The sequence below is a fragment of the Vigna radiata genome, chromosome 1 (assembly GCF_000741045.1).
Source record: "Vigna radiata var. radiata cultivar VC1973A chromosome 1, Vradiata_ver6, whole genome shotgun sequence".
In the NCBI taxonomy this organism is placed as follows: domain Eukaryota; kingdom Viridiplantae; phylum Streptophyta; class Magnoliopsida; order Fabales; family Fabaceae; genus Vigna; species Vigna radiata.
The window spans coordinates 22,286,738-22,358,826 of NC_028351.1; the positions used below are offsets into that span (position 1 = coordinate 22,286,738).

General features: G+C 34.4%; 4 protein-coding genes and 1 pseudogene across 6 annotated transcripts; 1 reads left to right on the top strand and 4 right to left on the bottom strand.

Moving 5' to 3' along the window:
• Positions 1 to 4,939: 4,939 nt before the first annotated feature.
• Positions 4,940 to 22,869, top strand: LOC106770425 (glutathione reductase, cytosolic). 2 transcript variants are annotated; one of them, XM_014656244.2, is made up of 17 exons: positions 4,940 to 5,201; positions 5,346 to 5,511; positions 5,814 to 5,878; positions 7,846 to 7,915; positions 9,441 to 9,512; positions 9,826 to 10,029; positions 12,588 to 12,661; positions 12,739 to 12,822; positions 18,360 to 18,447; positions 18,546 to 18,627; positions 20,109 to 20,182; positions 20,740 to 20,847; positions 20,975 to 21,039; positions 21,164 to 21,277; positions 21,827 to 21,926; positions 22,175 to 22,228; positions 22,522 to 22,869. In XM_014656244.2, the coding sequence occupies exons 2-17, from the start codon at positions 5,365 to 5,367 to the stop codon at positions 22,615 to 22,617; spliced, it is 1,497 nt and encodes a 498-aa protein (XP_014511730.1). In that variant the 5' UTR covers positions 4,940 to 5,201; positions 5,346 to 5,364; the 3' UTR covers positions 22,618 to 22,869. The 2 variants fall into 2 exon arrangements, with proteins under 2 accessions (XP_014511730.1, XP_014511724.1); XM_014656238.2 differs by having other exon boundaries at positions 4,941 to 5,094.
• Positions 22,870 to 31,936: 9,067 nt separating this feature from the next.
• LOC106759429 lies at positions 31,937 to 33,580 on the bottom strand. The gene has a single exon (XM_014642597.1). The coding sequence runs from the start codon at positions 33,578 to 33,580 to the stop codon at positions 31,937 to 31,939; it is 1,644 nt and encodes a 547-aa protein (XP_014498083.1).
• Positions 33,581 to 33,639: 59 nt separating this feature from the next.
• On the bottom strand, positions 33,640 to 36,717 carry LOC106759442. The gene has a single exon (XM_022779944.1). It carries the CDS (start codon positions 36,715 to 36,717, stop codon positions 33,640 to 33,642), a length of 3,078 nt encoding a protein of 1,025 aa, XP_022635665.1.
• A 601-nt stretch (positions 36,718 to 37,318) lies between these two features.
• LOC106759451 lies at positions 37,319 to 44,247 on the bottom strand (annotated as a pseudogene).
• Positions 44,248 to 44,328: 81 nt separating this feature from the next.
• LOC106774768 (mRNA-decapping enzyme subunit 2) lies at positions 44,329 to 50,771 on the bottom strand. 2 transcript variants are annotated; one of them, XM_014661813.2, is made up of 9 exons: positions 50,645 to 50,771; positions 50,460 to 50,556; positions 49,497 to 49,648; positions 48,376 to 48,503; positions 46,941 to 47,036; positions 46,587 to 46,739; positions 45,451 to 45,554; positions 45,296 to 45,363; positions 44,329 to 44,801 (listed from the first exon to the last, which is right to left on the bottom strand). In XM_014661813.2, exons 2-9 carry the CDS (start codon positions 50,528 to 50,530, stop codon positions 44,617 to 44,619), a joined length of 957 nt encoding a protein of 318 aa, XP_014517299.1. In that variant the 5' UTR covers positions 50,531 to 50,556; positions 50,645 to 50,771; the 3' UTR covers positions 44,329 to 44,616. The 2 variants fall into 2 exon arrangements, with proteins under 2 accessions (XP_014517299.1, XP_022642165.1); XM_022786444.1 differs by having other exon boundaries at positions 50,460 to 50,733.
• Between the last annotated feature and the right edge of the window lie 21,318 nt (positions 50,772 to 72,089).

Consider the following 72,089-nt stretch of genomic DNA (forward strand, 5'->3'; position numbering starts at 1 on the left):
CAATTTGAAATACAAAAAATTACATTTTTAATGATCATTCTAAAGTGTAAACTATATATTTCAAACTGATTATTTCTGAATACAAAAGGTATTCCAAAATATAAGAATAATTCATTACAAAATCACTGTTTTGGAATATAAATAATATATCCATTTTCAGAATTGTTATTTGAATATAAAAAAAGTGCATTTTAGAATCACCATTAATGTTCTAAACACATGGTAGATTAATGAAATGTTAATTTATAGCAACTTTATAATATTTCAGAACTCAATTTTCAAAATATTAATACAGGAAAATTAAATGGCAATCTATTTTGTTCAACGAAACTTGAATTGTAATATGAGTGAAGAACAAAATATTAAGAGAGAAAAGAGAGAAAAAATTGTAACAAATATTCTACCTCAAAATTTGAAAAGAATAAAAAAGAAATATGAAAATTGTTTTTAAACTACAGGTATAATGTTTTATACTAATACATAGTTAGGCTCACCACAAATTATGAAAATATCTTCTTTTAAACTACTTTTCTAATACAAAATTCAGCTAAATCTTTACTAAAATGCTTAGTGAAGTCATTTCTTAGGTTGAATTTTTTATAATCAAATATACTTATTTAAACTATTCTTCACTCAAATAGAGATAAGTCAGATTTTTATCTTTCTTAATAAGAAAAAAGTGAAGAACTATTCATTGGAGTTTAAATATGTTTGAACAAGTTTTTTTCATAATTTTTTTTTACAATAAATAAAATAAAATAAAATTAATGTTCTTTTAAGTTAAAATTAATTTATATGCGAACTGATTTATAAAAGTTCTTTTGTAACTTTTTTTTTTAATTTAGAGTTTGCCAATTTTATCTTATGAAGAAGTCAAATTTATTTATTTTTCTTAATTTACTTTTCTAAAAGGACTCAGAACACTCTGAATTAATTGTTTAGAAAAAAAAAAAGTTACCTGTGGATTCCAAAAATGATCAAAACGTTTCCAAAAACATAATTCAATGTTCAAAATGTAAAAAATAAAATGTTAAAAATAAGGACTAAAGAATTAGGATGGAAAAATAATGTCACGAAACTTTGTTATTAATTTCATAATTATCTAATACTCTTATCTCTAATATAGATGCAGTATTTGACTAGGTTTATAAAATTAATTTAAAATGTTTCTAATCTTTTAAAATTTTCAATTAAATAATTTATCTTTTTTAATACAAAATTTAGTAACATAAATTATTTTAAGTGTTTCTTTTACCAATGTTAATACATTAAATGTTAAAAACTAAATTGATTAGGGTATGTAATCCTGAAAAATTAATTAAGTCTAAAATATTTTTTCACTTCCTCTTAAATATACAAAATTCATTTTTAGTAGTCAAATTTTGAAATGTAATACATCTAATTCTTTAAATTGAAAGAGAGAAAAATATTAAATAGTGCTAAAAGGGCAAAAAAAATACTGTGTTTTAAAATTAGAGAGACAAAAATTAAAGTTTACATGTCAGACTGAGAACAATATAATTAGTTAATTAATTAATCGAGATTTATGAAAAGAATTATTGGAAGGATGTACTAGTATTAAATGAGTGAGTGATGGAAGCATTGTTGCCAACATGAGATTCTATCATGAAATTAATATTGCAATAATTTTTTTATCCATTTTGAGGTTTTGCTTCAAACATATAAATATAGTTCTACCAATAAATTAAATCCCTAAATGAAAGAACTTTGGATTCTCACACTCAAAAGTAATGATTTGATTAGAGGAAAGAAAGTAATTTAATCAACTTTGTATTTAACTTCACTTGTTTAAAGAAAAAGAGCAAAGACATAAGTTACTTACTAGGTATTTTATAAGCAAGTTTTAGCAACACAAGCAATTTATAAGATAAATTTTGATTACAATTTAATAATATTAATTAATTATTTATAATTTAATAATATTAATTAGTGATATATTATAATTTATTATTACTGTTTATCTTCCTTTTGTTGTCTATTTTTTTTTGTTTAAACCTCTTTTTCATTGTATTTCTTTGTAATTTGTTATTTTGTATTTTCTCTTGATGAATTATACGCGACCAATATTACTAATTACATTCGATTTGTCCAATTAAATCTACAATTTGAATTACAACACAATTCAATAAACCATATGTATCATGGAGAAAGTCTTCTGTAACAAAATCATGATTTAATTAAATCATGTGATTTTTACAATTCTAATTACACAGTTTAAAATAGTTCATTTTAGACTTTTTAAGGTACAAATTATTTAATTGATTTTTACTTTCTATTAACTTATACACTTTTCTTTCATTATTGTCTCTAATATTTTAATAGTTAAATATTTTTTTCCCAAATTATTTTCCCATAATATAATATTTGTGTCACTGAAACTGATATTTTAGCTTACTTTTATAAATTGAAAGGACAAAATAGATATATAATTTGGTTCAAAGATAAAATTTAATTTTTTACAATGATTTGAAAAAAAAATATTAACCCTACTTTTTATTTTTATTTTTAATTATTTTATATAATTAGTATTTTTTTGTAAAAATAATAATTTAAATTCAGAGATAAAAAAGTTTAAATTTCTTAAAACAAATAACAATTCAATTTAATTAAAAAATTATTGGTCCAATTAAAAATATATGTAACTTTTAAACAAACAAATAAAAACACTAAATTTTTTATATATAAAGCATGAATTTTATTTATATAATAAAGTCTCCATTACTTTATATTTACGAAGTCTATAAAACAATTCTATTTAATATCTTTAATACTATAAATTATTATTTATCCGCTACTAACTAATTTATCTTATAGATTTGCTTACCACCCAATTTATCATATGGAAAATTTGTGGCTGTATATGGTTGATGTTTTTATTTTTTTATTTGATATGGTTTTTTTGCTTTATTAACTTTAGAATATATCAAAATCATTGAATTATGAAGAAGTGGAATATGACCACTAGTATTTCTATTAACCACTTTATTGAAAAAGTTAATTGCCTTCTTTCATACATACTTCTCTAAAAAGTTAGAGCAAAAAATTATAGACAGTCACTCAAACTTTCTATAAACTTTAAATAACAATTTTTTTTCATGTTTTTAATAAATCATGTACCATTTTATGTTTTAACAAAGTAATATTCATCTTTAGTATTTTATTTATAATTTTTGAAATTTTTTTATAAAATCAAAACTTTAATTTTTATTTTTTATATATTTTTTTTATATTAGTTGTAGATAAAGTGAAAAAAAAATTAATATGATTTAATTAAAAATACACTGGAAAATGTTTATTTAAAATTAGATGTGTTATATACCGTCATTTAACTTAAAGATAGAAAAGGAAAAGAATATTGATTATAATTTTTACTTTGTGTAATTTTGGTATCATAATAAATGATTTTAAAAATATAAAAAACATATTTAATAATTTTAATCTTTGATGATTAACTTATTGAGATATTATACACTAATTGATAATATATTGTTCAAATTAATTTATAATTGTCTGAGTAAATTGTAACTTTTTATAAAAGTGATAATTTTTAACATAAAAAAAGCAATATAATATTAAGAATAGTAAAAATAACTATTATTTCAACGTGAAAATTAATGAAATAATTAATTTTCATTTCAAAGCTTTGTCAAATTCAAGAATTTAAATAAATTTGTGAGAGTTTTGGAAACTTGAATTATAAACTCGAATGGTTGTGAGAATTCATTTCATATAAAAATATTTTAAAATATTTATAAATATAATAATTTAATATTTATAATATTACAAATAATTTTTTTATTTTACAGTTTTATAATTATTAATTTATCATATTATATATTTTTTATTTTTTTAATATTATTATTCTTTTATTATAATTTTAATTGATTATAGTTTATACTTCACATAAAAAACAAGTTGTTAAACTTAATATTGACCTAAAAACTTAGGATGAAGAGGCTCAATTTATTCAAAATAATAAGTGGCAGAAGAGAATTTTATAATTAAATATTTACGTCCTATAATAAAAAATGCAGATAATATAAATGTACAGTATAATGGATTTCATTTTTTAATAAAAGCACAGCACGAGAGGAAGCCAACAAAGCACGACAATGAACGGCAGCAAACGAAACACGACAGCGACAGTATCCTAAACTTAATGACTTCTTTTCTTTGAATTTTTTCCTATTTCAAACTTGCAAAATAATTACAAAGTTACTATTCTAAACTATTAGAATTTCATCAAATTTACTTAAAAACTAATTTTTTTTTCGAGTTAATTTAAAAACCAAGCAAACTGGTACTAGATATATATTCTTTAAGTTTTTAAGTATAAATATAAACTAAAAGAATGATTACTAAAACTTACAAGTAAGACTTCTTTAAAATAATTATTATTATAAAAGGTATAACTTTAAAATAAATTAGATTCATTTATATGTTTCACAATGAATCTTATAATATCTTTTGAGCTAATGAAACTATTTTATTTAAAATTAGATGTGCCTATATTACATTTATTTAACTTTTGTAAAGATAGAAAAGGAAACGAATATTGATTATACTTTTTGCTTTGTGTAATTTTGATATTCTAATAAATGATTTTAAAAATATAAAAAAAATATATAATGATCTTAATGTGCTTATATTCGGTTTATTATATTTAAAATTAGATGTGCCTATATATGTGGTGTTGTTATATTAACATTCCTTTTTTATTCAAAATTTTAACTATATAATTATTCTAAAAGAATGATTTTACATTAATTAAATATTTATTTTAAGTAATAATATGAAAGAAAAACTTGGTACAGAACAAGTATTTGTCTGAACAAATGCAAGGGTTTCGTGTTAGATACGAAAATTAGATAAAAAAAGAGTTTGGTCTAATTTGTGTCGGCTCCTTAGACACGATTTATTACTGTATTTTCTCACATATCATATGCACATGCAAACGCAATCTTTCTTTGTTTCTCTTTAGTAAATATATATATATACACTCTCTGCATAATCGTGTTCTGATTGGTTTCTTTGTTAACAAACCTAGTTACTCTCCTATTGCGACGACCGCAGGTAATTTTCCATTTTATTTTCTCGGGGAAAGAATACAGAGGAAAGAAATCTGCAGTAATTCTTTTGTCATTCTTCTGTCAGTTCTTCCGTTGTGTGAAGTGGCGAATGTAATGATCTCCTTGTTTCTGTGTTAATTGTTCTGTTGTCAGTTTGTTGGATTTTACCTTATTTTTTCTCTTAACTAACAGTGTTTTTAGAGTTTGATTTCTGAACTGATTTGACATTTTGCTGTTGTGATGTTGTTGATACAGATTTAGTTCAACTTTTTCCATGGCTAGGAAGATGCTTATCGACGGTGAGGCTGAATCGGTTCCAGGTGTAGAACAAGGGACGCATTTTGACTTTGACTTGTTCATTATTGGGGCTGGAAGTGGTGGCGTTCGTGCTGCTAGATTTTCATCGAATTACGGAGCTAAGGTTTGTAACTATGTTGGTGCTTAACAGTTAGCTCATGAGTTATTGAAACTTTTCTTGATTGTTGCAGCATAGTTAGATTTTATAAATGTTTGAACAGCTTTTCAAGATCGTTTTCGAAGGCCTAATTTTCTAAAAGGACGATTTGTGTATATTTAAATGCCAAAATATTAAAATACAACTAGTACTGAAGGATTCACTTTTCTTATTAACTTAGTTAATCTTTCGTTTAGTGTTATTCTCTAATGTATATTGCTGGTTTATTTGTTGTCTTATGTATAATATTCTGCATTCTGTGTCTGAAGGTGGGGATTTGTGAGCTTCCGTTTCATACCATTAGCTCAGAAACAATTGGAGGAGTTGGTGGAACGTAAGTCTTAAATTTGATATTTCTTTCTTTTCTATAGATTATTTTCTTCAGTCATTTTTCTATCTTTCTTTTTACATGGTGGAGACACTCCTTGTTGATTACACTGTGGGTAAAAACAACTAGTGTATGCTTGAAGACAACTCTCCACTTCGATATGGGTTTCAAATTCTTCATACATTTTATGCTACTTTGTTTACCAACTTTCATGCGATTGGTATTAAGATAATGGCTGGGTCATTGTAGCTCTTATGAAATTGTTCTCAAGCATGTGAAATGCTTTGCTTGTGTTAGCAGCTGCTTGCAAGTTTGTTACAGTAATCAGATGCCTTAATTTTTCTATTTAACTAAATTCTAATTTGATGTGTCTCTGTCAAATCTTTACTTAATGCGTGTTGAATTGCCTTTTGCCAGATCAAACATTCACATTGCTCTTGTATATCTTCTTATTCTACACATTATAGCTTTTCAGGAGATTTCTCTCATTTTATTTTTTATTAAATGAAATTTTGTTCCCAGGTTTTCTAAACAAACTTGTGTGTTCTTACTTGTTCAGTTTTTCTCCTTGATTGGGAAGGTTGTATTATCATTTAAGTATGGTGCCATAGCAAAGTGGTCCATAGGCAATTTGTGAAGAGTGGACTGCTATGATGGCACCATAGCCGTGATGACATGTTTATAGGGTGGAAATTTGGCCTTCCAATCCACCATATTCTGCCATCTGTCAATGATAACACTGTACTATATAAATCGTAATATTGGCTCAGCTACATAAATTAGTAAGGGAAAACGCAAGGAATATCATTGTAGATCATCTTCCACAATTTGATCTATTTAGGGGGTATTTTCTTTCTTAACTTACAATTATATTGTTCCATGTAACAGCCTTCTCCAACTCTAGCTAAACCCAGTCCATCTTACTGTTGTAGTTCTATTTTACCCTTAATGCTCTCCACTCTCCAGACTGATGAAATTAATTTCAGGGAAATGTTAGATAATAAAACCATCACTGTACCTTGCAAGAGGGTGCTTACTAGATAATAAAAACATTCATGTACTTTCAACTTACAGGAAACCATTTATGGTGACTCAATTTCTATATAACAAAACTGATGTCAGTATTTCATTCGGTTCTTGTCATGATAGGGAGCCTTTTTTGTTTTTTTTTTTTTAATTTGGTTTAAGGGCTTATGTTAATCATTAGGATGTAAATTATGACTTGTGAATATATAAGGAGCAAGAATATTATGAACTCATTTTTACCACTTGCAAAATCGGTGGAAATTGGGAATGAAATTATGAAATAGTGGCACAGATGAGGAGAAATCTCCCTTGTGTGTCTTTGTATACACATAGGGTAGTTTATTTAAAATGTAAGATATGGGCTAAAACCCTAAATACAAGATGGGCTGAGCCCAATTAACATAAACACACAACTTAATATCTAACACTTCCCCTCAACTTTTGTATTCTTTCTGGGTGGTGTGCTTGTTTGTTTGCATTTTTATAACTTTCCTACTTTTTCTGAATATTTTAATATAATTATGATGTATTAGGAACAACCCAAGTCAAAAATTGATTGGAGATAGACCGTAAAAAGAATGTAAGCAGAGATAACTCCTATCTTACAAACTAGTTTTGTAGGATTAAGTTAGACATAAATTCACATCTAATATGATATTAGAGTCTATTGTAGATCCTTTAGAAAGGGTTATCCACTCACCAAGCCTAACAGTGTTGGGTGTGAGGAGGACAACCCTCACCTCACAGGGTGGTTGGGTGATGTTGAGTTGGGTTCAAATCAACATTCTAATATAGTGAACTTACTAAAAAAAAGATAATTGTGTAATAGAGGCACCTTTGCTCTAAATCCTGTATTTCATCCTTTCGCTCTCTCCCAAGGGCCAATGGTATTCCTTCAACTATTGTTTTTAATGAAAATGCTTATAATTTTTTATTTTATTTTGAAGGTGTGTTATTCGTGGTTGTGTTCCCAAAAAGATTTTGGTCTATGGAGCATCTTTTGGAGGTGAACTCGAGGTAAGGATTTGTTCTTAAAAATCAATTGCTATGAATCTGAACTGACTATTTGGTATATAACACGATTGTTGCAATTTTTTTGCTGTCTGTAGCCATAGCTTGAGCTCTACTTATACACTAGACCTTGCAACATCATTTGCTTTTTTACCTTTCCAAGACACTTTCCTCCAATTGAAACACAATATTTGGAAGTAGATTGTTTTTCCATATCTCTCAAAGGAATAATTCAATGCATGTTTGTTTAAGCTTAGGAAAAAGGGTTTTTCAGTTATTACATTGAAATTTGGTATCATAATTGGATAAATTTTGGCAAATCAGCAGAAATAAAAAAATCAGTTTTAGTGTTTTGTAGATGGCTTGAAATATTAGCTTTAAAAATAAGTCTATATCATAATTTCCTTTTCTTTTTCTTGCTGTATCTGTTTGTGAAACTGCAACAGTATGCACTCCTGCAATCATAATGTACCTTTTTTTACTTTTTTCATGCATACAAACACAGAGCCACCATTGTCAGCCGCTACCTGCCACTGTCTGTCTTACTTCTACCACTGGCAACTTTGAGGTGGCTTTTCCAATGAAGCTGAAGTATGTCCGCCTTGTCAAGTGTGACTCTTTTTAGCTGGTTCCAAAGGAAAAACTGCCTCACCTTTCTTCTCTTTTCTGTTTGGAAAGTGTGTTTGAGTTAGACATCTCTCAAAAGTTTAGTTTTTCACTGTTTCGGAAACATGGCTCATTCTGGCCCTCTTTTGTCCATTTCTGGAACTCCAACCATAACTTCAGAGAAACTAAATGGCAAAAGCTATCTCTCCTTGTCAGATTTTGTGGAACTATGGTTCCTTTGTCAGGATATCACAATCATTTAGAGGAAGATATAAATGAAGTGTCATCAGACAATTAACAGTAGTGGGAAAAAGCTTGATTTCCAACTCTGTGCTTTGTCGTAGCAATTTATGTTATGTGTCTTGCAGTACTTAGTCAGTAAGTGTTGGATTTATATGTAATCAGATCTGATGTTATGATAGGATATGGAGAGTATACGAAAGAAGAAAGAAGAATAATTAGCTTAGCTTTAATAACCTAACTGTTTATAACAGTTGGGGGGGGAAGAGGTTGTATAAATAGTTTGTTTGGTTAGTCGGGGTCGGGGGGAGTTTTTGAACTTTGATTGTTAACAGGCCCTTAGACCTGTGAAGGGGATTATGCCCCTGTATCTTTACTTTATAGACTATTCTTTGTGTGAATAATACACGATTTATCCCAATTCTTTCTGTTCTACTGGAGTGTGAGGGTGTTCTTAGATTAGGTTTCGTGTTCTGAAACCTATCATGTTATGTAGTTATATTAGGATTGGTTCAATTTTCATCAAATATGTGATGAAAAATAATATTATATTCATCAGATGGTGTATTGGTTATCCCTTTATGTTTTTTATTCATGCAGGTTCATAATTATTAAAATACTATTGGTGTTTCTTATATCATCATCTGTATACATTTTACTAAAATGTATGATTTGTCTCTGACAGGATGCTAGGAATTATGGGTGGGAATTGAGTGAGAAAGTTGACTTCAATTGGAAGAAGCTCTTGCAAAAGAAGGTATTTCAAGATTTTATTTTTATGTTTTATGATATAAAGTTCTGTTTTTTCATCTAGATTTTTAAAATCAAATTCATATATCTTCCTTAAAGATATAGTTTGGATTGCCTTTGATTTTATAGATGTTTTTGTTATAAACATTACATGCATGTCCTCCTACTAGTTTGCTTACATTAAAGCCGAAAACAGCTTATTTATTAGTTTGTAACCATGTTGAATGGTGTTTTTGTGATCCATGTAATGTACCTCACCTAGCAAGGTAAAACTTTGTTGTTGTTGGCTGTTCAATAACTTCGTTTTTGTCAAACGGCAGACAGATGAAATAAACAGATTAAATGGAATTTACAAGAGGCTGTTATCCAATGCGGGGGTTAAATTATTTGAAGGCGAGGGAAAGATAGTTGGTCCAAATGAGGTTGAGGTGACACAATTGGATGGCACAAAACTGTCCTATTCTGCTAAGCACATATTGATTGCAACTGGTAGCAGGGCTCAACGTCCAAATATTCCAGGACAGGTGAGTTTGCTTGTTTTGAAATATTATTGAAAAATGATCCTACTGATACGGTTGTTCCTTTTATGAGTAAATACTTTTAATGTATCTTAAGAATAAACAAGAAGATTACGGTAGGAAAGAGAGGAGAAATAGTGACTGAATTGTAAGATGTTAGTTCAAGTACTTGGATGTTATAGTTCAATCCAAGTAAACTAGCTTAACAAGACTTGTAACCATCGGTGTTGTTTTTGGTGGATGGTAAGAGAGCCAAAAATCCATCATACACGTATGGTGGGTGGCATGGTGACAATCGGTGGGCAAAAAGAGTATGTAATATATGTAAAAGTACTAAAATAAGTGTAGACATAAATAAAATCTAAAATCAGTAATGATAAATTAAAAAACTAAAAGTCAGCAGATACTAAAAAAATAGTTATAAATAGAACAACTAAAAAACATAAATGAAAAACTAAACAAATAATAAATGTATAAACTAAGGAACCTTAGACACCAATAACAATGGATTACATTCCTAGAAAACATGAGAAGTTTCATGAGTTCACAATAACCAACTCCTAACAAACTCATTCATGATTTTAAAACAAGAAAAACAAACATCATAAATACCTAACACACTCATCCAGGAGTTTAAAACAACAAAATGATAAAGACATAATGCAACCGCAAAAGAAAGTCTGTAATCCTCTCCGCGAACCCCCCAGCTTGGTACTCTTCTTTGTTTTGATTAAGTGAAAGCGTATCCTTTTCCTTCTCCCTCAGACTCTTCAAAAAGTTAAACATCATCTCTCCTTTGAATTATCATCCTCATCATTTTCTTGGACTATTAGCTTCTTTTTTGAAGATCCTGTCACTGCTTGTTTTTTTAGATGTTTGGGTAGCTGTAAGAGTAGCACTTCCACTTGTTGGCTCCTATTTTCTATCTTTTTGTTTTGTGCCTAGAATTTGATCTCATGGAGAAGAAACAAGCAGCAGGATACAATTGTTAGATCAAATGAAGTTGAATAATCGTTTCAACAGCTGCATGCAAAATTTCATGCCTTAGACAACTCCAACAATTGCAGATTCGACATATGAAAGGAATCTGATGCAACCTAATCCACAAATTTCACAAGAACAGATTGTCCACCGCAATAACAAATCTGTCATTAAAAATGCAAAGAAGTTGAAAATGAAGAAGGTTGAAGATGAAAGGTGTTACAATCAAGAATGATCAATGAGTCAACGAGGATCCAACACAAAGATCATGAATCGTTGATGAGAATCAATAGTTCCCTCTCATAAGCCTAAAAGAGTTCTACCCTCTCTTACGCAAAGCTTATTTCAGTCATGCAAAAGTTTATTTGTCTACAAGTAAGGGGCACCAATGTATTTGTAGAACCTTGGCCCTGATTAAGTCCTAGTTAGAGTTCAGCTTGTTTGGGCCTCTTCTAAACATACTTAAGCCCAATTAAAACCATCACTACATTTGTAATTTGAAATTTGCACAAAACATAGTTTGCCCATTGTCATGGCTTACTTGAGAGAGCACAAGACATTACTGGAAGCCACATCCATGTCTTTGCTCAATTAGCTGAAAGTCAGTAATGGAAATTGAGTTACTAATTTTGTCTCAAATTTCATGACAATACAGTTGGGGACGGATTTTCAGTCACTAATTCCACCTCCGACCTGTTGACACCTTATTTCCTTGATCTGGAAAGTTCTTTCTTATATACTCATTGTAGCTCTGTATCATAATCAAGCTTACTTGTGATAATCATACCACTCTTCACATTGATATACTCCACAACACATGAACTTTCACTGTGAGAGAAAAAGTGCTCTCAAGAGAAATCACCATGATTTTGTTAGCTCTATTTAGTAACATGCAATCATCTTCACTAAATCTCTCATGGGATCTTGTGTAGGTTGTATTTGTAAGAAGTTTGGTGCATATGACATATATGATCTAGCTTGGGGAGGAGTCTTAGAGAACTATATGTGTGGCCCATATACACAATTCCTGTACAAGCACTCTTATAAAACATACTCTAGGACTATATTTTCCACAATTTTCTAACAAACATGAGAATATTCTTTCCTGCCCGCATATTCCCAGAAATAAAAGACGGTGACAAGAAACAAATGGCCCCTAAATGATATTTTTGTTTATAAATCACATCCGTAGTGATTGGTTTTTCTGTTATCTCTATTACAGCCTGTTGTTATTGCCTAATGCTGTTTGTTTTTGGTCACAACTTGGTCGATGGTTGAATCAGTCTATATAATAAGTTAACAAGGTTATCATTAAATATTGTCAGCCATGTCTCTCCCGCCAAAAAAATTCCCCCTTTTCACCAAATTTACCTCTGTACTTTCCTTCGAATGACCAACTAGAGGGAAAACATTGGCCGGAAAGTTGTATTTTTAAACTTTTGGTTGATGAATTTTAAGTTCCACTATCCCTCACTCTGAGAAATGCTTCTTATACATTATTGACATTCACATTCTTAATTAAAATGTAGCTATTTAAAATTTTAGGATGTTTGTAATGCAAGTATTGATATCTTATTGTGCAGGAGTTGGGTATAACATCTGACGAGGCACTAAGTTTAGAGGATCTTCCTAAAAGAGCTGTGGTTCTTGGAGGAGGGTGTGTCTTCATCTTTTTTGTATTATTAGTTTAACTACTTAGTATCTCAGGTGGTTACTTTATGTTCCATTTTTCAGTTATATTGCAGTGGAATTTGCATCTATATGGCGTGGGATGGGCTCTGAAGTTGATTTAGTTTTCAGAAAGGAACTTCTGCTAAGGTTTGACTTTGATATACTTCTTTCGTGTATAAGTTATTAGTAGTCATAATGGAGCCTTTTGGATATGTGTATTTTCCCCTTGTTTGCTTTTAAGTTTTAACATTAGCAAATCAATGTAGACATATTTAACTGGTATGGAATTTTTTTTTCCTTAACCTCCACATTATTTGAAACATTTTGTTTAAGTGTTGTCTTTACTTAATATTGGTAATTCAGATGTTGAAAGAATTAGTGCATTAATAGGTCATGAAGGATGGTACTACTTTGCTACCATGTTGAGAACTACCTTGTTGAGAAGAGAGAAAATGAGAAGGAATACAATGAACTTTGTGTGTACATGACGAGATTATTCTTATTTTTTTAATGAAGTGATACAATCATAGGAAATTATTCAATATAATAAAAAGCTATGTATGAGGTTAATCTTCCTTGTGTGTAAAACACACATAGGGTAATATATTTACAATGAAGAATTATACAAGTATATATGACAACTAAACATAAATATGTTAAATAGAAGATATTGTTAAAAACAATATCAACAATTTCTACCAATATCAAACAATATCAAAAGTCTACATTTCCTTAATTAACATAAAACATAATATATCTAACATTTACGTTTCCCTAATTAACATAAAACTCAATATATCTAGCATTCTTCTTCAAGCTGGTGCATATAAATTGTATGTACCAAGCTTGTTACAAATATAACCAATTCTTGGTCCCCTTAAAAACTTAGTGTGTTACAAATATAACCAATTCTTGGTCCCCTTAAAAACTTAGCGAAAATATCTGCTAATTGATCGTTTGAGTTAAAGAACTTAATCTTGATGTCTCTAAATACAATCTTTTCTCGAAAGAAATGATGGTCAAACTCAATGTGTTTGGTCCTTTCATGAAAGACGAGATTAGAACTTATGTGAAGAACCTCCTCGCATATGTGTTGACCAAGTCCTTAATGAGACCTCGGAAAGAGTTTATTTGTTCTAAGCTTAGTAAATACAATCTAAATGCTCTAGCTTGAGAGGGAGTGTTGAAATAGTTTGAAAAGCCATGTAATCATTAAGTCTACGGGAGGAGGTTGAGTGCTAGATAAGGTTGGTTTTTTAGGACTAAGAAACCTAGCACAGTAACGTACTTGAAGCAAAAATACTTTTGTATTCTTCCTTATGAAATAATGAGAAACCATACAATATTTAAAACTTAAAAAAGTAACCACCCACTAACATTTTTATCCTAATTTAATCCACTACTCTAACCCATAATTCAAAATTTAACTAACTCCTAAAAATAAGGAACAAACTTTGACTCAATTAAAAATAAAATATTCCTAAAGCATTTTCCTAACACTCCTCCTTGTTTTAGGAACTGCAAAAGTCCATGAAAGGTCAATCTGGTTTTAGTAAAAAATCTCTTAATCCTGAACTGTGAATTCCAACATAACTCTTTTTGACAGATTCACCGCTGATTTTATTAGCACCGTAAGGCTCCTTTTCTTCTTTGTCTTTATAGTCAAGAAGGTCATCCTCGTACACCTCGTTCCAATAATGTACTAAATTGTTTCCTTGTTTGTCCATGGTTACCTATGATACAATCATAGCCCTAACATTGTAGCTAGAAGGGGCAACAAATACATTACTTTGAAGGGACATGTCCTTAACCCTATCGACATTTCTAATGAAAGAGTTTGTTTTGTCTCCATGGCAAACGACAATCACATTGAAAAGGATCAACATTAATGTTGCAGCCATTGCTGCAAAATAAAAGAAACTCTTTACACCCAAAATATGATGAGGATGACTTAGCTTCTTGTGCCAGATTTCTGTCTAATAATAGTTTGCTCCTCCTCCAATGGTTTTAGAGCAAAGCTTTTACCTTTCATTTTCACCTTGAACATATCTTGACCAGCTGCATCTTTAATCAAGCAATTTTTGTCTTCAAAAATAACTATAAATCCTCTTTCAATAAGTTGACCAACACTTAACAAATTTTGGTCAATTTCAAGAACGAAAAGAACATCGGGAATCAACTTTGTGCCTGCACACCTTATAATTGCAATTGTCCCTTTACCTTTGACTGAGATATCTCAGTTTCCTGTTCTAACTTTGGTGACATCAGTTTGCCTCATATCTCTAAAGAGTGCCTTGTCAAAAGTCATGTGGTTAGTACAACCACTATCAATTAGCCAATATTCACTTGAAGGCATGGGTTGAAAAGCAGGTTGCAACAAAAAGTTGATCTTCCTCTTCTTCATTTGCAATTTGAGCATCTTCTTCCTATTTTTTGCATATGTCAGCTTCATGCCCAAGTCCAAGTTGATTGCACTTGGTGTATTTAGCGTCAGGCCTTCTCCAACACTTGAATGGAGGATGACCCATTTTATTGCAATGTTGACATGAAGGGTAGGATCCCTTCTTGAATCCTGATTTGTTGTTTCTTGAAGATTCTCCAGTAGGATTTTTATAAAATTTTTTCTTCTTGTTGTTCCATGCATTGTCATGATGTTTGGCTTGCAAGGCTCCTTCAATGGCACCTTCTTGCCTCATGGCTCTTCTTTGCTCCTGTGCCTACAAAGCATTGAGAAGCTCTGCAAGACTGATCTTGGAAAAATCTTTAGTGTTTTCTAATGTGGTTATGGTAGCTTCAAACCTTTCGGTAATCAAAATTTTTTCAACAATACGAGAGTCCTTAAATTCAGAACCAAGCAATCTTACTCTATTTGCTATGTTTAGAAGCCTCAGAGTACTCCTTGATAGTTTCAGATTCCTTCATCTTTTGCAATTCAAAGTCTCTAATGAGATTCAACACCTTTATGCCTTTAATTCGATCATCTCCATCATATTCTTCTTTGAGATAATCCCATATGGCTTTGGATGACTTTAGAGACATGATTCTAGTGAAAATGGTTGGTGAAACTGCAGCAAAGAGGCACTGCCTTTGCCTTAGCTTTTCTGGTTTTTCTGTCCTTGTGATTCTTGATTTGGGCCATTGTTGGATTGTGAGGTAAAACACGAATTTCATAATCCTCTTCAACCGCCTCCCATAGATCCAGAGCTTCTAGGTAGACTTCCATCCATACTGCCCAAATTTGATAATTTTCACCATCAAAGACTGATGGTGCTATTGTTGAAAAATTTGAATCTCCTTCCATGCTTTTAGATTTTTCTCTCACAGGTCCCTCAAGATAAAAAGCTCTGATACCGATTGTTGGTTTTTTAGGACTAAGAAACCTAGCACAGTAACGTACTTAAAGCAAAAATACTTTTGTATTCTTCCTTATGAAATGAGAAACCGTACAATATTTAAAACTTAAAAAAGTAACCACCACTGACATTTTTATCCTAATTTAATCCACTACTCTAACCCATAATTCAAAAATTAACTAACTCCTAAAAATAAGAAATAAACTTTGACTCAATTAAAATTAAAAATAAAATATTCCTAAAGTATTTTTCCAACAGATAACCTCTTCCCTAGTTCTTTGTCCAAGTAGCTTAGGACAAAGTTTTTTTCCTTTTAGTCTTCCTATTGTATTATCAACCTTCGTATATAAAAATACAGAACTATAAGAGGAGTTCATGAAGGCCCCTAGAAATATATTTCTATGATTTAATCTCAAGTCTATTGTACGAGTGTTTGTATGATTCACGAAGACTCTTCTTTTCTTGAACAACTGTCTTATGGTTATTGTCATCATTTGTCTTATATAGGCTTTAGACAAAGTATATGTAGCAGAGACCATCCTTCATCTCTGAAACAGATTTAGTGATCTTCATATCTTAGCTTTGATCCTTACTCAATATTCAGTTAATTTTAGCAATGGTCTCAGATGAAATTAAAATGTTTCCAGTAATAGAGCGTTGGATGCTAGATAAGATTGTCGACAAAAGATTTCTATAGATTGTAAAGACACTAGATGGTGTGTTGTTCTTGTCTATAGAAGTTCATGTTACCTTAAGTTGTTTTAATTCCAATGTGCATTTTTTTTACTTGATATCTTATTTAATCTTTTAATACCTCAAAACTTAATCTTATTTGTTATCATGAAAACATAGTGTAAAAGATGTCCAGTATACTTAAACTGTCCAAGAGATTCGACTGTGCGGTTCTCAACATAATTTGAGTTCTGAGTTTTGATGTACAAAGACTGAACTATCCCTAACTTTCAATTTTTGTCGAGTTGAAAAATGTGAAAAATCCTAGTCAGGCAATCGTTGTGATTTGTGATGAAAAAAAGGAATATTGCATTCTTGAGAATGCTAAACTCTCAGCATGAATCTTAGACCCCCCATATCAACATGGTGGAAGTAGTAAGATATGAAGATACATTGATGAGATCGGAATATGTTTTGGTTGTTGGGATAGCAGATGAATTTGAAGGAGAAAATAGAAAGAGAAGAGATAGGGTTGTGTTTGATATTGCTTTTGTTTTTCAGGATGTAAAAACTGTTTGATAAAACAATTTTTAGAGTAGAACCAGGATATGTATACGTATAAGAAAGAACGAGTGATAGAAAATTGAAAGTAGAAAATCAGGGCAAGTTAGAGATGTTCTGATACTTTGGTTTTAAAAATTAAAGAGATATTAATATTGAAAACAATTTTCCAAAACTACTCTTATAAAAAAGTGTTTTTATTTTCTGATTTTGAAAATAGGAAACATACAGGTATGCTGTTTTCTTAGAACTGGTTTCCGTGATAGAAATTTAACTTAGGTCTTGTTAGAATAATTACATCCATGTATAATCATTAAGCCCACTTAAGGTGTAGTGTGCTAGTCTTTATGAGTTGTATCTATAGTAGTACTTAGTTTTACATATAGGTGTTTAGGACAGTCTCTTAATCTTCCATGTACATTTTTATCAGTACTTTATTATAAATAGAAGATAGTGAGAGGAATCAATTAAGTCCTCTAGAAATATATTTTACAGTTTCAATCTCAAGTGGTTGTTAATATTACATAGGTTTCATCTCCTATCATACACATTATATCCTCTCATAGAGTGAAGCACTTTAAGGTAGCATGGATTTCTCCACCTGTTGGTGAATCAGTTTGTCTTTTATTTCTTGGATCCTGAATATGGTACCCATCACAGAAATTGTTGGCAAAAGATCCAAAAAATCCACGCTAGCCCCTCTTAATACTTAGGATTTAATGATTTATTTCTTAAACATTGTTTTTGTTGAATATAGTGAAAAATATATATGGAATTAATCTCCCTTGTGTTTAGCATACACATAGGGTAGTTTATTTATAATGTAAGATAAGGGTTAAACCCTAAATACAGAATGGGCTGAGCCCAATTAACATAAACACAACTTAACATCTAACAGTTTCTTTCAGCATTGGAAGCACTAGTTTATTTGTTTCATGTATGTGTGGTAGTGGTTTCTAGAAGTGTTAAAGGCTGGTCAATTATAGAATATTTGCTATACCATTCGCAATTAATAGGTTGCATTTTTCCTTAGTTTTTGTTAGTATCAATTTTTCTTTCTGTACTATACATTACTCCTGCTGAATTATACTGTTGCAGAGGTTTTGATGATGAAATGAGAGCTGTAGTAGCAAGAAATCTTGAAGGCAGGGGAATTAATTTGCACCCAAGGACCAATTTGACACAGGTATTTCCTGTTGGGGTTTGTAACTCACATTTGTAGAACTTCTTTTTCATTTTTATTAGCTGGGGGCTTAGCTAATTGAACAAATTTTGGTTTTTTAGTTGATCAAAACAGAAAATGGCATTAAAGTTATTACAGATCATGGCGAGGAGCTGATTGCAGATGTTGTACTATTTGCCACTGGTAAGGATACTACTGAGAAGAAATATCTCAATGTTGTGTATCTTAGACACACATGAATGCTATTTATAACGGGGTTAACTAAGTCTTTTGAAACTGGCTTATATTGAAATTTGTATCTCCAAAACTTTTAAAATTTAATAAGTATGATAATTTGGTTCTGGTAGTAACTTTATTTTTCTTGAATTAGGAGTGTTGAAATGTAATCATCCTACTCAGATAATTGCATATATGCTAGCAAGTGACACTATCAAAATTAGCGTGTCAACACTATTAATTTGAAATCAGATTAACTTATCTGGATAAAATTAGCATTATTAAGTGTTACGTCTTGAAGACATTTGGAGGTACTGATTTTTGAAGCTATTAGAAACTTATTTAACCCTTTTATAATATGTAGTAAGGGAGCACATATGTCATGTTTCACGTTGGAAAGTCATCTTAATTGTGACCTCTTTGGAGATTGCTTTAATTGGAGCCACAACACCTAGAATTCAACATAAATTAATAATAATATGCTGAAAACTCAAATACAAGATCATGAAGATTAACTATGTTAGTACTTCGCTGAAGCTGCAACTCAAGCATTAAAGAAACAGAACTAAGTAATTATTTAATAGGAAGTAGACAACACAAGAATTTCAGTAAAAAAAATTACGACTGGACAACCCATCAATATGTCTTCAAATTTAAATCACTATGATAGTTTTAATGGTCCATAAAAGCATTGGCCAACAGAAAGAAATCCAACCTGTTCTTGACTTGTCATGTTGATACACACACCTACATATATATGTGTGTGTGTACTCATACACATATATTTAGCACACAGACTTCTAAAATATTAGTGTTTTAAGAGGATGATAGTTAACACATCCCCTGGTATTATATATTAAATTACACAATTTAAGAGTAAGTCTCTCAAATAGACGTCTCAAAATTTTCTCTTCTCTCACTTGGATATGTATTTGATTCATTATTTTTGCAACTAGCTAAATTTGTTTTATTTCAACCATCTCAAGCTCCTCTTTATCTTTATTATTATACTTGATATTCTTTTCTTAGCTGTTTATCTTTTTCAATCTACCCTCATTATCTTTTATCTTAACTGTTTATGTTTGTCTTAAAAGTTGTCAATATTTAAAATAACCTTGTATCATAATTTAAATTATTCATAGTAAATCCAAAATTTTATATATTTTGTTAGATGTAACGGGCTTAGGCCATCTCTTTATATTTTTCTATTTATAAATGCATAACCCTATGTGCTCAATACACATTAGGTATTCATCCTATGTTTCTCTTTCTTTTATTTCAACATAGTTAAAAAATATATTTATCATGAATTTTAATTTTAACATTATTCAAAGTGTATTTATTTGTTTTGAATATTAACATAATATTAAAAAAAATATTGCACAGAGTATCTCGTGGAATAATTGCTTGAAAATATATTCTTCTCAACTATTTTTCTGTTGCTGCAGGGAGGGCTCCTAATTCTAAGAGGTTGAATTTAGAAGCTGTAGGTGTTGAGGTTGACAAAGCTGGAGCAATAAAGGTTTACATAACTCTCCTTTAATCAGCTGATTCCTTGAAGTCTAGCAAGAACAAGTTGTTCTCATTTTGAGATCTGTATTATATAGGTGGATCCATTGTGATTCTATAGTAGTTAATATTGGTCTCTGGTTATATAGATACAAACATAAGACTTTTTCTACTTGAATACCAATCTGCAAATGCCATAATGTAGTTAGTTCTGACTGGTGTGCCGAGTCATTAATTAGAGAACTCGAATAAATTCTAAACTATAAAGGAATTTGTATAACTAATCCCTTCCAAGTAGAAGTTAAAGCTGTAGTATGTTTACATGCCTTTGAATAAGTGAAGGAAACTACTATTTTACAGTTAAAATCTTTGTTTATCGAAGCATTCTCTTATCAGTTAATTCGTGAGTAGAAATATAGATGTCTAAGTAAATTGGTATTTAAGGTTATAGATATCATCTTAAAACGCTTTTGTTGATGACTGGATATTGGATTGAACAATTGTTTTAAGAGCTAGAGAATGATTATGACTCTCATAGTTCTAAATGTTCTGCGTTCCTTTGTGGTTTAGGTGGATGAGTATTCGCGCACAAGCATACCTAGTATATGGGCTGTGGGTGACGTCACAAACAGAATGAATCTTACACCGGTGGCCTTGATGGAGGCATCATGCTTTGCAGTAAGTATTTAGATAGTTTGTGGATAAGCATACGTATTTATCATCTGGTCTGAGTTGGTGCAGTCAGCTGTTGGTTGGTCTGAAGGTGCTCTTATTTATTGTTGTCTAACATGAATTTGTTTTGCAGAAAACAGTATTTAATGGGCAAACAAGCAAGCCAGACTACAGTAATATTGCATGTGCAGTGTTTAGGTGTAGTTTCTTTTGCATTTTAAAACTGAGTGGTTAACTATTTTGAATGTTAACTTATGATGGTATATCCCCTTCCCAATTGTATCTCTAACCATTTTGTTTCTTTCTTTTCATGGTTCTGCAGCATTCCACCACTTTCTGTAGTAGGTCTCAGTGAGGAGCAGGCAATAGAGCAAACCAAAGGTGATCTGTTGATTTTTACATCAACCTTCAATCCTATGAAAAACACCATCTCTGGGTAAGTGTAGGGACCTGAATTTTCACCCACTTTATTTCAAGCCAATGACTTGCAGAATTCATGACAACTTGGATCAGAACAAAGTTTCTGTAGAAAATATTGTTTATTACGCATATTTTAAATCCTTTCAGCATTTGTTTTATTTATTTACTCCATTGCAAATCAATGTTTTGGATTCTAAGAATAAAAGACGTTACTGTTAATCTGGATATATGTTAGCCTCCATTATAATGACTACTAACTCAAGTATTAGTGAGACCTAGTATTAGTTATGTGTGTTGCACCATAACTTTCTTATCTAGATTATTTGCTCATATTTTGTTAAACTCTAGGAAAGATAAAAACATTGAGCTGAAAACGTAAGTTTTTTGAGATAGTATGTGCTTTATTTATATTGAGAAAAAGGAACCAATATAATAAATAGAGGAGGTTTGATGTCTTCTTATGTGGGAATAAATAAAATCCTTCCTAATAATACATATATAATCTAGATTTTATTATATATGATCAATTCCTTATTTCTATATAATTATAACACTTTTCAAATAGGCGACAAGAAAAAACTGTCATGAAGCTTGTTGTTGATGCCGAGACAGATAAGGTTCTTGGAGCCTCGATGTGTGGACCTGATGCACCTGAAATTATACAGGTATCCTAATGGTTTCACTCCGGTACTCAGATATAAAATTGCAAGTTTAGCGTATTTGTTTTCATCATGTTGTCTGATGTTTAGAAACAAACCTTTATACTTTTTCCTTTTAGTGCACCATTGTTGCAGCAGTATCTGAAAAGTATTTCATTTTAAAAATCTAAGAGATCCTCTCAAGAGTGGTATCAATTTTCCAATTTCATGATACATGTCATTAAAAATTTGGTTTAATAATATTGGTTATACAGGGTATTGCTATTGCATTGAAGTGTGGAGCTACCAAGGCACAGTTTGATAGCACGGTAAGATCACAGTTTTTCTTATTGTGTTTTCCTCTCCTGCCTTCGGAGGGCAGTGGTCGGTTATTTTTACTGGATGGGAAATGATTCAATGACATCTGGAATGAGCTCATATTCAAAGATGAGCTCAACAATGACAACATTTTGGTGGTTATAATGGTTATTTAGAAATTATAATGTTAGATAACTGCAAATAGCAGTAGACAGAGTTTTGTAAGATGTTTTCTCGTTCTGTCTTATTGATTATGTTTATACTGTTATAGTTTCTGATTGCTTCAGCTGACTGTTTAATCTAGGTGGGAATACACCCATCGGCTGCAGAAGAATTTGTAACCATGCGGACAGTGACACGGCGCGTTACTGGAAGTGGCAAACCCAAGACCAATTTGTAGGATGTTTTAATGAAAATAATTTCTGTTTGCTGGGTAGTGTAAAGCTGCAAATTACTTCCTTTGGTGACCTTTCAATAAAATGGGCTTTTTATTTATCAAATATCATTCTATTTCACATTCCGTAGTGGAAACAGTTTGCTTCATTATGTAAGAATGTTATATAAATTAGGACGTGTTTGATGCAGTGAATGACAGATATATTTAGAGTTGAATATATATTTATTCCCTTGAATTTGAGTTAATTTTGTTTTACTTTTAAATTTGATATCGATCTGTTTAGCATTGCAATATGAAATATAGGTCTTCTTTCACTCTCATGATCCCAATGTTTTTATACGTATATGTTGCTAAACTAATTACTTCGAAAGAAAAATAAATGTGATTGTCATCAGAAAGAAAAATTTAATTGAGGTAGGATGCATATTTCACTGTTTTTTCAATGGAGATTAGAATTATTTTTCAAATTATAATCACTAAAATATAGAGATTAATTCAAAAATGGAGAAACTAAAAGTATATTTAAATTAAATATGTATTGGTAGTATATTTTAAATTGGGACTGTATAACATGAAATAATATTTTAAATTTACTTTATTGACAACTATTTTTTCAATTCATCTTAGTTTTCACAATGATTTTTATAATTTTAGTTTTTAAAATTAATTTTGAATTGTTATTTTTTATTCACCTACCAATCATTTTAGTTATATTATACTGTTATTTTCAGAAAATAAATCTGGTGAAAATCAAAATAAAAAAACAAAGTATTACTTTGATGTAAATAAAATACACTCATTACGTTAATTAATATGAATGTTTACAAAATAGTATAATATAAAAAAAGTATATTCAACCAATACCGATATCTATATTTAGGTATGTTATTTAAACAATAAAATAAGTATCGCATTAAGATAATCGTTAACTTAAACAGTATTATAAAATTATAGTTTTGGAGGAAATTTAACTTTTAAGTATTTTTAATGAGAAAATTGTTAAAAAAATAATATTTTTTTCTGAGCAAAATCAGTTTATATATAAGTTTAAAAGTTAAATTTGAGTAAGAAATAACTTCTACAAATTAGTTCGTGAGCTAAGCTTAACGTGTATAGAAAGGTTAATTTCATTTTCCCCCTTTTTCTTTTTCTCTCTAAAGAGACACAATAAGACGTTTATCCGTATATTATAGTATCAACAAACTATGTAGTGAGAAGTTCAAAATAAGAAAGTTTTATCTTATGTCATATTTAATGAGGCTGAAAGACGAGAAACAAACAAAATATATATATATATATATATATATATATATATATATATATATATATATATATATATAACAAACTTTACTATTCAGAAAATATTAAAATGTAAACTAAGCAGTTCAAAGATAAAATAAATTAAATGAACATTAAAATCTAGAAGTCAGCATTTAAAAAACACTAAAAATGGTTAAAATACAATTGATAAGGTGAAACAAGTTTTTAGCCAATAAAAAAGTGTATAAGGTTTTTTTTTTCTTTGAGTAAAAGCGATTTGAGTAGATATTTAATCTAATTTTTCAGCTTACCCAAATTGGGTTAGTTTTATTATTTTTATCCAGCAATCTAATTCTAGCCAATTATAATTAGATTGGATTAATTTAGGTTGGATCATGAAAACTTAAAAAAGTAGGAAAATTTACTTTAAAATAAAAAAATAAATTACGTTAATATATCTTGAAATTTATATACCTACACCTGCTGTTTTTTTTATTGTTAAATGGCTTCTCTTAGAGTGTAACTGTACATTTTTACAAAAGGAGCCTTCTCCACCCCATTTGTTTTCTTCTTGCACCTCCAAATTTTCTTTAGCTTCTCATTTTCCCTGTAAGAGTGTAGAGTCACCAAATTTCAGAATCCAAACATAATTGGAAAAGAGGGTGTGCGTTTTCTAGCGTGATGGTTTTGAGGTGGTTGAGTTAAAGCCATATAAGAATTGGATTATGAAATCTATTTAAGGGTTGTGTATCAAATTTTGAAATTTGGTTTTGTTTTCTGGATTTAAGAGTCAAAACTGAATCATAGATTAATATGGGTCTTCATGAATCAAAGTATATACGCATCTTTTATTATATATTAATTTCTTGTTTATACTCTTAATATTTGTTTTTGAAATAAGAATGTGGATACTGGATTCGTTAGGTTTTGAAAAGAATCTAATGAACTCTAGGCTTAAAAGAAGAGATCTAACGGAACTTGGAACTTGAATCATTAGCTATCTTAAACATTAGATCTTAATGCGAATTTGCTTGCTATTTGTCCAAGGGATTGATTCTTAGTGAGAAAACTTAGGCTCTTTCACTTAAAGGATTGGGGTTTGAGTGTTTTAGTAGGTTGACTTTAGTGTTTGATGGATAGGAGATGTTTTTGTAGATGCACGAGACTGAAGCCTATGAATTCTAAGCTTAACTTGTCATTCCATACCATTTTTTATATTTCCCATCTTCAAAGTGCCTCAAACTACCAAAGTCCACCTTTGAATTCTTTGATTATTTATTTACTTGCACATAATATTCTATTCTTCAGTCTAGATGCGTTACTAATCATACAATTATCTAGTAATACACGAGTCTCTTGGGAAACGATACTTGGACTTACCATTTTGTATTATTTAAGCGATTCATTACACTTGTCCATGAACAAATAAGTTTTTAGCACCATTGGTGGGGTCTCGTGGTCAATACTAGACTATTGAGCGATTTCTAACCTATTTAGACTTTATTCTATGTGTAATCATTCTTTTCTTATAAATAGTTATTTAAATTGAATTAGGCTTACTTGTGGCTTTAGCCATGTTGTTCTCTAAGTGTATGCAAGGTAGCATCCTTTCAAAGAGGGTCATATTTTTAAATCATCACTATCACATCCTGAGACTGAATGAAAAATAGTGGCATGGGGAGGCAACAAGCATGAGCACAACAAGCAGTCCACGTTCTCCCTTCCTTGCGTCTTGCTATTTTTGTGCTTTGAAGCAAAAAAGGAAGCCTTGTCACCACCATTCTTTGATGGGAAGCAAAGAACTCAAGCCTTGCAAGCCAGAGTTGATCAAATTAGGTTATGAGTGTTTAAAGATGTCGAAGTAGTGGAAGGCTAAAATGGAAGTTCCTTGTACTTGGAAGCTTAGCTGGTGGCTAGAATTGGTTCAAGACATGTTGGTAAGAAGAAAAGAGGATACAAATAACAAAAATTGCGCCTCATCGCTTCATTTGTCAAGCTAATGACGTTAAACAACACTTCCTAGGAGGCCACCTTAACTCTTTTCTTTGTTTTTTTTTTTTTTTGTGGTTGTTGTGTCATGTTATGTTTGTATGTTCATTTGTGACTCGTATAATATGTGTTTATGCCTTTGTTTGCATTCATGTATTGCATAATTTTATTATCTTTTGAGTGGTCTTTCCATGATGAACAAGCATGATTGATTTATTTGCTTTGATTGAAACTACTTTCATGAGTTTTTAGACCATTGTAGTTGAGTTGTTTTGTTTAGGCCAAGTTACCTTTTGCTTGAGGACTATCAAAGTTCTAAGTTTGGAGAAATTTGATAATGTTAATTATTGAGCTTCATTTCAATGACAAAATCATCTCTCTTATAGTTTATTACTTGTTTAAATCCTCACTTTTATCTTCCTTTTCATAACTATTCTTTTTTTGGGCTACACTTATGTAATTATAACTCTAATCCCCTATTTTTGATGTTATTTTGGTGTTAAGAAGACCCTCTGGTAATATTGTCACTTGGATGCCATTATAGAGGCAACATCTCGTAACTCCTAGGCTTTGTCCCTCCTCTTAGCCTTGGTGACCTCCTTTGTAAGAACAATTGGATCTATTGGCTGAACCTCTCATAAATGGTGAGCTGGTTGAGGTTATTTACAAGGTCATCTTCATTAGCCACTAGTCGCATATGCACTTATTTCACACCAAAGCACTAAAATGAATCATGCAGCTTTAAAGCCAAACAAGAATCAGATTACAAAATCTATATAAAGGTTACGTTAAAAGGATTTTGAAATTCGGTTTTGTTAGTTGGATTCAGTAGTGATTATCAATCAGATTACATAAACCTAAACACAAAATCTGGTGGATTTTTCTAATCGGAGAGCTTACCGAATTCAAATATACACACAAAGTTCAATGACTCTACACTCTAAAAAAAAACTCGATAGATTCGATGTCCATTTGGTTCTAACTTTGGATCCGAAAAAAAAAATTGGATTTTAAAATCCAAAATCTGATTCTTGGCTTTAACTCAACACCACGGCAGAAAACACACCCAGAATTCCAATGAAGTCTAGTTACTTTACCCCCTTAAATTATTTAATATATAATTAGAAGGAACAAAATTGAAAGCTAACAAAAATTTTGTAGGATTTTGAACAATTTTAAAAAATTGAGACAAACGAAATTCGATGGTACTTTATTATATATTAGTTAGATGGGATTTGAAATTCATTAATATGTTAGTCAACCAATTTCAATAATTTATTAAACAAAACTCAAGTGAGCAAAAAAAGATAATTGATTGGGATTCGATGTGGAGTACACTCAAGTTATATAATATGTTAGTTAGCTCGTGTAACACTGTTTTTATCTTCTAAATATATATATATATATATATATATATATATATATATATATATATATATAACATTATGTTATACAAAATGTTATCTTGTACTAATGTTCGTTGTATACTTCTAATCATTCGGGTTGTTTCGTCCTCAATCTGTATGTATCTAAGTAACAGGTTTTCGACTATTTATTTAATGACATAGACTCTCAAGGAAATGACTTTGTATTATAATTAATTTAAAGTTTAATTGCTTCATATATTCTTAATTTGGCTAGAGTGTATCAAGTTTGTCTACTTTTATAAAATAATTTCAATTACGTCTAAACATGATCTAAAATATCTAAACGTTGTAAAGTTTGCATCAATCAAATCTCTTCCGTTAAATAGATAAATACCATATAAACTTTTTTTTCTCTCTCTTTTGTTTTTCTGAACACAACAGCTTTTTGTCAGTTTTTTGCAACATAAAATGATTGTTCCGGTCGGGAATTCGTCCAAGCTTCCTTGCACAATTTCCCACTCCGAATCGTCCGGTCCTCCGCTGATCCGACTCTTGGTTGACCGATGTCCTTCGTCCAGCCGTCCGGGTACCTGCTAATGATACTCTGACGCTCAAGTCAGTGTTCAACTTCTTCTGTAATAAAGGTAGAGATAGAGAGAGAAAGAGAGAAATAAATGAGCATTTAATGGTGGCTACCTCTTACCTTTGACTCCTATTTATAGTTTTTCTCATGGGCCAATGATTAGTGGGAACTTAATCACGGCCCAATCACAAGCTTGTTAAGATTAATTTGGCTTTACCTTAATCTCGAATACTTAATACCTTAACTCAGAAATCTTACCGGCCATCGCGACCGGCTACGATTGCTGACAGTCATGTAGATGCTATGAAGGTTCGCCGCTTCGGCCTTTCGTTGTCTCGATTTCTTCTGACTGGTCCCGGCCGCCACGACCGGGCCTCTCATCATTTCATCGGGTGGTGTGACGGTCGTCCTTTCTTTCACCAGGCCGTCCGTCCTACCCCTTACAGTACACAAGTCCCCCAAGCCTGAGGTGACGTAGTGACCGAAAGGTTTCGAAATTCAAACGGGTGATGGTTCCGCTTCCTCTAGCGTGTTCTGGGCGGGAAAAATACGTGGCGCGCCCTGAGTGGAAATTGAGCCCTTGGGAGCTTAACCGTCTCGCATCTGGGCCGTTGAACGTGGGATGATCTAACGGTGATGGTGCATTGGCGATTTTCAAAATTTCGCCTATAAATAGGGGTGAGGGTGAGGAGCCAGACACCTCTCTTTCTTCTAATTTTTCCGATTCTACGACTCAGGTAATAAATGGCAGTAGTCAGCGTTTACTCTTCCGAGGAATCATCGGGTCGCGGCGGGGCTGGTGAGGCTGAGGTGACCAGCGGTGCAGGTGGTTTTGCGGCGGGTTCGTCGGGGATTGCTGTGGTGGGGGGGCTGCCCACTGGGGTTGGGCCGGCCACAAACTCTCCAAATTCGGTGTCGTCGTCCTTCCTGGAAGCCAACTCTGACGATGAGGATGAGATGCCGCCTTCTCCTGAGGCTGACCGGCTGACAAATGGTATTGCCATTTTTCTGTTGAAAGGTGGGGTTCGCGTGGATCCAGAAACGGCAGAGCCGGCCGGAGGATGACCTCGGATTCGGGGGTATCGCTGGGCTTCCCCCGACGTTGACGAGTATACATCGGACTTCGGAACTCGCGATGACTTGTTGTGGTGGTCCGAACGGTCGTATATAGCGTGTGATGTCGAAGATGCACGCCTGTTTCGACTTGGTGTCAGCCATCCGAACGAGCGGGTATTCCACGGGAAAGGGTCGTCGGTGGAAGACTTCTTTTTCGTGTATACTTATATGTTCGACCAGATGTACATGAGGGTTCCGTTCACCGAGTTCCAAGCATCGGTTTTGAAGGAGTTAAACGTTGCTCCTAGCCAGCTGCATCCCAACGGGTGGGCGGCCGTCCAAGCATTTACGTCTTTATGTGCTGCCGTGGGGATAACACCCATGGTACGGGTGTTCCTTCACTACTTTAATGTTCGTCCTGTTCCTCGAAGAGGATGGGTGTCGTTGTCCTCGGTGCATGATCAGACTCTGTTCAAACCCTTCTCGGACTCGTTCAAGAATTTCAAGAAGCGGTATTTTAAGATAATAATCAAAGAGTCCAGACGAGCAGAGTTTTGCGATTCCGACGGTGGGCCTCGGTTCCCTTTTTATTGGACCGAAGGCCCTCGAAAAATAAGGGCGTATGTTGTAGGGTTGTTAACTGCAGCGGAGAAAGACGCCGTTCGGACCATAAACACCTTGCCCCGCCAGCTAAGTGCCCGTGGTTTCGTCGACTGTTTAAAATATGAAGATTTTGATCAAATTGCTTTTGGTATGCTTTGTTTCGGGTTTTCCTTTGAATAACTTGATTTGACTTGTCTAAATTTTTGTTTTTCTTTCAGGATACATGTCTGTGCCCGGTCCTCGCCAAACTGGATGGTTAGCCTCTTCCCAGCGTCGTCGGGGGGGTAGCGCGTCGCAAGGAGTGAAGCGCCCGTCTGTTGCTTCAAGTTCGGCTCCCACCACTCAAATTCCCGTCGGCATTCCATAAACGGAGTTGACTGTAGAGGTTCATCCCCATGAGGTCATTGCTACCGGCCGGGTTCCTGATCCCCCATCCCCTCCGGCTGATCAACTGATCACTGTGCAATCATCCGAGTCGCCTCCGGATTCAGAGGTTCCTTTAGAACGAAAAAGGAAATCTCGTGCAGAGGGTAAGTCTTCGTCTAAGAAGAGTCGCCGGAGCGGGAGCTCATCCTCTATTCCTTTGCCGGCCAACATATTTGATCCGACGTTTGATGCTGCTTCGCGATTGGAGGTGCGAGCCAGCTCAACACAACGTACGGTCATCGAACCTTTGTCCGAAGGAGAGCTCTATGTCGCTGCTGTTGAAATGATGGCTAGAGGGGTTATGATGGCCGTGAATGCCCGCGAGAAAGGAAAAACCCGAGAGGGACGTGATCTGCTTCGGGAGTTGGCTGCGGAGCAAGAGTCGACCGCCGCCCTACGTCGCCTGGTGGAGTCATTAGCCAAGGACCACGAGGAGTGTGGCGAAAAATATGCTAAGTTGCAAGCAGACTTGGAAGAGGCCAGACTTCAATTAACCAATTCCAAGAAGGCTTTGACAGCCGCCCAGACCCGTGAGACCGGTTTGGCCGAGGATAATCGCAAGCTGAAGGTTGAGGTTCGTCGCCTGGGCAAGAGAGGGGATGAACTGGCTGCCCAGAGCGAACGGTTAACCCAAGAGTTACTTGCTGCCGGTGATGCCCAAAAGAAAAGGGATGCCGAACTGGTTCAAGTCAAGGAGGACTTTGCTCAACTGGATGCGACGGTTATGCTGGAGCATGAAGAAGGATTTAACAAAGCCTTGCGCCAAGTGGAGTATTTGATGAAGGTGAACCCGATGACCTACGGCTTTGATCTCTATCAAGATGTTTATGATGGAGTGATGGGTCCCATGCGGGCAACCTTACCGAATGACGGGGGCACTGGAGCCGAGGGAGGTGTGGATGACAGGGTTATGGAAGATCGCCTGGACGAGACGGACGGGGCTTAATTTCAATTTCGCTTTTTTACATGTTTTTGGGTATTTTTTGTTGGAGTGTGGTCGGCCTTTAAACACTTAGGAATAGTTAGTGTTTGTGGTTCGACCCATTGATGACTTTGTTTTTTGTAAACCATACTTTATACCTTGATTTGGGGAAAGCATTATCAATACGAAAGTTTGGTTCGACGCTTCATTTGTTTGCCGTTTACTTATTTCTCAGGGTTGACGAAAGGTTCTCTCCTGCTAAGGCGTGAGAGTCCATTATCTCTCTGCCGTTATCTGGGGGCGAGTTCCCCATTTTATTTAATAAGTTGTGCGTGTTTTTTCCGAACGTTACTTAATTCTGTATGTAATGGCCGGTGCTTCTCTTTTATGCCGGTCGAAAAAGGGACGGATCCCCTAATGCTGTTTAGGAGAAGGCAGGTAAGTGCCGTTCGCCTATATGCCGATTGAGAGGGACGGATCCCTTGACATTGTTTAGGTGAAGGTAGGTAAGTGCCTTTCTCCTATATGCCGATCAAAAGGGACGGATCCCACGACTTAGGGACGGATCCCATTTGCCTTTTAAAAATAGTGTTTAGACGAAGATGCCTGGAATGACCCTGTATATATTGATTATCAAACGATTGTTACAACTTGTCAGTTTTAACTAAAGTAAAACTTCAAATGGGTCGCGTTCCATGTGTTAGGGAGCTCTCGACCGTCCGGTCTAGCTAGGCGGTATGCCCTGTTGTTAAGGGTAGCAATGATTCTGAAAGGGCCTTCCCAGTTGGCCGCCAACTTTCCGTGTGATGAAGTTCGTCTAGCTTCCCCTGTCTTCCGCCACACCAGGTCGCCTTCTTGGAAATCTCTTGGGCGTACCTTTGTGTTGTATCTCCTTTCGACCATTCTTTTGCAAGCCTCTGCACGAAGTGCCGCCCGATCACGACGTTCTTCCACCGTGTCGAGCTCAACCCGGAGCTCTTGATCATTTAACGCTATGTCCTCAATCTGTCTTCTTAACGATGGTTCTCCCAACTCCACTGGGAGCATGGCGTCGACGCCGTACGTTAAGTTAAAAGGGGTTTCACCCGTCGTCCCATGTGGGGTACACCTGTATCCCTACAAGACCTCGGGCAGCTCTTCGACCCATGCTGCCTTTTTCTCCCCCAACCTTCTTTTTAACTCTGCCACAATAGTTTTGTTTATGGCTTCGACCTGCCCGTTGGTTTGGGGGTGTTCGACTGAACTCGTCACATGCTTAATTCCCAGATTTTGGTAGAATTCCCTCAACTTCTTATCTATGAATTGTCTTCCGTTGTCGGTGATGATCGTTTTCGGGAGGCCGAATCTACAAATCAGCTTCCAGCAAAACTTTTGTACTTGGCCGGCCGTTATAATGGCTAAAGGCTCGGCCTCCACCCACTTGGTGAAATAATCGATTGCCACCAGGAGAAATTTCTTCTGTGCTGGGCCGACTGGGAAAGGACCTACTATGTCCATGCCCCATTGGGAGAAAGGCCACGGGGCTGTGATAGAATGCAAAAGATGGGGCGGGGCCCGGAGGTCATTGGCGTGCGCTTGACACCGTAAACATTTTCTAGTGAAAACGCGGGAGTCTTCTTCCATAGTGGGCCAATAGTAGCCGACCTTTAGGATCCGGGCTTTCAGAGTTCTTTGCCCCGAGTGGAATCCACAAACCCCGTTGTGGAGCTCGTCCATCACGTACTGCGCTTCTTCTCCGGACACGCACTTGAGTAGAGGGGTGGAGAATCCCCTTCTATACATGTCGTCGCCTACTAGCAGGAAACGAGCTATTCTTTTTGTTTCTTCCGGCCGGAGGCTACATCCGTCGTCTTGTTTCTTTATTAGCTCTCTGATTTCTCCCCTCCAGTTGGCGGCATCTGTGGTAATTGCATGGCATTCGACGGACGGCTGCAGAAGGACCTGCTTGATAACCGTTGTCAACTGCCCTTTGTCCTTGCCGGAACATAACTTGGATAACAGGTCCGCCCTCGCGTTCTTCTCGCGGGGGATGTGCCGGATATCCGCCTCTTCGAACTCCGAAATCAACGCGGATGCCTTATGGAAGTACTTGGAGAGGTGGTCCTCTTTTACCTGGAACTTCCTGTTCATCTGACCGACCACCAACTGAGAATCGGTTCGACAGATCAATTTCTTAGCTCCCATATCCTTGGCCAGTTCCAGGCCCGCCACTAGGGCTTCATACTCTGCCTGGTTGTTGGATGTTTTGAATTTGAACAAAAGGGAGTGCTCTAAAAGAAAACCGTTCGGCCCCTCGAGGACGATGCCGGCCCCGCTTGCATTCTTACCAGAAGCTCCGTCAACATATAAGCTCCAAACGTCGTTTTCCGCCGGTGGCAATTCTGCAGCGAAGTCTGCAAGATGTTGCCCCCTTATGGAACCCCTGGGTTCATAGCGCATTCCGAACTCGGATAATTCTATTGCCCACGCTACCATCCGTCCGGCCAGGTCGGGCTTTCTTAGCACCTTGGAGATTGGGTGGTTGGTTCGGACAACCACCTGGTGGCTCTGGAAATAGGGTCGCAACCGCCGTGTGGCATGGAGCAAGGCCAGCGCGACCTTCTCCACCTGTCGATATCGGGTCTCGGCATCTTGCAGCGTGCGGCTAACGAAATACACAAGCTTCGGTGTAGGAAGCTCTTGGACTAAAACGACACTTATAGTAGTGTCCGAAACTCCCAGGTAGACGTGTAACTCTACTCCCTCGTCCGGGCGATTCATTATCGGCGGGTTCATCAAAATCTCTTTACCTGGGCGAAGGCCTGTTCGCATTCAACATCCTATTTGCTAAGAGCATCTTTCTTCATTTTCTTCATGATTGGCCTTGCCCGCTCGGCCAATTTCGGGATGAATCGGGACAAAGCCGTGAGACGTCCGACTAACCTTTGGATATCTTTCAAGGTCGTCGGGCTCGGCATTTTCAAGATGGCCTCGCATTTGTCTGGATTAGCCTCAATTCCCCGGGATGTCAGCATGAAGCCAAGAAATTTTCCTTCGGATACCCCAAAAGTGCACTTCGCCGGATTCAACCTCATCCCGTACCTCCGAACTTCGCCAAAGACTTCCTCCAAGTCACGCAAGTGGCTCTGCTCATCGGGCGACCGGACCACCATGTCGTCGATGTATACGTCCATGCAACGCCCAATCTGTTTGGCGAAGACCCTATCCATCAGCCTCTGGTAGGTGGCCCCCGCATTCTTCAATCCGAACGGCATTACCTCGTAACAATAATTGGCCCGGTCCGACATGAAGGCGGTCTTCTCTCGATCAGGGGAATGCATTAGGATTTGATTGTATCCGGAGTAAGCATCCAAGAAACTGAGTATCTTGTGTCCGGAAGCGCTGTCCACTAGAGCGTCTATGCTCGGCAAAGGGTAAGAATCCTTTGGGCACGCCTTGTTCAAATCCGTGTAATCTGTACACATCCGCCACTTCCCGTTCGCCTTTTTCACCATTACTACGTTGGCTAACCACATTGTGTACGTCACTTCCTTGATAAACCCTGCCTCCTTTAGTTTTCGCACTTCTTCCTCAACTGCCTTCCTCTTCTCGTCTCCCATCTTTCGTTTCTTCTGGGAGATTGGACGGGCGTCCTTGTATAACGATAACTTATGAGACATCACAGACGGATGTATTCCCGGCATATCTGCTGCCGTCCAGGCGAACAAGTCTCGGTTGTTCCACAACATATTCCGCAGCTCCTTCTCAATCACCTCCGGTAATCCCCTTGCTATAGTGGTGGTTTGGTCGGCCTTAGTCCCTACCAATATAGGCTGGGTTTCCCCCACCGGTTCCAGCCGATCGTCTATATTAGTTCGCGGGTCGAGGTCGGCCAAAGCGACTTCGGACCGGCTTACCTTTCGCTTCTCTTCCTTCGGGTATATGCGTAAACCGGCCGCGTAGCATTCCCTGGCCATTTTCTGATTGGCTCTTACTGTGCAAATAGTCCCCCTTCGGGTGGGATACTTCATTGTCAAGTGGGGAGTGGAGACAATCGCCCCAAACGCATTAAGACATGGTCGTCCCAACAAAACATTGTAAGCGGTACTTGCATCCACTAGTATGAATCTTACCTTCATCTCCTCGCTCTCCCGCCTCGTCCCCAGGCGGGTGTTAAGGTCGATATAGCCCTTTGTGTCTACTTGCTCTCCGGCGAATCCCACAATCTGTTCGTCATAAGGAACGATGAGGTCCTTCGATATGTCCATTTGGAGGAAAGTCCTCCAGTACAGTATGTTGACCGAGCTGCCCTGGTCCACCAATACCCTATTCACTCCGTAACGGGCTATCTCAATGTTGATGACCATTGGGTCATCCTGATCGGGGTCNGGGGNNTGAAAATCCTCNTCNGAGAAGGTGATAGGTGGCATCGATCTCCTTCGGACGTCAACAGCATGTATGGATCTCAGCGCCCTGATACTCCTTTTCCTGGCGGACGAGGTGGACCCCCCTCCGGCAAAGCCTCCGGAGATGGTGTTTATCGTTCCTCTCAAAGGTCCTCTCGAGGCGTCCCTACTGCGGCTCCTGTCTCTTCTGTCCGTCCGCCTCCCCTGATCTCTAGGCGGACGATCATATGTCCGGTAGTTCGTTTCCCTTCTGATGTTTCTGGTCGGACTAACCGGTCTCGTATAAGAGTGTTCTCTTCTGGACGGTCCCTCCGTTCGGTGGACGTCTTCTCTTCTAACATATTGCTGCAGCTGCCCTATTCGGATGAGCTCCTCAATCTTGTCTTTCAACATCACGCAATCCTCCGTATCATGTCCGGAGTTTTGGTGATATAGGCATCGCTTACTCAGGTCCGCCCCTGGAGGCGTGGGCCGCTTCTGAGGTGTTGATAAGACTTGGGTGCTCAGCGCCTCTTGCAGTATCCGGGCTCTGGGGGCGTTGAGAGGAGTGTAATGCGGGAATCTGGGGCCCCTCGGCCCTTCTCTGAGTCTAGGTCCGTTCGGTTTGCTTCCTTGGCCTTCACCTTTTCTACTGTCCCCCTTCTCGGCCTTAGCCTCCTGTTGTTCTCGTCGGTAATTTTGTTTCATATTCTCCACCCGAGCCTCATCGGCCGCCCGTTTCCTCAATTCCTCCATTGTACTGGGGGGATTCCGGCACACACTGTCTTTATAAGGGCCTGGTCTCAATGCAGGCATTACATACTGGAGGGCTAGTTCTAAACTCAGGCCCCTTACTCTACGGACTGTTTTCTGATACCGATCCATGAAAGACTTCAGAGATTCTTCCTTACCCTGCTTCAGATTCATCAGGTCTACCACCGTCACCTCCTCCATATTGCTCGCGGCAAATTGTCTTTTGAACATTTCTCCCAAACTCTTGAAGTTCTCAATGGAATTAACCGGTAACGAGTTAAACCATTCTAAAGCTTCTCCTTCCAGGGACAGAGAGAACGCCCTACACCAAATGGCGTCACACCCGGTGCGGAAGGTCATGGCGTTGATGAATGACTTAACGTGGGCGGTCGGGTCGGACGTCCCGTCGTACATCTTGAATCGAGGCGGTACAAACTGCTCCGATATGTTTACTTCCATAATTTCCCGCACGAACGGCACCATAGTGGTTGACTCCTTCACCTTAACCAGTGATTGGCTATCTTTGTTTCCCCTCTCCTCTCTTCCGTCTGCGTGAGCACTACTGTTTTCCCCCTCCAATGGTATCCGCTTCTCTCCTGCTCCCTCACCTTGCTCGCCTCCGTTTCCCCCGTTCTTACTCTTCGCGATTTGGGCCAAACATTCAGCCCTCATCGCAGCCATCTCCTCTTCGTGCTTTCGCTGCATCTCCATCATCCTCTGCTCCATCAACCTCAACATCTCTGTCTGATCCTCGGTGTTAGTGTTTCTTGTGGTCACCATTGGGTATAATCCTCCGGCCCCACGGTGGGCGCCAAAATGTTCCGGTCGGGAATTCGTCCAAGCTCCCTTGCACAATTTCCCACTCTAAACCGTCCGGTCCTCCGCTGATCCGACTCTTGGTTGACCGATGTCCTTCGTCCAGCCGTCCGGGTACCTGCTAATGATAATCCGACGCTCAAGTCAGTGTTCAACTTCTTTTGTAATAAAGGTAGAGATAGAGAGAGAAAGAGAGAAATAAATGAGCATTCAATGTGTGGCTACCTCTTACCTTTGACTCCTATTTATAGTTTTTCTCATGGGCCAANGATTAGTGGGAACTTAATCACGGCCCAATCACAAGCCTGTTAAGATTAATTTGGTTTTACCTTGATCTCGAATGCTTAATACCTTAACTCGGAAATCTTACCGGCTGTCGCGACCGGCTACGATTGCTGACAGTCATGCAGATGCTATGAAGGTTCGCCGCTTCGGCCTTTCGTTGTCTCGATTTCTTCTGACCGGTCCCGGCCGCCACGACCGGGCCTCTCATCATTTCATCGGGTGGTGTGACGGTCGTCCTTTCTTTCACCAGGTCGTCCGTCCTACCCCTTACAGTACAATGATTAATTTTCATTTAAATATATCTTGATACTATTGTTTGATAGTGTAAGGTAGTGAAAAAGTACAGATTCTAATTCAGTGAAGATGAAAATGCAACCCCTTTAAAGTTCTTTGAAAAGAAAACGAGCCTTTCTCCTTCATGCTAATGCAACAACCTTCCCTCATCACGTTCCAGGTAAGAATAACGTTCGTACAGATTCTTCACATTTTTCCCTAATAATCAATCCCACAGAATCACTAATCATTATTATAAGATTTCTCAACACAAAATTCATGCACCATCCCGCCATTGTTCCCTCTTTTATACCCACTAACTAAAACGATCACACCACGCCATATGATTGTCCAACATAGACAATTTCTACTCCAAATCAGAGTCAATTTCTGCTTGCTTCACGAACGACCCCTTTATCTTAGGTCGGGTTTCCACATAAGCCCTTCGCAATGCATATCGCATGGTTTTCTCAAACTTTCGATTCTTCCTCTTCTCTCTGTATCGTAGCACCCTCGCTTCACGTTCCATCCCACACAACTGAGTCGCCCCTTGCCCTCCACTTACTCCTAACAAACCAATAACACTCGATTCCGAACTGTTTCACCAAACGAGTACGACATCTCCGACACGGTGTTCCCGTCCGGCACCACTTCAACATCAAGCAATGACGACGAAACCTATAGTTAAAGTTTGGGAGAGAAAAATGTAATCGTGAAGTATTATTACTGCACTAAACTTCCTATTACACAAAAATGTCCTTTTAAGGGACAATGGACCAGCACCTAAAAGGCTCAAAACTAAAAGTCCAATTCTACAATACAATATATTTCAACACTCCCCCTCAAGCTCGAGCATATTAATCATATACACCAAGTTTGGAAAAATTAAATCCTAGGCCCCCTTAGAGATTTGGTCATAATGTCTCCGAGTTGTTTATTGAATTGACAAACTCAATAACAAAACAACTTCTCTCTAATAAAATGACAATCAATTTCTATATGTTTCGTTCTCTCATGAAACACTAGATTGGAGGCAATATGAAAGGTTGCTTGGTTGTCACAGTACAGTTTCAATGACTTATTTCCACAAAATTTCAACTCTTGGAGAAGTTGCTTGATCCACACAAGTTCGCATGTAGTCAAAGCCATAGATCGGTATTCAGCTTCAGCACTAGATCTAGTAACAACACTTTGTTTCTTACTTTTCCAAGATATAAGGTTCCCTCCAAGTAGAACACAATATCCTGTAGTAGGTCTTCGATCAATTGGAGAACCAGCCCAATCGGCATCACAATATCCTTCAATCTGAGTGCTTCCCTTGTCCTCATATAACAATCCCTGTCCTGGATTTCCTTTTATGTATATGAGAATGTGAATCACTGCAATCCAATGGTCAACATGTGGATTCTGCATAAATTGACTCACAACTCCCACTGGATAAGAAAGATCAGGTCTTGTTATTGTAAGATATATTTGTTTTCCAACCAGTCTTTTATATCTCGCTGGATCTGAGAAAGGTTCACCTTGATCTCTCATTAGCTTTTGATTCAAGTCCATAGGACTATCAATGGGCTTGCAATTTGTCAAGCCTGTTTCCTCTAAAATATCAAGAGCATATTTCTTTTGTGAAATGATGACACTTTCTTTTGACTGTGCCACTTCAATAGCAAGAAAGTATTTTAGACGACCCATATCTTTAGTCTGAAAGTGGTTGAACAAATGATTCTTTAATTGAGTAATTTTAGTGTTGTCATTCCCTGTAATAACAATATCATCAATATACACCATGAGATAAACACATTTGTCAGGAGAAAAATGACCATAAAACACTGAGTGATCCGCTTCACATCGTTTCAATCCAAAATTTTGCACAACCCAACTAAATTTACCAAACCAAGCACGAGGTGATTGTTTCAAGCCATAGAGGGAATGACGTAATTTACAAACTAACCCAGACTCCCCCTGAGCAACAAACCCAGGAGGTTGCTCCATGTATATCTCCTCTTCCAGATCACCATGAAGAAAGGCATTTTTAATGTCCAATTGGTAAAGTGGCCACTGACTAATGGTAGCCATAACAAGTAATATACGAACTGTACTGGTTTTAGCCACAGGAGAAAAGGTATCACAATAATCAATGTCATAAACTTGAGTATATCCCTTGGCTACTAGACGAGCTTTTAGACGATCAATTTCACCAATAGGACCAACCTTAATAGCATAAACTCATCGGCAACCAACAGGCTTCTTACCAGGAGGAAAAGGGACAATGTCCCAAGTACCATTGTGGTCAAGGGCCTGCATTTCATTAACCATGGCTTGACGCCATCCAGGATGATCAAGTGCCTCATAAATATTATTAGGAGTCTTAAGGGAGGATAAGGAGGAAACAAAAGAGAAATAGGTAGAAGACGGACGATGATAAGTCAAAAAATTATAAACAGGATATGGATTACGAGTAGAACGAATACCTTTTCAAAGGGCAATGGGAAAATTATCATCTGAGTCGGTAGAAGACGAGGAGGATGAAGGATCCATGGTCTGGTGAGCTGATGGAGGAGGAGATGAGTCTAGAGGATCTTCATTGTTTTGAGCTTGAGATTGTCTCCGATGCTGACATGTGAGAAGAGGTGGAGGAACAATGTCATTCACATTTTGAGTTTGAGGTATAGAAGCATGAATTACCAAGGGATCACACGATGGTAGAGGAAACATTTGTCGAACAGATGAACGATCCTCCACGGAGGACGAGAAAAACGGCGTATCCTCAAAGAATGTGACATTAGGCGACATATAATATCTCTTGGTGGAGGGAGAATAACATTTATACCCTTTCTGAAGACGAGAATATCCTAAGAAGACACACTTAATAGCCTTTGCTGATAGCTTATCAAGACCTGGAGAAACATTATGGAGAAAACAAGTACACCTAAATACACGTGGGGAGATATGATATAGAGTGTCATTTAGAAAAATGACAGAATGAGGAATTTTATTCTCAAAAGAGGAAGAAGGCCTCCTATTGATCAGAAAACAGGCAGTGAGGACTGCATCGCCCCAGTGATGCACAGGAATATTAGTATTTAACATCAAGGAGCGTGCAGTTTCAATGAGATGCATGTTCTTCCTCTCTGCAATACCATTTTGTTATGGAGTGTGAGGACAGGTTGACTGGTCTAAAATTCCTTGGAAAGATAAGAATGAAGAAAACGCTGAAGAAAAATATTCCTTAGCATTATCACTACGAAGGATTTTAATTGTCTTCCTAAATTGGTTCTTAATTTCATTAATAAAGGACATAAATATGGACAAAAGTTCAGATCTCTCTTTCATTAAATAAACCCAAGTACATCGAGAGAATTCATCAATGAAGGTTACAAAATAATTAAAACCAAAAAAAGTAACACGACTTGGTCCCCAAATATCAGAGTGAATAGTTGAGAAGGGAAAATTACATAGTGTCTCAAACTTTTTAGGATAAGAAGATCTAACATGTTTTCCTAATTGACACGACTCACAATCTAAGACTTGAATGTTCTTGGGACTTGGAACCATCATCTTCAACTTGGATAAACTTAGATGGCCCAACCGATCATGCAAAAGTTTTGGGGATGAAGTGGTAAAATAGGAAACTGGAGAGCTATGTTTCAAAAAGTAAAGTCTTCGAGACTCATGTCCTTCTCCAATTAGGCGACCCGTACCATGTTCCTGTATAACAAAGGAATTAACAGTAAAGGTTACAGAACAATTTAAGGAACAAGTCAATTGGCTCAAGGAGATTAAATTGTAAGGACAATGAGGAATATACAAAACATAATTTAAATTTAGTGAAGGAGATAAGGAAACTCTACCAATTCCTTGAGATGCAACTTTGGATCCATTGGCAACAATAATGAAATGAGGGATTTTCTGACAGAAGAAAATGAAGAAATAGTACCAGAGATATGGTCTGAGGCACCTGAGTCAAGGATCCATGGATTGTGACCTTCCACAGATTGAGATATACAGGCAGTTGACACATTGGACATGGAGGAGGAGTGTTGGCCAGGATTAGAAGATTTTCTAGACTTATACTTCAAAAATTCTTGGTATTCTTCATTTGAAATTTTGGATTCGAGATCATCAGATTTCGAAACATGAGCGGCTTTGTCTGGATATCTATGTAAGGCACAACATTTCTCTCAAGTATGGCCTATTCTCTTATAATGTGCACTAAGAACGCATACCATGACCACCACGTCCTCCTCGGTTGCTTCTGCCTCCTCCTCTTTCTTGTGGTGCTACCATAGCTGATGTTTCAATACCACCAATTGAACTTTCGTCTTTAACTAATGAAGGTACTTGAAGAAGTCGAGTAACTAAGTTATCCATTGATGGAACTTGATCACCAGCTAACATTTGATCACGAACATGATCAAAATCTAAATGTAGACCTCTTAGAATTAAGACCATGTAAAACTTATCAAGCTTCTTGTTTAGGCCTTCTAAAGAATCATCCACAAATAAATTCTTCAATTCTTCTACAGCAGCACGAGTTGTTCCTATGTAAGCAACCATATCATGATTGTTTTGTCTGAGGGAAGTCACTCTTTGAGTTACAACAAAGAGACGTTGCACATCGTTAGCAAAGATATCCTGAGCTTTTCTCCAAAAAGAGGAGCACGTTTTGTAAGGTCTCAAAATTTCTAATACTTCTAATTCAACCGATTGCCATAGGACAGCGCATAGTTGAAAATAAAGCTTCTACCATTGAGACTTCTCTTCTTCAGGAACGGTGGAAACATCTTGTTCAAGATAATCATGGTATCCTTGACCATGAAACCATAACTCCACGGAAGAAGACCAAGATATATAGTTTTTCCAATTGAGTTTTTCAGAAGTAATGGTTGGAGTAGAAGAGAGAGACGGTGTTCCAAGACCAGCCATTATAAAGCCAAACAAAAAAGAGAGAAAAATTAATTGTGGGAAGAAACCCGAAACAGAGCAACCCTCAACGGAACAGCAAATCAGAGACCACAACACACTCAAGAGACGGAGGCGAAACGACCGGCAGTGGCGCGGTGAAGTTCCGACACGGGAGAGGCAGTGTGTGAAGCCCACGCGCCCGAAAAAGGTCAGAAAGAAACGACGCGTGACGACACGTCGAGAGAAGAAATAGGCGACGACCAACAGGGATAGGTCGCGCTCGTCGAGGCGCACCGAACCCTTGACTTCACCGGAGAAAAGGCTACGACAGAAATGACAGTGAATGCGACGACTGGTAGTGAGCAGTGGCACACGGCAAACCCTAACCTGCTCTGGATACCATGTTAAAATTTGGAAGAGAAAAATGTAATCGTGAAATATTATTACTGCACTAAACTTCCTATTACACAAAAATGTCCTTTTAAAGGACAATGGACCAGCACCTAAAAGGCCCAAAACTAAAAGTCCAATTCTACAATACAATATATTTCAACACCTGTTACATAATTTAATTCTCGAGTCAATTCACTGGAACACCAAAAATTTATACATAATATTTCGAATTCGTTACTAGGTGGTAGTACTCACACTTTGGTTGAGAGATTGGGATGGGTAATTAAAGGAGGAGAGTTTGGTGCGGCAAAAATCGATGTCGAAACAACTTTCTGATTGTTGGTGGTTATTGATGAGGGAAGGAGCGAGGGAAGGTTTGGTTTGAACTGGAACGACGTTGTAGTTTTTGGAGTTGTTATTGTTGTGGAAAAATTTTGAGTAATCAGAGCGAGGAAGGGGTCCATTTCTGAGTAGAAGATCTCCTTGGACTTGATGTCAAGGGCGTCCATGAATTTCGACCCGAAATTAAGGTTAGGATGAGCCAGACGGCGACATCGGGGTTATCGGGTGCGCATGCATCAGAAGTAGTAATGGCGTAATCGGAAGGAACAATGAAGCCGAAGGAGGTAGTGACAGAGTCCTTGATGATGAAGTCCACAGAGTCGAAGAAAGCTCAACGAGGACACTATCATGGCAGTGCACGAAGAAGTTGGCAAAGTGAATGTCAGAGTCACACCTGATGTAGAGGACGGTGACGTTAGCCTTGCACGTGATAGCCACGAGTGCCTACTCGCAAATATTGAGAAAAAGCTGCTCTATTCATAAAAGTATAGGAAAGAGAAAAAAATTTTAACGCCATTTCTATTTATTTATCAGAAAAGATATGATTGAGACAAATTTTATCATAATTGAATGAAATTGACATTTTTAAACTAAGTTTGGATGAAATTGAACTTTTTAAAAAAAGTAGACAAACTTAACACACTGCTATCAAACCGGAAACAAAGAAACAATTAAACCTTAATTTAACTATTATTAAAAGATAGCTTCTAGAATAAGCATCTTGTATTTCGAATTAACTACAAATCAGAAATAATTTTGTTATATAATTCATTAGCACAATGGAATCAAGCTTTCAAGTAACTCCAAAGAAAAATTGTTGTATTCATAAAAAGAACTAAGGAAAAAGATGCTTCTTTTGTGTTAGTTGTCTGTACACAACATAAACTAATTTATGTCGTACGTTCATAAGAAAAAGGAAACATGTTTCCATCAAGGATATTTTTTAAAAACAAATCTAGTTTGAGACAAGAAATTTCAAAAAAAATGACATTAGAATAATAGTGAGCTAATATTGATCCCAAAACCTTAGGCCTAATTCCATTATGTTAGGGAGGACTAATGATATCTATCAGTCACTTGCACATTTGTTTTCGTACATGTGGTGTTTAATGATATCTATCAGTCACTTGCACATTTGGATTCTCTGCTGCCAACTTTCCCTCCTGCCATTATCTGCAACCTCTCGGCCCTTGATAGATCATTACACAATAACCAATTAGGAGAGAAAGCACAATGTATGATCTTGATTTCTGCTGTAGAGGAAATCGAGAGGATGAAGATGATTCCTGCTTCCATCATAGAGTAGCCACTTTGTTAAGATTTATAATGGCATATTACCATCGGTTTCATTCCCTGAGACCGGGTATGGATGAGTGCTAATAGAAGGAGAAGTATAACTTATACATTGAACATTTTCTCTAGTTTTACAGATAACACCAGTGACTGAAAAATACTATTTAGGTACAAAATACTTCCTATACATAATGTACATAATACTCATTCAACCAGACAACTCGAGGAACAAGATGTACAGCAACCTCCTAATTGGAGTGGAGAGTGAACACTACCAGCTTTTCTCGAGTGAATACTACCAACTTTGGGTTCAGGTGAAATTGGTGAAATCAATTCAGGTACACGAAACTTTACAGGAAGGTTGCTGAACTTTCATGAAGAAAAGGAAGCTTCCATTGCTTGTAAAATTGAGGCAGTATCAAATCTGAAATTCCTAAAGCTCTTGCCAGGCCCCACATCATGGGTGTGAGAATCAGATTCCGGTTTTGTAGGCTGGTTATCCACTACTGTGGAGCTACTTCCAATAGAATTGTGTTTTGCTTTCCACACGCAAATTCCTTAAAAAAATTTAATAGATTGTTAGCAATCCTCACTAATGTAAGAAGAATGTGTAGTTTGGAAAATGTACATGGGTCAAACTAGGCATGCATTAGATGATTAAAAAATACTAGCATGCATTGCAGTACTAAATTTGAAATAAGCAACATTATACAAGCTCATCCATAGTTGATTTTCCCTTTGAACCACTTGACAAATCCTGTACCGAAAAGACCTTCCAAACAATGAATACACAATCTTGTAGCTAACAAAATGCAATACTAACGATCAAACTTCTCAAGCCAAATGCACTCAAATTTAAAATCATTGGTCAACATTTGGGGCCGTAAGACTGCGATGTACATAATATACTATGCAGTGCAACATAATGAGAAATTAAACCATCCCAACACAGCCAAGGATTGAGTAACTAAAATTCATCCAACGTACTCACGCATTTAAACAATAAGATAACTGATATAGCCAAACATATTTTGGGTGAAATAGGACCAACCTTTAAGAGGCAAATCAGGCCTTGGAGCCATAGCAGGATGGTGGGTAGAAATCCATGATTTCAATGATCTGCATGAAGGCAGTGAATCTTTTTTAACTTCAACAATACACGGGGCATTCACTGAAACTATCAAAATCATATGCATGTGTACTCACGCCAGAAAAGGGGCCACCATATAAAGCTTAAGCCCAGTGATCCCTCGAGATATCACTTCATCAGTTGCTGGTTGGAGGTCATCAAGCCGGTGCCATGCAATTTCCTGCACAAATAACAGTTTCTCAGTATTTTGGTCACCTACAGTTGCCCATCACATGGTGATAATTTTACCATAAAATTTAACCAAGAGCAAAGAAAACTAATATCATGGAAAGTTCTCACCCACAACAAATTCAATTAAATAAATCCAGAATTCAAAGTAATAAAGATTCAAATTAGAAGCCATAATGGTCCACGCTAACAGATAGAACGTAACATGACTACATTTCATGTCAATGTTTTTGAAAAAAAGATTGAAAACAATGTTAGTTTCACATGACTTTGAGGACAATGTAACTAAATGGGCTGCAAATACTAAATAAAGTTGCAACTGCAACAAACTTGCCTACATGAAAATCAATAATTCCAAATTAGTTTATTTGTATTTAAATATAGTTTTGTTTTGGATTCTAAAAAATATTTTTCCTAATACCATAGTCTATGATCCCAAATCTCAATATTTTGTTCCTTTATCTCTATCTTCTTGTCAGGCAGTTCAAAAGCGAATAATATGAACTAGGAAGTAACTATTTGAAAAGTGGTATACTTATCATCCGCAAATCATACTCTTCCTTTATAGTCTAACGAAATTTCTCATTTTACCTTAACCTATCGTATAAGAAAGTATTAAAGATAACTATAAGATTAAGCACCCAGTTTTTGAGTTTTGAATTTTGACTCAACAACCCCAAAAAGTACTTCAAGAAGTGAGAGTTGCCCTCACATATTATATATTTTGACCATAGTACTAGTTGATGTGACATCAAGGATGAAAGATAGCTAGACTAAACATCTATATGTGGTCCAACACTAGGTGGTCCGCTAGACCCGCCAATAATTACTAGAATAGACTTTGATATCATCATAGAATTTTTGAATTTTGGTCTAACTTAACTCCAAAAGCAAATATTCACGAAATGAGGATTACCCCCAACTTGTACACTATTTTAGTCATATCACTCATCAATTTCAGATATATGTACAATCTCCAACAACATAAAACTTAGAATAAGCAAAATTGCAAAGAATCACATACACTGATTTCCTTTTTGGTAAGCGGAGCAAATGATGTATCATCTTTTACTCCAGCAATAATGTAAAGCCTCACTCTCTGTTGCCCAAAGATAACTTCAAGGTATTCATCCTTGTTAAGAAGTTTTGAAACATCAAAACCGGTTTCTTCCATGACCTGCACCAACCACAAAAACAAAAAGGGGAAACTAAGCCATGACTCGTAATAAAACGTGAATTAGCAAATTAATATTATAGATTTTACAGTACATATCAATTTTGCAATGAACAGGCAAGTATCCTTCTTACACCAACAATCCAAGCGCACAAGGAAAAAATGGCCCACTAAAACAAGACTGAGAAAGCGTGGCATTCTTACTTCTCTAATGGCACATGCATGATCTTCTTCATCTTTGCTCTTTTTGCCACGAGGGAAGCTCCAACTTGAACCTTTCCATCCCTTTACTAGCAAACACTGTCAACAGCAGGCATGTAAAAACATGGTCAAGATAACACAATAAGTAACTCTGAAGGAATCTTCAAAACTATTGTATCAGTTGATAGTTGAAAAGATCTTCAGTGGAATTATACATGCCATCTCTAACTGTGATATTTCATCACCCTAAAAATTCTTTTGCAAAATTATTCTTTAATTTGTTTGCCTTTGAACATGGCGCAACTTTCCCTCAAAACAGATTTTTAGTTGGTGATGAGTATAACTGGCTTCATTATATCATTTGCATGTCCCTTCATACAAGAGAAATTGGGCTTGAAGTCAAAGCATATATGGTGTGTGTTGACTGTTGAAACCTCAGGCTTGTATTATATAAGAATGGGGGCAGCACTCTTAGTCTTAACTACTAGATTAGAGGCATTTTTTATATGGACCAACTCTCTCCTAAAGCTCTATATGTCAGGTGAAAGCTAAATATAAACTAACGATATAAATTATATCTCCCACTTAAACAAATAATATCCTGTTTTTCAAATGAAGTTAACCAACTGGAATAATGAAGATCATCCATACCCAAGTCACTACATTAAGAATACTGAGCAGAAAGAAATACTTCATCTTCCAAGTGTAGGGGTTCCTGAATTATTTTGCTACCTTATGACCTACAAAAGGCTATGGCTTTTCCTGTGCCCACATCAAAAGTCTATAAGCATTACTCATTTTAACATCAACCAGCTCGCAACATTGATCTTCCTAACAGCCAACTATGGAGCATAAATGTTTACTGAATTTTAACAACCCAATGAAAGAAATGCCACTGACAGCTTTTTATATTAACTAATACGAGAGTTCCTACCAAACCTATTTCCTTTTCTACTACAATTGTATTTCCATATTGATTGTTAGCCTTTATATCTTTTGTATGCATGGTTTTTATTAGCCCCCCTGTTTCTTAATATAAATAATATCGCGAAATCTATCACACAGAGAGTAACCACGTTCATACACACTGATTATAGTAATAACACACCAAAACATACCACAGAGAAGACAGCCCCAGCACTAGAAAACAAAGTAATTTTCTCACTATAGAAAGCATAAAATAAGAGTCATTGAAAGTGCTTATTCTTGGCTTACCCTTTCATATGTTTCATCAAGAATTATTGCCCCAGTTACAGGAACTCGAACCTTATAGGATCATACACACTGATCTTTTCATACGTTCATACACACTGATTATAGTAATAACACACCAAAACATACCACAGAGAAGACAGCCCCAGCACTAGAAAACAAAGTAATTTTCTCACTATAGAAAGCATAAAATAAGAGTCATTGAAAGTGCTTATTCTTGGCTTACCCTTTCATATGTTTCATCAAGAATTATTGCCCCAGTTACAGGAACTCGAACCTTATAGGATGTGAAGTCCTTGAAAATATCATCTATATGGGCCACGTAAGGCTTTAAAACATCACAACTGTTGAACACTTCTAAATGTTAAGGAATATGGCATCTAATATATAAATTGAAGTTGAAAGAGAGTATACGACACTACCGATGACTAGCATTACTTTAGGTAAAGCCAAAACAACTGTGCCTAATAATGTCTACAAAGTACATTAAATAATGATAGCCTTCTTTCATCAGGTCAAACAATGTAATCAAAGAACAACAAGGTTCCAAGAATCATTGTGTAAATAATTATCATTGCCTGTGTCAATGCACAAGCATGCATGTGAGCATGGCTAACAAGCTGAGCATAACACAACCCTCAATGATGAGCTCAACTAGTAATACAAAAAAAAAAAAAAGAATTATGTAAAAAAAGCGATGAAGGGGTCAAAGGAATTCCAGATGGGATCGTGTCAACATCTTTTTGTGCCATGTTCATGCAAAGATAATTTTCCACAAGCAGTTTGCTTCCCATTAATGTAGACATTAAATTTCATCTTTAGACATATAAAATAAGCTAACAAAAACTATGCAGGTTTCCTCAAAACTGGAGTGTGAAAACACTGTAAATTTACATTTTCCCTGTTTTCCAATATTGGGTTCATATATTACAATAGATGGCAAAGGAGTAGAATTGAACATGAAAGCTTGAGAAGCAACTAAATTCCTACCAAGTTTAATGTCTTACAAATCTGAGTTAGGAACACACAAGCTTCACTAAAGAATTGTGACATTGTTTGATCCATTGACCTAATCCTACCTAGCAAAAAAAATTGGGTGTTTTTGTTACAGGAATGAATTTCCATGCACCATTCATTTCCTCTACTTGCATACTTGTACTCCATCCCCATGTTCAAAATAAAACAAACAGTTTACTATTGTTACCTTTTTAATTAATGAAAACTATAAAAGAAACTAGAGCACGTAAAAGTTATTTCTCTTATGGTCAAAAGGAACAAGAATGAAAAAATTACATTCGGCTACTGTAAACAGAAATACTGAAAACAAAACAGTTACATTAAGGATACACAAAGAAGTAAACTCCTTCAGATTTAATGATTTCAGAGATGGATTATTTTCTACAGAGTTATCTTCATAAAACCAATGTGCATACTCCACAAGAAACAAGATCCTTTCAAAAGACTGAAGATCTTCCTTTGGCACATTTAGCACAAAGCGACTGCAATATAACATGAAAAATGTCTTATTAAGAAAGGAACAAAACAAACACAGAAAGACACAATTAGAGTCAACAACAAAAAGGAAGGAACACGAATGCAATGACTCCTAATGTTACAGAGTTGGAGGACGCAGCATCACAGAATATAATAAACCTCTCACTGCATATCTATAAATGGCAGTTCATTTCAACGATCATCAACTGTTATAATATTATTAGAACTAAAAAAACTTAAAAAAAAAAAAAAAACTGAACAGTTGCAATAGCAGAAAACACTTTCATTATGCTGATAGTGAATAATCCGAGATTAAGAAAAGAAAAAATATCCAGCAGATTATTCTCTTACAAAAATAGTATAGCAGTGTAGCAAGTAAGAATAATTTACTCACTCAGCAACAGAAAAGAAACCATCATATGCTACTTAAAGCTACTATCATACTGAAACTCATATTCTTACAATCCAAAATTACATTGACGACACAGCGAAAATCTTCCAAAACCTTCAAACCATACATTCATCAAACAATAATATTAATAATAATTAAAAAAAATATATTCAAAAGTCACCAGCTGACAGTATTACCAATTCTTTAGGTAAGACGGTACTATTAATTAGAGGCTTAAAGTGTAAATGTGTAATATTGATAATGTGGGCTAAAAGGAACCGAAAATCAGAAAAATTCAAGAATTAAATTAAAAAAACAAAGGCTAAAAAGTTCCCTAAGTTTCAATGCCCTATTTTCCTGCATTTTCTGGGAAACGAAACAGAGAAGCAAGAAAACAAAAAACGAGAAAAAAGAAAATGCGAGACCTGCAGAGATCATCAAGAAGTTCTTGAGGTGGTAGACCGTTCTTAGAGGAAGAACGGTGATGATTCGACATCGCTGCCCAGTGCCAGTTCTCAAACCCTAAAATCAAAAAAGAAAATAAAAAATACTCAAAATGAAAAAACTGAAAAAGAAGCTTCTTCGAGAATTTTCTATGAGTTTCTCTCACTCTCTCTTTGTCTAAACAGCAGAAAGAAAAATACGCCCTGTTCTACCCGAAACGGATCTTCTTCGCCTTAAATGTTGAGACCCGTCTTCAAGTTTCACCAAAATCCATTTCGACTTTTAAACTCTCATTATTTTTCTTTCAACTTTTTACCTGAATCATAATAAAATTTTCTACTGGGAATTAGTTTATGCTTAATTTATTTTTAAAATTAATATTCAGACGAAAAATAAGAGTATTTTTTCCAAACTAATTCCCTTTTAAAACAAAATTCTTTAAATAAATCTTTTCAAACATTATTTCTCCAACTAGATATATTGAAATATTATATAATAAATTTTATTCTAAATATTTTATAAAATTAATATCTCCAAAATTCATCATAAATAATAAAGTTTATTTTCTTTTTAAATATCTTCAAATAAAATCATAGAACATTATTTCTCTAAATGGATAAAAATCGAATTCTTAACTAATTTTTGGATGTACGATATCATGAACTATTTTAGAAATCGACTATTTGAGGAAGAGTTTTTTTTTTTTTAAGAAAGAAAATTATAAAAAAATTAACTATTAAAATTAAATAAGAAAAATAGTTTTAAAAAGATAAATGAAAAATATTAACATTATATAAATAAACAATAACAAAATTAAGGATGAATAATTTTTATTTTTGTAATATAATTTAGAATAAATTTTGTTATCATAATAATGGTCTGTAAAGGAAAATTAATCAGAAGCAAAATACAAATTAAAATTTGAGAACATTATTATGATTGTTGTATACTATTGATTATTGATTATAAATATTTTTGTTGTGATATTTTAATTTTTCAAAAAATTAATAATAACAAATTGAATTTCATATTATATTTAAAAAATCATAAATTATTTTTTTCATTTGATTCTTTCTCTCAAAATAATTAAAATTTAAACTTAATATTTTAATTAACTATTTAGTTTATTTTACCATAATTTTAATTTTTTATTTTCCTCTACATTAAAAAAAAACAATCAAAGTAGGTGCATTTGAAGAAATTATCTGAAATACTTTTTTTCACTTTATTATTTACTTTAGGAATTGTTACTATTAATAAAATAGACGTGTATTATTAAAAACTTAAATATAACTAATGTACATATATTTTTTTTTAAATCATATATATCTTAAATATTAAAACCAATAAATTTATTATTTTTTTTTATAAAAATAAAATATATAATTATACAAGTAATTTTGTTAATATAGATTAACTTCCTAAAATAACAATTAACTTCAAAAAATAATTCTATAAGGGAAATAGTAAAACAAATTATTTATGATAAAAGTCTAAAAACATCCGAATTCTAACATATTATCTCCACCGCAAGCCTCTTAGCAACAATTGGACCAAATGTCTTCTCCAAAACATCATGAACATGATTTTTTTGCCTACACATTCCTACACAACCAAATGTAATTTATTAAAATCAACATGTTATATCACCTAACACCTAAGAATAATCTTACTAAAGACAGCACTATGATATTTAATAGTTTTTTTTTAATAGTTTTTTATAATAGACTATATGTCATTATTTTATTAGTTTATATATTTAAAATGGATCAATCACAAACTATCACATAAGTATTATAAAAAAGTTGTTAAAAAATTGTTAAAAAGACATTTTTCGAAAGATATTACAAATATTATAAGAGACTTTTATCGATTGCAATACCAATAATGCATTCTTCTCGCTTTCACGGCTTCCCTTAGTAAATGCTCCACATACTACTTGCAAATTTAATTCTAGAAATTGGACGATCTTGGCAAAATAACTCTAAGGTCTTGTTCTCATATGCATTTCCACATGCACTGCCAACAACAACATTTTGAAAGTTCACCAACAAAGGATTACCACCCAACTCCTCAAACAATACCAAAGTATTTTCATCATCATCATGCAAATAGGAGTCAGGGACATGGTACCTAAATTATTCAAAACATAATTAAATTAATATATTGTTATAAAATAAACAATAATGAGTTTAACATGATAGTCATAAAACCAATCTTCTTTGTAAGGTTCCCACAATTGGTAACACATTTTGTGTCAGTGTATTCTCCATGATAATCACATGGTTCATCACTACAACCTTCTTCCTTAGCCAAGTAACTCGGCCAGATACATCCAAGGTCTGACCTTATAGAAGCTTTGAATGTAGTCTTCAAATCATACACATCAATTAGATTTTTAGTTATAATTAAAAGAAGAAAACGCTATTGTAATTTTAAAACATTAAGATTAATTACCTTGTACCAAGTGAGCATTCTATTTGTGGGTAATTATTGAGATTTCCAGTTAACAGGCGAGTCTTCACTAAAGAACTTGTGGTTCCAACCATTCAATCCAACTTTGTATAGCCATTTTGTGTGATGATAAATCCTTAGTGATGGTTTCATCACCTTTCTCACTCACCAGTTCAATTGGCCCAACAAGACCAGAATGTCACGTATCAAAGTGTTGTCCATAGTTATATTTTTTCACAACATAAATCAGTATAATAAAAATAAATAAAATATTGGAAAATATTTATTGTTATTATACAAATTTAAACCATAAAGGTAAAGTAAGAACCTGAAGTCCAACGGTGACACTGAGCAAACTTATGTTATTTGTTCCATGCTTCAATTTAATCTTTGACTCAAATTTATCATTGTGAATTCCATATGTGGCCCAATGGGAGCCTATTCATTAAAGAGTGGTTATGAATTTTTTACATAAATAATACAATGTTAATTAATATATGAATCTAAAATAATACCAGTATGTTATCCATTGGTTAATGCGTGAATCACATGGCCACTGCCGTAAATCCTAAGACTCATATTTTCACTCTAAATCGGATCGTCATGCTTGAGGTGAAGTTTTTTCATGTACCAAAGATAGTCACTGGTATCACTAGCCATGAGTTTTTGATCAATAAGTCCAGGTGTAGAGATGTTACTTTTAGCATGAAGAGGGTTATCAATATTCTCTTACCTCTACGTCCATTTCAAAGCTATTGATTCTTTTTCTTCTTATCTGCTTTCTTTTACCATCACAGAGGTTTGGACATTCACCTGTTTAAGCAAATATAAACTTAGCAACCACTAATATATACTCTTTGATCATAATGAACAAAACTAGCATTAAAATTTTCTCTAACCTTGGCAGTGTTATACTCTTCATGCTGACAATCAGGAAAAAGACTAACTAACCATGATAGAATTGTATAATTCTTTCCTCTAAAGGTGGTATAATGGTGGTATTGGTGTTACTCAAGAAGTAGCTTGATGATCCCTTCGTCGCATAAACGGTGGCCTTAAATTTGAAAGCACATTGTTACTAGAACTTTTAATCTTAAAAAGAAAACAAAAGTTGTCGACTTTGTTGAAGTATAATTTTCACCATTCATCTACCTTAACATAGTTGCCAAAATCAAGCTCAGATACATTCCCATTTGTACGAGTTTCCTCCATAGACTTCAAAACATTGTGAAGCTCTTTAAGGTGACCCCATTTTGGTTGAGGAAGTTCAACATACACACATAGATCTCCACATTGGTAAGATATTGTCCTCTCTGGACTAAGCCTTCATGGATTTGTTTTTGGTACCACTCCAAAAGGCCTTTTACCAATGGAGGTATCTTATGTGTATATAAACCCATGTTCATCTCTTATGGTTCTCCACCTCCACCTCCCCTAAAGCGGAAGTCTTTTCTTATCCTCGAGTACACCATGGTCATCACTTCTCTTTCACAATCCATGGTCAAACACTAAGCATCCCTTTGCTCTCCACCTTTTATGATTCATCTGACTATCTGCCACTAGTCACCTTCTAGGGCTTCACCTAATCATGGAGGGACGTACTCATCTGGCTATTTGCCACTGGCCACCTTCTAGGCCTTCACCAAACCTAAACCTTGGGCTCTGATACCAGTTGTTAGGAAATTATGCACAATTTCTCTTAATCAAATTTGTGAGAGAAAAATACAAATGCGGAATAATAACACTCAAATTGAACTTTTGAAATTATACTGCAAATATATTATTGATAAAGAAATATTTAGAAAAAAATTCAATTTTCTCTCTTAATTTATTCTTGCCTACATTTCTTCTCTACTTGTTGGAATAAATTACAAAGGAATACACAACATGTATTTATAAGTGTACATAAGGAATATTCTCCATTCAGTTTGTTCTCCTATTTTTAAGCTTTCTAAAATATTGTTGATTTTCTCTTTTGTGAAACCAAGAAATAAGCATCCTTAATTTTCTCTCAAAGGAGGATGAAATTATTTAGCTTTCTAACCACTGATATCAGAGTCGGTTGTTATTATTATAATCAACGGTTCAAAGGGAGTCAAATTTAAGTGGGAGAAATAACTGCAAATGAAGGAAAGATAAAAATTGAGAAGTTTGATGGTACAAACTTTGGCTTTTGGAAGATGCGGATTGAAAATTATTTGTATCAGAAAAAGCTATATCAATCTCTCTCGAGGCATTAACCAAAAAACATGAAGGATGAAGATTGGACTCTTCTCGATCGACAAGCTCTCAAAGTTATTCAATTAACATTATCTCACAATGTTGCATTTAATATTGCAAAAGAAAATACCATAGTGGGTCTTATGACAGCTCTTTCAAGTATGTATGAAAAGCCATCAGCCTCAAACAAAGTTCATTTGATAAGGCGGTTATTTAATTTGCGAATGTCAGATGGCACAATTGTAGCACAAAATCTTAATGAATTCAATATAGTCACAACTCAATTGAGTTCAGTTCGAATCGAATTTGATGACGAAGTACAAGCCTTGATACTTTTGTCTTCTCTACCGAAAAGTTGGAAAGCTATAGTCACAACTGTGAGTAGCTCATCAGCCAGTAATAAATTGAAGTTTGATGATGTTCGTCATCAGATTCTTAGTGAAGAGATTCGACAGAAAGAGTCAGGGGAATCTTCAACCTCTTCAGTTTTGCATACAGAGTCAAGAGGAAGAAGTTCGAACAGAGGATATGGACGTGGAAGATCTAAGGAAAGAAGTTCCAATTCTAAGAATCACCATAGTTTCCAAAACTCAAAGACAATTGAGTGTTGGAATTGTGGAAAGGTGGGACACTACAAAAACCAGTGCACAAAAGAATCATGAGGATAAAGCAGAAGAAAATGTTGCTTCAACCTTAGGAGGAGAAGATGCATTAATATATTCTTTAGAGAACAAGGAAGAGTCTTGGGTGTTAGACTTTAAAGCATCCTTTCATGCCACCTCACAAAAAGAATTCTTCGAGAATTATGTTCTTGGAAACCTTGGAAAAGTTTACCTCGGTAATGAGCAGTCTTGTGAGATTGCTGGTAAAGGTGTGGTGAAGATTAAGTTAAATGAGTCTATATGGGAATTGAGAAATTTTAGACATATTCCTGACCTAACAAAGAACTTAATCTCAGTAGGTCAATTGGTCAATGATGGCTACAAACAGTTTTCCATCGTGATCATTGGAAGATTTCAAAGGGTGCAATGACAATTGCTCGTGGTAGGAATAATGGTACTCTCTACAAGATAGAAGGAGCTTGTCATTTGATTGCAGTTGCAATGAATGAAAATCCTAACCTATGGCACCAGAGGTTAAGTCATATGAGTGAGAAAGGGATGAGGTTCATGCACTCAAAGGGGAAACTACCAAGTCTTTAGTCAATAGAATTTGACATGTGTGAAGACTGTATACATGGAAAGCATAAACGAGTAAGCTTTCAAAGAAGTGGAAGAATCCTAAAGAAAGACAGACTTGAGCTTGCTCACTCTGATGTTTGGGGTCCAACAACCGTCTCATCCATTGGTGGTAAGTGATACATTTTGACTTTTATTGACGACCACTCTAGGATTGTATGGACATACTTTCTTAAAAATAAGTCTGAGTATTTAAAGCTTTCAAAATTTTGAAAGCCATGATAGAAAATGAGTTAGGATTAAAGATAAAAAAACTTAGATTGGATAGTAGTGGTGAATATGAAGACACTATATTTAAGAAGTTTTGCTATAAGCACGAAATCAGAATGGAGAGGATCGTGCCAGGTACGCTTCAACACAATGGTGTGGCTGATAATGGTAATTCTTACCATTATATGTGGTGCAATTTTCTTACCAAATCAACTCTTCTGAAGCTTGAAACATGCTTAATCCTCTCTTTTATCTAACTTTATGAATAAGTTTAGCTTAGGTTACACATAGGAGTTTTCATCACCAATTCCTCAAGTTTTGTAGCCAATTTGTGTGTTTTGGAAGAGCATCTAAACTACCAAGAGTGGAAGCCCAGGAAAAGCTACAAAAGCAAGTGTTTTTGAAGGATCATGAAAGATTTCCCACGCCTGGGTGCCTCAGGAGAGGGGTTGAGCCCCATTCAATTCGCATTTCACTGCAAGTTTCACGCCTGGGCGCCCTAGAAGGGGCTGGGCGCCATTCAATTCCCAAATTCACCCAGAACCTCGCGCCTGAGCGCCCTAGAATGGGGTTGGGCGTCATTTGATATGCTGCACAACCCTCGCACCTAGGCGCCCTAGAAGAGGGGGGTTGGGCGCGACTTTTGTTGACATGGCACCCTAGACCTATTTAAAGTTTCCATGCAACGAGGGTGTCATCTTTTTGGTGGTCGAAGCTCTAAAACACCATTTTGGACCTTTGGGAGCTAGTTTTGAGCAATGGGAACTCTCCATTCTTCCTCCTTGGGTCTCCATCTCTTCCATTTTCTGCCATTGTAAGCTCAAGCTCTCCATAACTATGGAGAGCTAAGTTCATTTTGTTGGGGAATGATGTAACTACGAAACTTTCTTGTAAATGCATTTATTCTTAATGAATATAAGCTTCTTTCATTTATTGTGAGTGTTTATTTCCTTCTCTTAAAGCTTGTTGTGACTTGATCAACCATAGCATGATTCTTTGGTTTGCTTGATATTGGGAAATATTGTGTGAACCTTGAATTGGACTAAAAACCTAAAGGAGATTGTGTCTAGGGATAGAGCTTGGACCTTTAGTTGTCTTAAACCTCTAGTCTTAATGCAGATGAACTTGTTAGGTGACCAAGGGATTGGAATTTAATGAGTAAATCTAGGCTCTCTCTACCAAGGGATTGGGTTTGATTAACTTAGTAGGTTGACGTGAGCAATCAAATGAAGAAGTAGTAATGTGCATTTGCATGAGAGTGTAGTAGGTAAAATCATTCTCCAACATCTCCATTCCATATCATCTCTAATCATTTCATTTCCAAGTGTTTTAACCCCAAGAAGTTCAATTTACCACTCATGCATTATGTTTATTTTCATTGCACCGAAACCACATTAAATGAAATCATTCTTTAGTCTAAATTAGTTAGATAATTATATGATTGTAAAGTGTCATACGAGTCTCTTAGGATACGATATCCGGTATTACTGGTTTATTACTTAAAATGATTTGGTACACTTGCCAATGAGTTAACAGTGGCAGAGCTTATGAATAGAACATTGACAGAGAGAGCCAGAAGCTTGCGTTTGCAATCAAGCTTACCAAAGCAGTTCTAGGCAGAAGCAATCAACATAACAAATTACTTAATCAGCCGAGGTCCGTCGGTTCCATTGGAGCACAAAATACCAGAAGAGGTATGAAGTGGTAAAGAGATCAAACTATTGCATCTCAAAATTTTCGGTTGTGTAGCATATGTGCACATTGGTGATCATGGCAGAAATAAGCTTGATCCTAAATCGAAGAAGTGCACTTTCATCGGTTATGTTGAAGATGAGTTTGGCTACAGGTTATGGGATAATGAAAATCAAAAGATGATTCGTAGTAGAAATGTGATATTCAATGAAAAGGTGATGTATAAGGACAAGAACAACACATGCAATAACAACTCAGAATCGAGTAGACCAATGTATGTGGAGATGGATGATGTCCCAGAAACTCCTGTAATTGAGACTCCTTAGTTACAGGAATCATGTGAAAATAATTATAATGAAGAACTTGACACACCATAACTTTTTATTCCAGCTCCTATTTTGCAAATATCTTCTCGACCTCATGTACCTAATAGAAAATATCTAAATTATATATTGTTAACTGATGAAAGGGATCCTCAAAATTATGAGGAAGCATGTTAGATGACAGATGCTAGTAAGTGGGAGCTTGCCATGAAAGATGAGATGAAGTCTTTAATGTCAAACCAAACATGTGAATTAGTAGAGTTACCTGTTGGGAAAAAGGCACTTCACAACAAATGGGTGTATCGGGTGAAGGAGGATTATGATGGGTCAAAAAGATACAAAGCCCGACTAGTTGTCAAAGGATTTCAACAAAAGGAATGAGTTGACTACACTGAAATCTTTGCTCTAGTTGTAAAACTCAATACCATCAGATCTGTTTTAAGTATTGTTGCCAGTGAAGGATACACCTTGAGCAACTAGATGTGAAGACTCATGAGACTTAGATGAGGAGATTTACATGCATCAACCTGAAGGCTTCTTAGAAGAAAGAAAAAAGAACATGGTGTGTAGATTAAAGAAAAACTTGTATGGTTTGAAACAAGCTCCAAGACAGTGGTATAAAAAGTTTGAAAGCTTCATGCACAAGGAAGGTTTCCAGAAGTGTAATGCTGACCACTGTTTTTTCTTCAAGAGATATTAGTCTAGTTATATCATTTTGCTACTTTATGTTGATGATATGTTAGTAACTGGTTAGATATGGATGAGATCAAAAGTTTGAAGCAATAATTATCAAAAGAATTTGACATGAAGGATTTGGGTCCAGCAAAAAGGATCCTTGGAATGCAAATCACAAGAGATAAGAAAAAATGTATTTTGCAACTATCTCAGGCAGAGTACATTAATTGTGTTTTGTAGAGATTCAACGCGAGAGATGCCAAAACAGTTAGCACACCTTTGGCCAGTCATTTTCGTCTATTTAAAGAATAGTCCCCTCAGACAAAGAAGGAAAAGGAGTCCATGGATGAAATTTCGTATGCTTCAGCTATTGGTCTGATGTTAGTCATGCAGTGTGAATTGTTAGCAGGTTTATGTCAAATCTAGGTAAAACTCATTGGAAAGCTGTTAAATGGATTTTGAGATATCTACAAGGCACAATAGAGACGTGTTTGTACTTTAGCAAAGGAAAGTTAAAAGTACAAGGTTACGTAGATGCAGACTTTGGAGGTGAAGTAGATCACCGAAGAAGTACTACTGGTTACATTTTCACTGTTGGTACTACAGCTGTAGTTGGATGTCACAAGTGCAAAAGATTGTTGCTTTATCCACTACAGAAGTTGAGTATGTAGCAGTAACAGAAGCCAGTAAAGAATTAATATGGCTTCGGGGATTGTTAACAGAGTTGGGATTCATCCAAGAGATGAGTCTTTTTGCACAATGATAGTAAGAGTGTAATACATCTAGCAAAGAATTCAACATTTCACTCTAGGACAAAACATATTGATGTTCGTTATCACTTCATTAGATCTTTGCTTGAAGATGGGGTGCTAACATTGATAAAGATCTACACAGATCTCTTCTACCATTATTGTCGAGCGCTAAGGAAGTTGTTATCTACCGTACAACTGAAGAGTGTTGGGTTGGATAGCGTTTAGTTGTAGTGTCAGTTTGTTATTTCTATTTTTCGTTTATATATATAAATTTTGCTTCCGCTATAAACACACTTACTCTCAATTAATTCATTCAATCACATGTTTTGGTTTTCTCTAGAGCTCTTGTTTTCCCCCTTTTCTCAAACACTTACAAACATTAAGAAAGATTCTCGGAAGTAAGAATCCAACAAACATGTTAACAAAAGTGGTAATCATTGACAAACTGAAATTATGCTCAACTTCAGTTGGCTTGCTACAATAATAGACTACAAAAGATTGATGTAATGATCAAGGTGTGAAGACAGATTAAAATCAGTCTTCAAGTGGGAGATTATTAGAATTGGTCAACTAAACAAAGAGAATTGCATCCTCCGTTGAGAGAAAATTAAGGATGCTTAATTCTTGGTTTCACAAAAGAGAAAATCAACAATATTTTAGAAAGCTTAAAAATAGGAAAATGAAATAAATAAAGAATATTACTTATGTACACTTATAAGTACATGTTATGCATTCCTTTGTAATTCATTCCAATAAGTAGAGAAAAAATGTAGATAAAAATAAATTAAGAGAGAGAAAAGTGAATTTATTTCTAATTTTTTCTTTATCAGTAATATATTTATAATATAATTTCAAAAGTTTAATTTAAGAGTTAATTTTCCACGTTTGTCTTTTTTTTTCTCCCAAATCTAATTAAGAAAAATGATGCATCATTTCTTAACATCATGCATGATTAATGTTTTCAACGGTGAATTGTTATTTTGCTTACCATGTAATAATTTTGGATTGTGCCTCCGGTTTGAAAAAATGTAGCCACAGAATTTTTTGAACCTTAAATTCACCCAAAAAATAAAAGCATAGACATAAGTTATCGTAATGAAAATATGGGCTAATACTTTTTTTTTCTTTTAAATTTAAGAATTTGGAAAATGAGTGAAGAATATTAGACGTACTAGCCAACCCAGTTTTCAGTCCACATTTTAGGACTGTTAGGATTATTAGGTTCAAAGTTGTCGCAATACCAACCATTGCAAGTATTAATCTACACATGCAAATTAAAAAAAATTTAGTTGAAGTTCACATTACCTCAGGCGTACGATATAAGTATTATTCGTTTACCATCAATCTTGATAGAAACATCAACATTGGTCACAAAAAACAAAGCAAGTAAAACTAATTTTTGTTCCATGGGAAATATTGAACCCGTTGAATTACAAATTCCTTATATTTTAGGAGTTCATTGATGACTATTAAATGGATACTTTTAAAATATATATATATATATATATATATATATATATATATATATATATATATATATATATATATATATAATAATGGGAACAGGAATTTTAATTACACTTGAAAGGATGAATGTAATCATCATTTATCTAATACTGGGTAACCTCCAAATCATTATTATTAAATATTATTTAAATATTTTAGAAAATAAATTATTGAAATAAAATTATTGTTGAGAGAAATATTAAAAATTAAAATATTTTTTAAAATTTATTTTTATTTAAATCAATGAAATGAATTTTTTGAAAATAATTAATATTTTAAAACGTAAACTTCTTTAGTACAACTTATTTAGATTTACTTTTCTAAAAAGAATAAAAGTATTTAGATAAATATTATATTATATAATTTATTTGGATTATATTTTAAAACTAATTTTTAAAATTGAAACAAATAAAAAAGTTATATGAATACTTATGAGTATAAAAATAATCATAGGTACTTTAGTAATAAAGGTAACCAGACAAACTTTTTATAATAAACTAGTTATACATTCATGCAGTTTATTATAATAAAAACTAATAAAATTATTATTATTATAATTATAAAATTAAATATAAATAAATTTTATTACTTTTTAAATATATTTTATTTATTTTGTACATATTTTTTATTTAAAGAAATGATTAAATTTAAAAAGACAGTTAATTAAAAAAATATTAAATTTAAAGAAACAATCATTTAAAATGTAAATTGATAAAATAAATATTTTAATTTACAAATAATTAAGAGTAAAATTGAAAAACACATGTAGATAAAAAAAAAAAAAACAGAATTCATTATATATAGGTACATATAAATAGTAGTGGTACTCCATATTAAACTTCTTATTCAAATTAGTAAGACTTTTATTTAGATTGAGATATTGTACTGAAATTTATGTGAATACATTGTTTTCTTTTAACTTTAATAGATTTAATGGTTTAAAATTATAAACAAAATTATTATAAAATATTATTCAATAACTTATCTAAAAGATGGTTAACTAAATTATTAGTCACTTAAATTTAGAGAGATGGAATTCGGAAAGTTTCTGATATTTGATATAGAAAAGTTTAGTTAAGAATTGGACTTCCATCCAAGAAAATAATACTCTACGGGGTTTATTTGAATTTTTTTAAAAACAATGTTATTTATGGAAAATTTTGAAGATATTAATTTAATAATATAGTTTAGAATAAAAGTTTTTATTATTATAAAGGTTTGCAGAAAGAGATGAACAGAAATAAAATATAAGTTTAAAATTTCAAAATATTATTATAATTATTGTTATTATTATTTATCATAAATATCTTTTATTATATTATTTTTATTCTTCAGAAAATTAATGATAAAATTGGTTTCAGATTATATTAAAAGAATAATAAATTATTTTTTATTTTATTTTTTCTCTTGAAATAATTAAAATATTAAACTTAATATTATCAATTAATTATTTTAAATTATTTTTCCATAATTTTATTTTTATTTTTATTTTTTCCTCTCGATTTTAGAGAAAAAAATTCAAATACGTACATTTAGGGAAATAATGTTCCAAAAAAAAGTCTATTTAAATTTTGAAAATTCTATTTAAATTTTGAAAATTCTGTAGTTATTTTTTATTGGCTAGTATATTTTTTTTATTTAAAATTTATAAGTTTAAAATTATTTCCAGCTTATGTTTTGTTTTTATATGGTGTTGTTATCTTCTTGCTATGATTATTCTTGCTATGATTATAGACTTTACAAAAACATAATATGATGTAGAACTAGAAGAGGAGCAACGTCAAGTATTTATACAAAAAATTACTATGACTTTAAACTTACAAGAACATAACATAATGTAGGGCATGAAGAGGAAGAACGCCAAATTTTTGTAAAAAAATAGATATAAATAATTTAGTATATATATTGTGAAGATCTAAAAAATGAAATTTTAGAAGTGGTTGTGGGTTAAAAATAATGAGATTTTATTATTTTAATATTAGAAGGTTTTAGTATAAGAAGAAGTTGTCATAAACCAGTTTTATTATTTTAAAACATATAATCTATCTAGAAACTACTTTTCTAGAGTTCTTTGTGTTCTCTCCAAGGATTCTTACACCTTGTTCATTTATTTGAAGATCAAAGACCGCCTATGTGATCCTTGCGATGAGATCTTCAAGTCTACCTGAACACTTTCTCAAAAAGAATAAGTTAGTTTTCTACTCTTTTTCTCTAGTTTTACGTTCTTCAATGCATGTGAGGTTTTTCTATATCGCATGTATAGTTTGAGCTTTCTCTTAGGTTCTTTACTAAAGTGGTTCTAATGGTATACCTTGATCATGTTTTCATGGTCTGTAGGTGTTGTTTGGTCTCTTTGAGCTGAGGAGACATAGTAGGGTTCTCTAAAGTCAATTGGAGTTTCTAACAGGTAAGGGAATCTAGTGTTTGTATTCTTATTATGTTTGTTGTGTATGTATGATAAACTGACTTAATAATCATTTTACTATGTATGTTAGAGGTAGTTCATTTAAATGAGTATAATTGATTAGTTTGATGAATATGTTTGTTAATGAAATGTGAATGACGTTGGTATGTTTTGTTGAATTATTTTGGGATTGATTCTGATTATAACTATTAGAAAAGTTACCCTTATATCTCAAGCCAAGAGGGGGTGAATTGGATTTTAAAAGCTTTTTCAAATCTTTAAAGATCTTTAAATCTTGAAATCAATAATAAAAAATATTTGAATCAACCAAGCGAAGAAAGATGAGAGAAAGATCAAAGCACACAAAGATTTATATTGGTTCAACTTTTCTCAAGCTTACATCCAACCTTCCCTCAACAACCTTAGTTGGGAGACAATCCACTAATCAAGATTTGAGTACAAGAATACAATGATGTTTTCAATTGCTATCCTCACACCCCTCAAATCCGAAACAACAAATACAAGAGATGATTCTCTCGCTCTCAAACAACATAAGAGATGATACACTCAATTTCTTACAACATTAGAGAGAAAACACTCACTCTCACACCTGGACTACCCAACATAGGTATCTAATTTCAAAAATTGATAAAGAACCTGATTGTATAACACTCCTATAATGCAGAAAGATCAGAACATATGCAGTCCAATGTATCTTAAATGAATTCTTGATTACTTGATCACCAATGAAGCTTCAAATCCTCCGAGAACACTTCTTGAGAAAACCTGTATTCAAAACTCAAAGATAATGTTAGTATATGCCAATGAAAAGTTAAAGAGTAAGGTCTCAAGTCCGGTTTATATAGAAAAACCAAATCCTGTCACAGTTTAATCGATTATGTTAATAGCGTAATCGATTATGCTTTTCTTTCTATTTTAATCGATTATTGTACTTATATGATCAATTATTTTGACATTTATGTTTATAATCGATTCTTTCAATTAGCTTAACAGATTAGGTTAGGTTAATGGCATAATGGATTAGACCTTTCTTTCTGTTTTAATATATCATATAACTTATATAATCGATTATTTTAACACTAAGCCTTGTTTCACTTCCATTTTCCTTTCCTAACAAATTACGTTATCTGTATAATAGATTGTTCCTTTCTCTCTATTTTAATCGATTAGATAACTAATGTAATCAATTATAACAGAGTATCTTGCCCTGTTTTGCATTCTATGTGTTATGGCTTAATCTAATAGATTATATCACTAATGTAATCGATTAATACTACCAGAAAACTAGATTCTTGATATGTTTAGGCCTATTTCATTAATCTAGCACTAACATGTTAATGACTCAAATACTTGTTATGTCATTTTGTTGTGTAAGGATGATTAAAACCATTTATAATCATTTTAAACTATTCATCACGAAAATCCAATATATGTGGAGTCTATGCTCCCCTTATCAACAATCTCCCCCTTTTTTTATGATGACCAATATCTTCCATCAACTCTCTCCTTTGGGCATTATCAAAAAATGGTAGAAAAATTAAGTATGACGAATTTCATATGTTTAGTAAACATGGAATGTATGAAGAAACTCATAAAACAGATAAACATACGATGTTCCCCTATAAAAAAATAATAGGTGCACTAAGAAATGTTGTGATGAATAATGAAAAGATCAAAATTAGCTCAACATAGTAACTTTCCCAAAGTAAATATAACCAAATATGCAGGGAATTATTATTCAAAGCAAGCAACAAATATATGTCTCACATAATTAAGTCAAACTATGCATATGAAAGTTCTAGATATATCAATTGATAGAAAATGACAATTCAATGATCTAAACCAAGATAAACAATTCATTTTTCAGTGATGAAATTTCATTTCAATCAATTATAGTCATAGTGAATAAGTCTTTTACATTTTGTACATGTATCAAAATGCAGAATTTGCTTAAACATATATGATATTGAATTATATCAGCTGCTAAAGAGTGTAAATCATAAGCATATCAAGTACACTTTTCAATACTCAAATGAAGTATGATTTTCAATTTTAAGCACATAGTATTATAGCACAAATGCTAGTTATTATGCAGCAAATTTATGATACATATTGGCAGAGTTATGCAACAGAATTAGAAGTGCTTGACTTAAATCAAAAAGCTACACATATCTCTATGCACAATGGAATTCAATTTGAATTTAAACTGGATAAGGCATATAAAGTATTTTATGCTCAAAACATATATCCAATGACAATTCATACTTATACATCGGATCAGATATATCCATTTAATGCATTTTTAACTAAAATTGGTCATCTAATAGATTATGATATCTGCTTAATAGATTAAAATTATGCAGAGCTTTTCCTTTTGATATATTTTCATACATGACAGTATTATGATTTTTATTTATGTAATAATGTGCAATACTAAAATGCTTTTTGACAGTTATAATGCACAACTTAGGTCAAGAATGTTTTATTCAATTCTAATTGTATAGAACCCCTCCTTAGATAGAGGTTTTGTAAAAATATCTACCCATTGATGAAAACACTCTCTTAGTTAGATCGTTTACTTAACCGACTTAGTGCATCCAGGCTAAAGAGTAGACAATAATCAATTGAAAAACACATTAAGTGAGAGCGAGCTTTAAAGAACTTTACCAACTACATCGTTTATCAATAGGTGAAAACACACAAGATGTTTTATACTGGTTCACCGGTTAGGGCTACATCTAGTTCTCCTCTAAATAAACTTAGAGGGTTGCATTAGATATTCAATGAAGCAGAGTCGAGTTTAACTCACTCTTGATTACGTAGTATAATTCACCACTCCTGGTATCCCTAAACACTCCCATTCCCTTTGAGACTCGTTTAGTTTAGTTTTCCCATGGTTGTGTAGTATTCTTCACCATTCCTGGTATCCTAATCAGCGAATAACCTCCGGTTAATATATACATCTATCATTCATAAAGATAAAAGTTAGTTCTCCCTACCTCTTTCAACAAAACTATAATTTCTTTCTTCTTAGTTTTTCCTTGTGTTTCTGAAGAGAGTTTCTTGGTTTGTTTATAGTGTATAAAAATCCTTTTTTTTTATAATTATAATTATCACTATCTTCATCATTATTGTTTTTTTTTTTCAATCAAGCACCTAAAGTTGAATGGACTGCTCTTTCTTGTTTTTTTTCCTTGTGGGTTGAACATGGAACACGATAAAAAATAACACCTAAAGTTTGATTGTCCATTTTTTTTTTATTTTTAATATATATAAAAATACATTTTTAAAAAAACTTACTATCATTTATTAAGGTAAATACGTGGGTTTTACACAACCTCTTTTATCCGTACTAAAAAACTTATCTAACGTTTGATGAAAGTTTTTTCATTAGAAAGAAAATCCAACAAAATATTAATTACATAGATATTGAGAATACAAATTATTGATAAAGTAAAATTAATTTTAAAGTTAAACTTTAGTATAATTATTAATGGCATGAAATAAAAAAGAAAATATGATTAGATTTTAATATTTATGAGAAGAGTAAATAGGTTCAAAGATCAAAGTCAAGGTTTTACCAAAGGAAAAAGTAAGGTTTAATACCTACTTTGATCCTTTTATTTGTTAGTTTTGTTCAAAGTGGTCTTCCTACTTTTTAGTTGTTCAAAGTGGTCTCATATTTTGTAAAAATGGTTTAGTTTGACCATTTTGCTGACAGCGCTTAAAACGTTAACGGTTTAATGTCCACCTTAGCCAATGTTGAGTGACCTATGCATTTTTGTAATACGTGGCAACATCAACATAATTGACGTGGCAAGGTTAAAAGTTAAAGTTAAATTTAGGGTTTTGAGTTTCCTATGCTTCTCGCGATGAAGAATGATACTGTCTCGAGGTGTAGAAGACGAACATGGTGGAGTGATGGTATGATTTGGGATTTTAGGGTTTTTTGTGCAGGTTGTGTGATTGAGGTTGAAGAAGGAGGATACTGAGGTTGCAATTTCGCAATTCGTGACGAAGGCGAAGAGGAGCAAGGCGTTTCATGGTGGTTGCATTATTGTGGCTTGGTTGTTGTTCGAAAAGATGGTGGTCGGGATTAGGGTTTTGCATTCTCAATTTGGGGTTTTGTAGTGGCTTCTTGCAGGTTGAATCGTGGCCATGGAGGTTTGAACGAAGGTTTCTCTCGTGCTTGCAATTGCGAGGAGATGAGAATTCGCGATGGTGGTGGTTATGACAAAAAATGAGAAAAAGATGTGTTGGAGAAGTTTCATCTTCAGAAAGAAAAAATAGTACATAGATAAGTGAGGCATGATATTTAACACTACAATTGATAAAGAGAGAAGAAGGAGATTACAACTAAGGTTAAACAAAAGCTTAGTGAGATGTAAATTTAGGTGACCAATTAGCCTTTGACCAAACACCAACTATTATTATTTTCATTTAAAAATTGTCAAATTGGTATTACTTAACTCTGATTAAACATTAAACAAAGTTTATGGGTCAGTGCTCTGCAAGCAAGCAATTGTTGACCTGGTTCTTCCAATGCTATGGTGTTTTGGGGAAGAACCAACATCAGTTAATCGACACCAACTGACATGCCAAATGCTATGACCCCAATTTTGTTCCATATGAAATGTTGTTCTATCTCATTCCTTGTTTGGGTGATAAAGGTAGTATAGATACTTCATAGGAATAGAGAACAACAAAATCCAAAGATCCTCTTAATCGTAATTTTTTTAACAGTAATTAATAACAAATATAATTAAAGAGATAATTGGATTCCCTCAACCTTTATACAAAAAAGTGAAAGAAAAAAAAAATCCAAAAACCATCTTCTTCATGGGTACCTCCTCCTACAACAACGTTAATCAAAACAAAAATCCCACAAAGACATTGACAACATACAACTCTTCAAACAAACACATAATATAATTTTAGAGAATCCAAAAAATAATAAAATACATAATTGAACAAGATAACATGAATTATAACATCGAGACGTTGTCTTTGTATATCATGTGTTCATCAAACATTCCTCCATATCCACCAAGAACCTTTATGCTAAGTGAACACTTACGCATATAAGAAAAAAAGGTGTTGTTTTATGGCAACCCTTGAGTATTAAAGAAACCTCAAAATGTAAATGATTGAGTGTTATACTATATTCTATTTGTTTTAAGATTATATAAAAAATATTCATAAATTTATTATTTTAAGTTAAAAATAATATTAATTGTTTATATGAATTAAACTTGTATTTCTTAAAAGGCTCATAATTTTTTTATTCAGATATTATATATGTATTCACCCAAAAGAAGTACATACTTTGGTAAGTTTCTTTGTCATGTTTTTGTCAATACAACCTTCTTGTTTGTTGTTTAGGATACAACCATCCAATCTCTATGATTATGGAGGATAATAATTGAATTCCTACCAACACAATGTAGTAAAAATGCTTACAAAATCTCATACCGTAATTTCCTGAGGCGTGTAAATCACTGTCCTTAAGGACTTATCCGCAGTGTATTGTGCAAGTCCCCCAGGATACAATAGGAACTTCTAAAAGAAATGTCTGAGGATCTCATAACTAGCAAGAAACTCTCATAGAGTTTATACCTAGATAATTTTAGGAGAGAAGAAGAAAGAAATGATGAAAAACTGAGAAGAGAGGAGGAGAGAATGAAAACTAAGAAGAAAATTGATGAGAAAGAGTCAACTTGGTGTTTTGTTGGTTTGAATAATGTAGGTTAATGATTGTATTTGTTGCAAATAATATGCAGCCTCGATGCCGATCGTGGTGTGATACCAAAGTCATTGGGGAAATTAATTCAAAACTCAGAGAAGTTGACCAGATTCGAATTGGACAAACTCCATTCAAGTGGTGTGTTAATGTGGACAAGCCAATAGACTTATACAGTCCATTGTTGTATGGAATGGTGATCCGATGGATTGGCCGCAACGAATGCTTTATTGTCAAGCAAAGAATGGTACCCTTTACAGTTAATGATGTGTGCATGGGTCTAGGTCTAGGTGTTGGGGGATTAGATGTTAACTTTGATGATAATGTTGTTGGTGTTGTCTGTGAACAATTTTCTTCAAACTCATTTAGTCCAAAAGATGTTGTTGATAGGATAAAATTCTTGTTACAAAATGATGACTCTGATGTGGATTGCGTATGTCNTTTGTATATATTAGTTTGTTTTATATTTTTTTACTTTCTTAGGAAATCGAAGGCAGTTATTAAGATGCCTTTTACAGTTTTAGATAACATTGATAGTTTGAACCAATATGATTGGGCAAAAGCTGTCCATACATATTTAATTAATAGTTTATCAAAGGAGGCAATGATGATAAGGCAACGTGACATTAAGCACTCTATAGGCATTAGTGGCAATGCTGCAGTGTTATAGGTAATAATTAAATTATATTTGACCTTTTATTTTAAAGAAATTGTAATATATTTGGACATCATTTTGATATATTTGTGTTTTGTAGCTTTGGGCTGTTGAATGTTTGGGCTTAATTGATGGTGAACATGAAATCATGTTCCCAAGAATATTGAATTGGCCTTCGGTTAAGTTAAGGTAAAAAAAAAATAGATGAAGTTTTTAAGAAAAACAATGTAAGTTTGTTTTATTTTTTCTGTGTGTATAATTATTGATGACGATGGTTTTGTTTATTGTTCATGATTGATTATTTATATTTGGATGTTCATAGATATGTTGGCAGTGGTTGTTGCGCGAGGAGGACCATGAGAACCCAATGATTTGTGCAGTCCTTAATTTGGATCAAGGGCCAGTACCAGAACATGGTGCACATGACAGTGGTCTGAGTTGGGAAGAACTGATGCAGAAAGTACAACACAACCAAAGCAGAATGATTGAAATGAATAAGGACATAACTGATTTGGCTGGTATGGTTGCTAATGCCAGGAATAGAAGACAACAACATTCAATTTTTGGTGGTGATGTTCAGGGTGAAGCATATGCTGGTGATGTGCATTGTGATGCAGATGTTGGTGATGTTGGTGGTGAAATGGATGTTCCTGATGTTGATTGTGTAGGAGATGATGCTGGTCCATCTGCTGTAACCCCCACGTATACTGTTGGGGAAGGTTGTTTGGATGAAGACAAAGCTGATGTGCAGGGTGCTGAGGACGTTCAGGACGTCCACGATGTTGAGGACGTCGAGGACATTGACGATGTTAACGATGTTGGACCTCTTTTAGCCGTCCTTCCACCTGTGCATCCACATCAGGATGTCCCTTTATTGCAAGTCAATCCCAAATATTTGTACAGTTTGGTTACTCAGTTTAGGGCTCCTTGGTGGTAATGTCCTTTAATACTTGTTATAAATTTGTTTGATTTATTTGAGTTAGAAGCTGACACATGATTACATTTGCCATGTTTGTTGGAAGGGTTGTGTCTGAGATCTGCGGTCAAGTGTTTGGGACCCGCGAGTGTTATTTCTTGGACATTGTTAATGCTGAATTTGAGTTTGGATGTTGAATTACTATGTCAACTTCTTCCAACCTAATATCATTGGGTTTGATGACATTGTTAATGCTGAATTTGTTAGTGTTCTTAAATGTCATACAATGTACTTTCACCTATGACTGATTATCTGTTGACCAAGTTTTGACATAATTGTTTGTTTTTAGTTGTTTGCCCCCATAATTCATGACGGACATTATGGTGCTACGCCGTGAAGATTCCGACGATGGAAATGTTTGCATTGGACTCAATTGGGCACAATAAGAAAGAGCGTAAAAGGATTGACACTATAATGGTAAGTGTTGTAATTGATTTGTACTATCTATTCCTAAATCTTTTGATTGATTTTGAATGTAAACTTAAGTTTTTTGTTTTGCAGGCCCATAATCTTGAAATATTTTTTGGGCATTTGTTCAATCGTTATGAAGAAAACAAATCGTTATTATTTGTCCAACAGGTGCATACTCCAATCCAACCAAATTCGTAAGTATTAAAGTTGTTGACTTTAATTATGATATCTGTTAGTTTGAAAGAACTACAGTTTGAAGATTTCAAAACTGGACTTTGTTTAATGTAGATATAATTGTGGAGTATATGTTTTGAAATTCATAGAGTTGTGGGAC

Excerpts from the sequence above, each read along its gene's own strand:
- LOC106774768 (XM_014661813.2), bottom strand. The coding sequence starts at position 50,530 with ATGTCGAATCATCACCGTTCTTCCTCTAAGAACGGTCTACCACCTCAA. Across the intron at positions 48,504-49,496 it reads GAAGGAGTTTACTTCTTTGT|TGTTCAACAGTTGTGATGTT; the intron begins GTATCCTTAATG and ends AACATTTAGAAG. Across the intron at positions 46,740-46,940 it reads ATGCATGTGCCATTAGAGAA|GTCATGGAAGAAACCGGTTT; the intron begins GTAAGAATGCCA and ends TGGTTGGTGCAG.
- LOC106770425 (XM_014656244.2), top strand. The coding sequence starts at position 5,365 with ATGGCTAGGAAGATGCTTATCGACGGTGAGGCTGAATCGGTTCCAGGT. Across the intron at positions 7,916-9,440 it reads CTTTTGGAGGTGAACTCGAG|GATGCTAGGAATTATGGGTG; the intron begins GTAAGGATTTGT and ends TGTCTCTGACAG. Across the intron at positions 9,513-9,825 it reads AGAAGCTCTTGCAAAAGAAG|ACAGATGAAATAAACAGATT; the intron begins GTATTTCAAGAT and ends GTCAAACGGCAG.
- LOC106759429 (XM_014642597.1), bottom strand. The coding sequence starts at position 33,580 with ATGAATCGCCCGGACGAGGGAGTAGAGTTACACGTCTACCTGGGAGTT.